Below are 70,372 nucleotides of genomic sequence, written 5' to 3' on the forward strand. Positions count from 1 at the left end.
TTTCATTTTTGTTGTCAAGAATTCCTTAGAAGTGTCATTTATTTGTTTATTTATTTTCTTGGCAATACTCATTAGAAGTATCTAACACACTGGAGCATTAACAAACAACATGAACCATGGAATGTCTCCTCATATATCTTTCATTCTTTCATCTAAAACTATTGTGAATGGATATAAGCCTAGTGTTGATTCTTTGTGAATGGATATAGGCTTAGTGTTGATTCTTTGTGTAATCCACTTTTATAGGAATATCACTAGTTTCTCCAAATACAGTATGAACCCTAGTCACGGCTTTCCTATTCATATCTTAAATAATATTTATTTAAATTAATATGAATTCCTTTCTTTCCCCTGCTAAATTATATATCCAATTAGCTCTTTTTACTGAGCCAAGGTAGCACTTTACTCCTTTTTCTGGACACGAAAGCCTGCAAAGAGGAATGCCTCAAAATAAAAAAATAACATTTAAACTTTTATAAGGCACAATCTGCATTTATATCCAATATTGAACCATTAACAGTGACTCCAACAAATTCTAGTAATAGTAAATTTTGACCAAGAGGTGAAACTAGATGGGTGGTAATAGAAAAGTCAAAATCATGCACACAATTTTTTAATTTTTATTTATTTCTAGTAGTACCAAAATAAACAATCAACAAAGCCATAGAGTTCAACTACCAGAAATAAAAAAAGTCACTGAAGATTGAAATTGCACTTCATTTGAAACTCTATGTCCAATTAAATGAAGTGTCATTTTGATTTTTGTTGCCTTCCCTAGAGGGGTGTCTTCTTAACCAGAAGCAGGTATCTAAATTATACGCCATCTTCATTCCTCTTATTTATTTTTGTTAAACACACATATAATCTGTGGAAAAGATGGCTAAAAAATAAATATATTGAAAGCATACATTATGAAGAAAAGATGAAAAAGAATAATACAAATGGATCTTCTAGAGTGCTCTTTTGTTGTAGCACAAACCTTTTCAGTTAAGTCGAGTGCTCCACTTATTATGGTAGTCTCATCATGCGTGAGTTCACCTCCTTTACCAGCCTAGCATGGACAAAAGGAAAAAAGACAACAACAAATTAACCAAGGGTTGTAGCCTAGTGGTACTTCCTAACTTTCCAAATTGGATGGCCGAGGGTTCAAGTCCCCGTTTTCAGACTTTTGTTCTTAATGTCCTAGCATTCCTTCACAAATTTATATACAATTCTCAATAGATAGTTCTAGCTTGTCACCATATTCTATTACTGTTGTTGTGTTATACTAGTATTTTAAGCATTTGATATGTAGTGGTCATACAAGCATCCAATTGGAGGATTACCTCTTGACCATGAATAGAGACAAGGGCTTTCAACTGAGCCCGTCTAAACAAGGCATCATTGTGCCCCAGTACAGCATCTAGAACCTGAAACCACATTGAGTTAGATATTCAAGTGCAATGACTGCTTACAAGGTAAAGTTTTACGATTACAAGTCTGAAATATAAATGCTGAAAAAATTCAAGCGCTGCCTAATCTCGGGATGCATGATCAAACAATATAAAGCATGCAGCAAAAATGCACATAATCAAAGGGAAGGAAAGCTAATTCACAGGATACATTTCTCAGGCACCAGACTTGTTCACACTCTATGCTGTAGTAATTCAGAAATCTCCAATAGATTGGCCAGCCCTTTGATTGGAAAGAACTGGATAATTTTTATTACCCAAATTTAGTCTTGTTCTTAAATTTCACTTGATATTTTTCACAAATCAACAAAAAATGTTGATTAGTGAAATGATTGAAAAGCATTCTCATGCTGTCCTTGGACACACGTATCCTTGTAGCCCTGAGTGTGGGATCCATTGGAATGTGGGGTATTTAGCCTTGTAGCAGCTTAATTATATCTTTGACATTGATATGTGTTTCCTTGTAGAAGCTTCACATATATGTGAAGGTGATGTCTTTCACACAAACATGTAGAGAGTTCACATTCATTTCTAAACTTCAATTTTGTGAGCAGTTTTACTGATTGAAAAAAGAGGCACGTATAAAAAGGAGAACCTTCTGTCTTCTCCCACCTCTTGCAACACTCTACCAACAGTTCCTCCATCACGGGTAGCTGGCTCATATCTTATGAAACCAAAGTAGATAGCATACAGGTTATTATGGTGTAATGAATCATTTAAGTGTCCGGCTGATAGTAGGCCACTAGGGCCCCTCTAATAATACTACATTCCATTCTATCAACATTCCCAATGAAAAAATTCTTGAGCTGTTGTTTCTCCCTTAGGGCTCAACTCAATTCAATTCAGCTGTACTAAAATTCAGCAATTTAGCATATCTATCTTGAACAGTGAGATTTGCGCAACAAGATAGGAAATAACAAGTGAGAAGATGATATTTGCATGCTAAAAATTTCCATGAGATAATCCTAAAAGTACAGGGTGTAAGAATCTTTCTGTTCACTGGATGCTCACTATATCCACCTTCACAAATTATCTTGAACCATGAAAGGGAATTACACTTTTAACATAGATGGAACCGTCCTCCAATTGTCTGCCTTCAGAATTTCAACATTACCAGTGATTCTTTATCCCTAATTTATCATTTCTAGAAAAACCTAGGGATAAGAAGCTTTTGAAACATCTTATGTTTTAGTCCAGAAAAGGAATTTTTTTGCAGCTTGAGCAATAGTTATGCAGATAAAGAGTGGTTTTTTACCAAATTAAATATTACAGATAGGAAAATATAATTTCGCTATATCTATCAGCTATAGGTATAATCACGGTATTACCTTTGCAATAGGGTAAGCAATAGGATAGCAAATGATCATCAGAATGCGCACAAGAAACACAAAATTTGCTCCCACAGAGAGTCCATATCTTGTACATATAGCTTGCGGAATGATCTGGCGAAAGTTAGATACCAAATTTAGTCCCGGTTACATAATTTATTTATGGCTATAGTAGTTGAAAGCAGACAAAGTTGAAAACAAAACTGACCTCTCCGAAAGCTAGAACAAAAGTTACAGATAGTACAACAGCAACAAAGGGATGAAAAATTTTATCCAGGTATATAGGAAGAGCCTGCGGGGAGAATTTATCAAAACAGTGCACAAATTAGTAAAATGCTATTATGGTCAATGGCAAATTAATAAATTGCTAAGAAGAACAAGACAAGGACGGTGATGATGATGCTGGTTGTCAATCACATTGGTAATCTAGGAAACACGGTGTGGTTATAACTAACAAAGTCAATTGTATAAACAAAGCAGTACATAGTTGAAGCTTTCTTCTTTAAGAAGAAGAAGAAGTTGCATTCAGATTATTATTAATGATCCAACTGTTTCGTGTGTTTGCCACTTTTCCATTATTTTTTGTATGAGCCATTAATCCGTGTGCAATCATGTGTGTGAGCATGTCTGTTATGATGTATGATAATTAGATATGCATGCCAAGTATAGGGTTGACTTAGATGATCGCAAAATCCTCCATTACATACAATGAATCATATTTTTTTATTAGTCATTACATACAATGAATCATAGAGACAGAACAAAGTTGTTATCAAATATGCAAGGAATTCGGATAATACATGCAAGGAATTTGGAAAATTACTAACCTCCATGGCACATGCATTACAAAGAAGCAAAGTCACAAGAAGTTGGTGTTGCTTTTGAACAACTGGTAGGATAGCAGCTGAATAGAAATAAACTGACAATCAAAATGTGCTCACATTGATTTGTACAAAAGATGGTTTCACTAATAGATTTCAAACTTTCTTATGTAGTTACACCCCATATATGGCATATTGTTTCTTTCAAATGGCTATTATCTGACACAATCATTTCAGTAACTCATGTCATTTAATGATATCAAATATTTGACCAAATTCATAAGTTTATGGTTGGCTGTGCGCATTAAATGCACCTAGCATTTGGTTCTTGATATTTTATGATAATATAATATATTTCATGTTATAGTTTATCATTATTTCTTCATAATCAAATTTAATATTCATTTGAATCACGAACATATCTAACTTTAACCAAGCCTGAGCCTCACATGGTGCCCTGCACTGAGGACATCTTGGCGCTTTGGTGCACCTTAACCTTCAATAAATATAGCTCATGGTCAGTCCAACAAGTGATGGTCCTGTAAAAACAATCCATGAACTTTGACTAATCAAAAAAAAAAAAAATGTCCATTAACCTTCAATAAATATAGCTCATGGTCAGTCCAACAAGTGATGGTCCTGTACAAACAATCCATGAACTTTGACTAATAAAAAATTATCCATTAACTTTGGGCTTCTCCATGAATTTCGATGGAAAGTGATTGCTCGGGAGAAGCCACTCCCTCAAGACCCTGTCACCACATTAACGGACTACGTGATTCTTACTCTTTCTTCTCATAATTAGAGTCCCTTGCCTCCTTTTATACACATGACACATGAGTACATAAGACGTGAAGATCACAGGATGATGTGACGTCCCAGATCACCTGAGGAGAGGTTGGCACTTATATGTGTGGATGTCTCCTAACTGTGTAGACACATTTTGGAAGTGAGAATGGTATCTACACACTGTGTGTGTGTGGGTCATGAATGGTGACTTTGCTACCAGCCTATCACTAACCCCACACTTCTAACCAAAACTATGGCCTATGATCACAATTCACGGGGATAGGACAAAGGCAACCGACCTAGGACATGACTTGAATTTCACTTATTTAGAACATTGAAAGTGAATATGTTTCGAACATTCTATCTTTTTTACCAAAGATTCCATCGCAACCAACCATCAATCCATTGTTTCATGGATTAACTTCGCTTAAAATAAGGAATCGCGAATAAGATCAATTATAAGCAAGCAAGGAATCGAGAATATATATATATATATATATATATATATATATACAATCAAAAGATTGGTTTAAACACGTAAGATTTGCAAATAAGAATAGGAATCAGATTAGAAACGAACCTGCTTGTTTCTTTTCAGCGGATGTGCCGCTTCTTTGAAGGATCTCGAGTTCAACAAGTCCGAGGGACATCAAGCCCAAGGTGAGACCTGACATTATCCCTGCGAAGAGAACGAGAAAACACGAAATACCTATGTAGACGAACCACCAGAGCGTTCCGAATTGGATGTCTGTTGCTTCGAATACGAAGAAGGTCGGTGTCATCCGAGCTAAGGTTAAAGCACCTACCGACCACATCGAATCGATCCGATTCTTTTACAGTGGAGAGAGAGAACTGTAGAGAGAGAAAGAAGAAGAAGAAGATCGATTGTATCAATGGAGAAAAGGACGAAAACAATTAATATCCACGGCAGTCAAAATTTTGGTTCTTCTTTGACGCAACGAAAGAGATGTCATTGTACTGGCACTGTTTGTTGTGTGATCCGTTAGGTTAGTGGATGTTTGGGACGCTCTCTCGTGTTTGCTTTACTTAGATTTGAGACAAATCTATACATGATATGAGCACGTGTCGAGACAATACCATTTTCTTACAGCCTTTTCTTTCAATATTTGTAAACTAAGTTCTCTTTAATTCTTGGAATCACATATTTCTAAAACAATATCAAATGAAAAAAAAAATCATAATTTATTAATTATACACTTCGTATAAAAAAATATTGTGACACTTTTTGAACTTGCTTTAATATTTATTTTTATTACAATTGGTTGAATTTTAAAAACTAATTTTATATTTAAAAATTTTGCTAATTTTTGTGGCAAAAATAATGTTCTTTTTCTTTCTTATGTAAATTGATATTAATCGCAAAATAAAGGTAAAAGGTATAGTTAGAAAATAATATTTGAGGCATTTACAAGAAAGGGCGATATTCGTAGAAAAATGTTAATTGAATTATGTTAGAAATATTTGTAAAAACTTAAAAATAAGGCTTTATGGTAATTTTATTTTTGGAACTTAGTTGTGTTTAAAACTAAAACATAGGACTAACTAATATTTTTGCTTTTTCTATTTCAATTTCTATTTCTATTTTAGGCTGCAAACAAAATTTTCGTCAAATAATCAAATAAACTTTAACAAATATAAATTTTCTTCAATTCAATTTTTAAAATAATCTAATCCAATGTATGATATTTTCAATCCAATATGACAAAATATATAATATAGGAGTAATATTTTGAACATGTATTATTTAATACTATAATATACATTTATGTGCTATCAAAGATCTAATCTCTCACATTTTTCTTCCATTATTATTACTCTTATTAATTACAAAATTTGGATGTCGCAAGTTTGAAACCAAGAACAGTCTCTCCATGGAAAGATAAGCTTGCTACCACACGATAGAAGGAGCTCCGAACTAAACCGCCCTAACTCAAAAAATAATTATTATTTATTGATTGGATGAATCAATGAAGTGATAGCTAAAGTTATTGCGGTGACACCAATCTTAACAATCTCAAATGTCCACCCAACCTATTTATTTATCCCTAACATTAACGATTGGGACACTGGACTGAAGATTGAACCCGCTCTAATATTATTTATCACAAATTAAATAATTTACGATTTGATCCTAAAATTTAAACTATTAAACAGTGCTAACAACTTAACTTTATATGTTCAAAATATTTTTCGTCGGGGACGAGAGACAATAATCCATAACAAGATGGTCACTTTGGACTAAACGTCATTTTTATTTCTTGAAGGATTATGCTGCTTAGACCGAATGTCTCAACTCTCAAGCTGACAAAGAACGAGGGTTGGTAACGTGCAAATCCTAAATCGTAGTTCCAAGGAGTAATGAATCCTCTCTTCAAACCCAAACCTCCAAACCATGGTAATCCTCCGTCCCTGAGAAATCCAATTGCAAATCACCTAACGCCTCCATTTAAGCCACTGATCCACCATAGCACTACTCCATCCTTCAAACCAAACTCTTTGAAAAAGCATACAGTCCATAAGAAATCCATCACCAAACCAATACAGCAGCCAAAAATCTCAACTACTAATCCATCCCAACCATCATTTACACAACAATTCTTACCTTCCTCCAAGCAAAATACTCCTAAACTGATTCTTAAAAAACCTTCAACTGCTATTCCCTCCCTCACACAAGTATATCCACCATCAATTCCATCCTTAGTTTCAGGCCAACCACATTGCCATTTCCCTTCACCAACCATAAAACCTATACGACCAACCAACACTGCCAAACATAGACACATTAACAGCTCACCAAATGGACACATTAGCAGCTCAAAGACGGCTCATCATCAACCTTCACCTCCAGGTAAATTGCCCAGAAACTTCAACCCACTGCTGTACTCTTCTCCAACTTATCAAATTGACAGGCTTCAAGAGCAACTGGAATGGAAGAATGAGACCTTGGGGAAAGCAATGGAGATGTATGAAAAACAGAAGAAGCTTAATTCTGAATTACAAACTGAGCTTAATAAAGTCAAGCTACAGATCAAGCTTTTACAACAGGCTCTGACAACCACCCCCACAGCCACCACTTCCTCCTCCAATGGCATCGATCATCCCACCATGGTGGGCCCAGGTTTGATCTATAATTCAAATTCAAATTTGAATCACACAAACACTATTTTGCATACATCACCAAAACAGACAACATGTAATGTAATACCCCGTATTTTATTAAAGAGTTTAGTTTATTTAAATTCATTTATGTGTGGATTTCTTTACCTATTATTGTGCATGCTACATTGTTATATTAAGTTCATTTAATGGTGCATGTAAATTAAGTGTATATGTTAAAATAGTAAATTTATTCATTTAATTGTGCATGTATTATTAATAATAATTTTATTTGTTGATTATGTTTAATTAAGCAATATTAGTTAATTAAAGTATTATATTTATGTTATAAAGTATTATGATGATATAATGTATTCTTATGTAATAATAATTATTATTATAATAGTTATTAATAATAATAATAATATAATAATATTAATTATAATAGTTTATTAATAATAATAATAATAGTTATAATAATAATAATAGTATTAAATCATAAGTCATGATGAAATTAGAGATTATGATAGGATTTCATTAATATTTATAGGTAAGACTTGAAGCCATATGGTTGGGAATGTGGTGAGTTTAATGTAAATTTAGATATTTGTAATATTTATATTATTTTAATTTGTATAAATATTAGTTAGTTTGATGAGAAGGTAAGTTAGAAACCAATTTAAAATAGTAGAGAGTTGTTGTTAGAGGAAAGAAAGAGAAGCAAGGTGAGAGAGAAAGAAAGAAGTTTGGACCGGTGTAGGAGAAATTTACCCGATTACGCGCAACCGGCGGATTTTTTTTAAATCCAAAAAGGCAAGTTATTATCTACTTTTCCCCTTTGAATTAATAAATTAATTGTTTAGTTTATTTGTATGCATAGAGCCAAGGTTAGTAGATTAATAAATTATAAATTTTATCTTATTAAATTAATGAAATTTTAATTATATAGGATGGTATATATTTATTTAATATCCTATGAAATTAATAATGGCCGAAAATAATTAAATAAGGCTTTAGGGATTTTTCTAGAATTTTCTAGATTTTTCCGGGGCTTTTCTGCAATTTCCGGCGACCTTCCGGCGAGTTTTCCGGTCGCCGGCAATGGGGGAGATGACCGGAGTGATCCGGTGTGATGCGGCGCACCATAGGAGGGTATGCGCGCGCATCTGGACCATTAAACAGCAGCGATTGATCCGGTGCACCGCGGTCCATGTTACCGCGGTACACCCGGATCCGTGAGCGTTAGATGGAGGGAAGGTAGGTGGATTGATCCTGTGTGGCGCGCATGTAGGAAAGATGATGCAGCCAACCAACCGGAGGTCGCCGCGTCAGCAAGGAACCATTAGTGCGCGCGTGGCAGCGCGTGCGCGCGCGTGACTGATTCCAGACGCGCGTGGGAGCGCGTGCGCGAGCGTAGAACTCTCCAAACGCACGTGCAAGCGCGTGTGAGCGCGTGGGAGAGTGGGAAAGCTTGGCGGCGCGTGTGGGGAGCTCTGGGAGGCGCGTGGGGGCGCGTGAAGGGCCTCTGCAGCTGCTGGAAAAGTCCAGAATACCCTTAGGGACTGTTTTGTCATTACCAGGACCTTCACTATACATTTTGGGGCCTCGGGTTGGCATTTTTGGAATTAACGAGACATTATATTATTATTTTATTTCTCGTTAACTATTATAATGGTCCGATTAATATTTCTAAATATTAATTGTATCAATTAAAGGGCGAATCGCTAGTAAACGTATGTAATTAAGTTAAACGACTATAAATAGTATTATTATTTTATTAAACTGTAATAAACCATTAATGTTAAGTTAATTAGTGCTTGGTTTCATTCATATAAATGATCCATTACATATTATGGAATAGTTATACTGTTAATCGTATATAAACCATGATTATTATGCTGCGTGCATTTCAGGGAATAAATGGACTGTTTCAATTATGTCGCATTTATATTACATGGATGTGTTGCCATATAGAACCATGTGAGCTGGTTAATAAGTTTAGACTCATTTATACCTTATGCATTCGTTGCTATAGACAGATGTCGGGGTATGTGGTTTAATATTATTGGCATGTGTTGCCTAATTGACATGCTCAGTATGTTTAGTAATATTATTGGCATGTGTTGCCTAATTTATATGCTCAGTATATTCATCAGTACTTTGAGAGGTGTTATCATTGTGTAGTTCGTTATAGTCTGCGTTGTCAGTACCGTGCACCATGTATAATAGCTGATTTCCCGGGTAGGGAAATGCGACACTTAACCACCTAGTGTGAGTCTAAGTGATCACCGTCTATTCTGGTTGAGGTCATGCTATACATTGGATAGTTCCCTTAGGATGTATACAGATATAGTACTCATCCGATTCATAATGATTAATTTATTTGATTCTCTGATTTGGGTCATAGTAGAGAGGACTTGCTCGTAAGGTTGACCCACCATTGTTGTTATTTCATGATACGGTCAGTACCCGTTCCAAGGTTGAGGTTAGCAGTGTGGGACCACCATCCGAACTCATCTACTCTTACGATCCAGTTCAGGGTAGAAGTTTTATGTATTACTTCAGTTTCAGTTTTTATTTACTTTTGACGTTGAACTCTTAGGTTTATATTTAGGGATCCTTGATATAGGATTTCCAAGTTGTAATGAAGTACTGTATTTAAATAAAGGATGGATGGATGTTGTATTATTTAGTGTTCCTTTCCTGTCTAAATTCTTTTATTATCATCATTTTGTATTCCATGCTTGTATATTGCCAATTGTTTTTGATATCCCTCGTTTTTCGTGTATAAGCCTGATCAACTTATGCGTGGAAAATGTTGGGGGTGTCACAGTTGGTATCAGAGCATTCCAGGTTCGAGTGTCTTAGGGATCTGTGATTACTATACTTCCGCGTTGTGTATTCTGATAATTAGAGCCTAAGTATTAGGGTTCTTTGTATTCTTTTAGTCGGTCCATTATAATGTACTGACGTTAGATTTTTTCTGAATTCAAAAGAAGGATGTCTCGGCGTGGGACAAGGAATGCGAACCGTCATCGCAGTATTTCCCCAACTCAAAATGAGAATCAGGAATTTTCCCCTCAAGTTGCTGATATCATTGCACGAGCTGTAGCAGCAGGGGTAGCATCTGCTCTACGAAACCAGCAACCTCCTCCGATAGTACCTGTTCCTGAACCAGTGGCGCAGCCAATGTCATGGGACAAAACTCGTTACTCGTTTATCAGAGGGAATCCATCGACATTTGCGGGGTCCACAGATTTCTTGTTAGCATATCAGTGGAAACAGGAGAGCGAGCGTCATCTTCGGATGGTAATCTGTACCGAAGTGCAGAAACAGATGCTAGCTACGTTTATGCTGATAGGCAATGCATTGCAGTGGTGGGAGTCTATTACTACTGTCGAAGAGAGGACCAGATTGTCGTATGCTGAATTTCAGACTCGCTTTGATGACAAGTATTTTCCTATGTCAGTAAGATCAGCGATGAAGACTGAATTTCTGGATCTGCAACAGGAGGATATGACGGTGGCTGAGTATGAACAGAAGTTCATTAATTTGTCATTATTTGCACCAGAGGAGGTCGATACGGAAGAAAAGAAGAGAGACCGCTTTGTGAAGGGTTTGATATGGCCAATTAAAGTGGTGATCATAGGTAGTCTTGCATATACTACTTATATCCAGGTGGTTAATGCCGCCTTACAGCACTGCCAGATAAGGAGTGATTACCGGAAGTCCAAGGGAGATAAGCGGGCTAACCGAGACTACCAGACAGTGGAGAAAGGAAGCAGCAGTGGTACAAAGTCCAATGATCGGGGCAGATTTCAAAGACATCAACCTTGGAAGAAAAACAAAGGAAACCCAGATGTGCAGAGGGATGGAGTCCCTAATCAGGGTAGACAAGGTGGGGTACCTCAGACCGGACAGGAACAGTGGTCGGGAAATCAACAGAGAAGGCAGGCAGGTCCTTTTACTGGACGTTGTTATCACTGTAGAGAGATTGGGCATCCGGCCAAGATGTGTCCCAAAGCTAAGCAGGGACAGTATGGGCAGCCGAGACCTAATCAGCCATTACCTCTACCGGCCCCACCGATGCCACGTGGGCAAATTCAGAATTTTCCGGCACTTCCAGCACCACCATTTCCTCCGGGACAACCTCCACAGCAGTTGCATTATGGCAGAGTTTATAACTTCATGCCACATAATGCGCAGGCTCCTCAAGCTATTGAGGGTATGTTTTCTATATATGGTAGAACTGCTCGTATACTGTTTGACACTGGTGCATCACATTCTTTTGTGTCTAGATCTTTTGTTATCTTATCTGGTATAACGACTCAGTTATGTGACCAACCTCTCAATATTTATACACCATTGGGAGTTGGCGCAACTTTACGAGAGTGTAGCGGTGATATCCTTATAGATATGGGCCGGCTTCGATTTCTTGCAAATTTGTTAGTGTTAGATATGCATTCGTATGATGTTATACTTGGGATGGACTGGTTATCTCAGTACCATGCTCAGGTTAGCTGTTATGAAAAGTCTATTGTATTTGCTATACCAGGACAGGAGATGTATCTTCTTGTTGTACCACAACCTGATAGAGGGCCTAGCACTTATTTATTCGTTCTTGAGGAGGACTCACAGGAAGCGACTGCGGTATCTCTTGACAGTATTCCGGTAGTACAGGAATTCCAGGATGTCTTCCAGGAGATTCCAGGCTTGCCACCGAGTCGAGAGATAGACTTCGTCATTGATTTAGCTCCAGGCACTACGCCTATTGCTAAGGCGCCGTACAGAATGGCACCAGTGGAAATGCGAGAGTTGAAAGATCAAATTCAGCAGTTGCTCAGCCAGGGATTTATTCGCAGGAGTACTTCACCATGGGGAGCACCAGTACTGTTTGTAAAGAAGAAGGATGGATCTCTTCGTCTTTGTATTGATTACAGAGAACTGAACAAAGTCACTATTCGCAACAAGTACCCGTTGCCCAGAATTGATGACCTGTTTGATCAGTTGAAGGGAGCTACTTACTTCTCAAAGATCGATTTGAGGTCTGGTTATCATCAGCTACGAGTCAGAGAACAAGATGTTCCAAAGACAGCATTTCTCACAAGGTACGGATCTTATGAGTTTCGTGTTATGCCTTTCGGTTTAACGAACGCTCCAGCTGTCTTTATGGACTTGATGAATAGAGTATTCAGAGAGTACTTAGATCAGTTTGTCATTGTTTTCATTGATGATATTCTGGTTTACTCTAAGTCGAAGAAGGACCATGCCAGACATTTACGCACAGTGTTGCAGACACTTCGAGAACATCAGTTGTTTGCGAAGTTTGAGAAGTGTGAATTTTGGCAGAAAGAGGTCAAATTTCTGGGTCATGTAGTGTCAGAAGAAGGGTTAGCAGTAGATCCAGCCAAGGTTGCGGCCGTTATGGAGTGGGGACAGCCTACCTCACCGACAGAGATTCGCAGTTTTCTGGGATTGGCGGGGTATTATCGCAGGTTCATCCAGGGGTTTTCCAAAATTGCGGGTCCACTTACTCACCTGACTAAGAAGAATGTACCATTTGTATGGGATGATTCTTGTCAGACTGCTTTTGCCGAATTGAAGAGTAAGTTAACTTCTGCACCTGTCTTAGCCACACCTCAGAGTGGAATCGAGTATTTAGTATTTACCGACGCTTCTCTGAAGGGTTTAGGTTGTGTGTTGATGCAAGAAGAGCGACCAGTTTCTTATGGGTCTAGGAAGCTTAAGCCTCATGAGCTTAATTACCCGACTCACGATCTAGAGCTCGCAGCAGTGGTTTTTGCCTTGCGTATTTGGAGGCATTATTTTTTGGGGGAAACTTTTCGATTGTTTAGCGATCATAAGAGTCTACAGTATTTGTTCACACAGAGGGAACTGAATATGAGACAGCGCAGATGGTTGGAGTTCGTGAAAGACTATCATTTCTCTATACAGTATCATTAAGGGAAAGCAAATGTTGTAGCAGACGCACTCAGCCGCCGACCCTATGTCAGCCTTTCAGCTTTGTTTGCAATAGAGTGGGATGCTTTGAAGACTGTTGATGAGTTAGCAGACGCTTTTATGGCATGTGTGGTAGTAACTCCTTCTATCATTCATCAGGTCATTCAAGCGCAATTCTCAGATCAACAGTGTATTGATCGGGTTTTTGAGTTAGCCTCCGGAGACGTTCCTTTTTATTCTATAGGGACTGATGGAGGATTGAGGTACAAGGGACGTTTAATTGTGCCTTCAGCTGACAATTTGAGAAATGTTGTGATGAGAGAGACACACACTTCTTAGTTCTCGGTACATCCAGGGGGAGACAAGATGTATCAGGACATGAAACGCCAATTTTGGTGGGCCGACATGAAAAAGGATATAGCTATCTTTGTCTCTAAAATGTAGCACCTGTCAGATGATTAAGATTGTCATCAGAGACCGCTAGGATCGTTACAGCCACTTCCCATACCAGAGTGGAAATGGGAGAGTATTTCCATGGACTTCATAGAGGGATTACCTACTTCACAGCATAATCACAACTCTATTTGGGTCATTGTTGATAGATTGACCAAGTCCGCTCATTTTCTGCCTGTTCGTTCAAACTTTACGTCAGAACAGTATGCTAAGCTGTATATTGTAGAAATGGTGAAACTTCATGGCGTACCATTGTCCATCGTATCAGATAGAGATCCGAAGTTTGTATCAGGATTTTGGAGGAGCTTTCAGCAGGCTTTGGGTACAGAACTTTATCTTAGCACTGCTTATCATCCTCAAACAGATGGACAGACTGAGCGAGTTAATCAGATTTTAGAAGACATGTTGCGGGCATGTGTTCTTGATTTTAAGGGCAATTGGGAGGAATATTTGCCGCTGTCAGAGTTTGCTTATAACAATAGTTATCAGAAAACTATTGGTATGGCACCATTTGAGGCTTTGTACGGTAGACCGTGTAGGTCTCCTGTCTGTTGGCTTGGAGTTGGTGAGAACAGCTTTTTGGGTCCTGAATTTATTAAGGACACGTCAGAAAAGATCGCTATCATTAGGGATCGGATGCGTACAGCTCAAAGCAGACAGAAAAGTTATGCTGACCGTCGAACTCGTGCTTTGGAGTTTAAGGTTGGTGATCAGGTTTTTCTTAAGGTTTCTCCTATGAAGGGAGTAATGCGGTTTGGGTCAAAGGGTAAGTTATCGCCTCGGTTTGTGGGTCCTTTTATGATTATAGATCGGATTGGGGCAGTAGCTTATCGTCTGGCTCTACCAGATAATCTTCATAGGGTACATAATGTTTTTCATGTATCCATACTGCGGAAATTTCTACGGGAAGAAGATCGATATCAACACATTGATGTGGGTGAGATTGAGTTGCAACCCGATGCAACCTATTTGGAACAACCTTACTGTATTCTCGATCGTAGGAATCAGATACTGCGCACGAAGACTATTCCATTAGTACGTGTACAGTGGAGTCATCATAGTGCTACAGAGTCTACTTGGGAACGGGAAGATATTATCCATGCCAAGTATCCAGAGCTCTTTAATACAGGTATGTAGTGAATTTCGGGGACGAAATTCCGTTATTAGGGTGGGAGAATGTAATACCCCGTATTTTATTAAAGAGTTTAGTTTATTTAAATTCATTTATGTGTGGATTTCTTTACCTATTATTGTGCATGATACATTGTTATATTAAGTTCATTTAATGGTGCATGTAAATTAAGTGTATATGTTAAAATAGTAAATTTATTCATTTAATTGTGTATGTATTATTATTAATAATTTTATTTGTTGATTATGTATAATTAAGCAATATTAGTTAATTAAAGTATTATATTTATGTTATAAAGTATTATGATGATATAATGTATTCTTATGTAATAATAATAATTATTATAATAGTTATTAATAATAATAATAATATAATAATATTAATTATAATAGTTTATTAATAATAATAATAATAGTATTAAATCATAAGTCATGATGAAATTAGAGATTAGGATAGGATTTCATTAATATTTATAGGTAAGACTTGAAGCCATATGGTTGGGAATGTGGTGAGTTTAATGTAAATTTAGATATTTGTAATATTTATATTATTTTAATTTGTATAAATATTAGTTAGTTTGATGAGAAGGTAAGTTAGAAACCAATTTAAAATAGTAGAGAGTTGTTGTTAGAGGAAAGAAAGAGAAGAAAGGTGAGAGAGAAAGAAAGGAGCTTGGACCGGTGTAGGAGAAATTTACCCGATTACGCGCAACCGGCGGATTTATTTTAAATCCAAAAAGGCAAGTTATTATCTACTTTTCCCCTTTGAATTAATAAATTAATTGTTTAGTTTATTTGTATGCATAGAGCCAAGGTTAGTAGATTAATAAATTATAAATTTTATCTTATTAAATTAATGAAATTTTAATTATATAGGATGGTATATATTTATTTAATATCCTATGAAATTAATAATGGCCGAAAATAATTAAATAAGGCTTTCGGGATTTTTCTAGAATTTTTTTAAATTTTTTCGGGGCTTTTCTGCAATTTCCGGCGACCTTCCGGCGAGTTTTTCGGTCGCCGGCAATGGGGGAGATGACCGGAGTGATCCGGTGTGATGCGGCGCACTATAGGAGGGTATGCGCGCGCATCTGGACCATTAAACAGCAGCGATTGATCCGGTGCACCGCGGTCCATGTTACCGCGGTACACCCGGATCCGTGAGCGTTGGATGGAGGGAAGGTAGGTGGATTGATCCTGTGTGGCGCGCATGTAGGAAAGATGATGCAGCCAACCAACCGGAGGCACCGCGTCAGCAAGGAACCATTAGTGCGTGCGTGGCAGCGCGTGCGCGCGCGTGACTGATTCCAGACGCGCGTGGGAGGGAATGAACTGTAATAAACCATTAATGTTAAGTTAATTAGTGCTTGGTTTCATTCATATAAATGATCCATTATATATTATGGAATAGTTATACTGTTAATCGTATATAAACCATGATTATTATGCTGCGTGCATTTCAGGGAATAAATGGACTGTTTCAATTATGTCGCATTTATATTACATGGATGTGTTGCCATATAGAACCATGTGAGCTGGCTAATAAGTTTAGACTTATTTATACCTTATGCATTCGTTACTATAGACAGATGTCGGGGTATGTGGTTTAATATTATTGGCATGTGTTGCCTAATTGACATACTCAGTATGTTTAGTAATATTATTGGCATGTGTTGCCTAATTTATATGCTCAGTATATTCATCAGTACTTTGAGAGGTGTTATCATTGTGTAGTTCGTTATAGTCTGCGTTGTCAGTACCATGCACCATGTATAATAGCTGATTTCCCGGGTAGGGAAATGCGACACTTAACCACCTAGTGTGAGTCTAAGTGATCACCGTCTATTCTGGTTGAGGTCATGCTATACATTGGATAGTTCCCTTAGGATGTATACAGATATAGTACTCATCCGATTCATAATGATTAATTTATTTGATTCTCTGATTTGGGTCATAGTAGAGAGGACTTGCTCGTGGAGTTGACCCACCATTGTTGTTATTTCAGGATACGGTCAGTACCCGTTCCAAAGTTGAGGTTAGCAGTGTGGGACCACCATCCGAACTCATCTACTCTTACGATCCAGTTCAGGGTAGAAGTTTTATGTATTACTTCAGTTTCAGTTTTTATTTACTTTTGACGTTGAACTCTTAGGTTTATATTTAGGGATCCTTGATATAGGATTTCCAAGTTGTAATGAAGTACTGTATTTAAATAAAGGATGGATGGATGTTGTATTATTTAGTGTTCCTTTCATGTCTAAATTCTTTTATTATCATCATTTTGTATTCCATGCTTGTATATTGCCAATTGTTTTTGGTATTCCTCGTTTTTCGTGTATAAGCCTGATCAACTTATGCGTGGAAAATGTTGGGGGTGTCACATGTAACCTGCAAACATCAGTCCAAACCATGCCTCACACAGTCAAAGTTGGTAAAACCATTGACCACTTTCCACATCTTACCACAGACATCCATCCTCCCCCAACCACTGCATTAAATGATGAACCTGACATAGACACCAACCTACTTAACCTCGAAAATACTACAACCATGCCTGATGAGCACTGAAAAGTGCGTATTTAAACCCCTTAAGTTTAGGCATTCTAGTACATTTATCTATCTTACTTCGCCATTTTAGATTGATTTCGTATTATTTCCATTTTCAGGCATTTATCCCGAAAATAAGCTAACTCAGCCAAATAAGAGCTTAATTGAAGCAATTATGAGATTAAACAAAGAAATGAGCAAAGTGGAGGAAGAAAGAAGCAAAATGAAGCAAAGCAGTACGTTCGATCGTGTGATACCCCTCGGATCCGAGACACGGGTTGATTAGGCCCAGGCCCAAACCCGAGAGAATATCAAACAATTAATATTTTATAATGAACACGAAATACAAAATAAATTAAGAAATGAAATTAAAGCTAGAAGGAACTAAAAATAGAATCCGTAAAATATTATAATTATTAAAATCCATCAAACCCAAACTCCAAAACTCCATCAGTTTACAACTTGGGAATCCATCTCTAGTGGACCCCTATTAAACATCCAAATGGAAAATAGAACAACTGTAATAAATGTCTAGAAATAAAACTATAGAAAAAGCCCTACATCGTCGGAAGAGTGAATAGAGACCTCTGCTCAGCACGAACACGTCTAAGCCTGGAACTGTCGTGTACCTGAAAAATAGAAGTGGGTCAGGCCCACGCGCAAGTTCTATACTACTACAATCCAAACAGAGGTCCGATACGCATGTACATCCTAAACAATTCAACAATAACTAATAGTCCGTAAATATATATATAATCACACTAAAGGACTCTCACTGGATTACAGGCCGGTCTCAACCTGAATAGAGGTAACATGCTAAAACGCACACGAAGTGGGCATATGTACCTATACCTAAACAGGGTACAACTCCAACCATCGTAGCCAGCTACACATCCCGATGCATATACGCTCCCTAGCCATCGGTCCTGAGGCTTAAGCTCATACCGAGGCACCATAACAGTACATATATAAAATCCATCCAAAATCCCTGATATTGCCGCTCAACAAGTAGTTGCCATGACAATACAAATCCACGGGACTTTAGTTAATCCCATCCTTATTCCAAGTAGGTGGGTAATGGTATTGTTTTAAAAACCAAACCCATCCTTAGTATGCCACCGTCCCATACCGGTGCTTATTTTTCAATCCTCCAGTAGTCAATAATACCAATAAATCAAGTATATATCAACTAAATTCCAACATCCAACATTCAATGTTAGCAGTGATAAAATAAGCATTGATAAACAGGGTCACAACAACAACATATACATGCCCAATTTAAGTTGTTCCCTTTAGTCTGATATAAAGACAGAATTAATTAAAACTTCCAGTTAACACCTTACAAATGACATACAGATACGTAGGGTATGTATCACAAAATCCTAACCTCCACAGTTGATACTAACTGTGATAATGTAAGCATCAAAACAATATTCACAGTATGTATGTAGACATGCTCAAATTATAGTGTTCCACAAAACCGATCTAGTGTTAAACTCAAATCCTCCTAGTATTTAAGTTCCAACAGTTGCTATTACAGAAGTTAAGATAGCTATCATCTAGACCCATCCTTCCAATAATTTATACTAGCAGTGGTAAGGAAAAACGTGAACCACAGAATCACAATGCATCCACAAACATGCTTAGTCTAGGTTGAACAAGCATACAACACTACTGTAACTACCAGTTTCATAGCAAAACAGATATCATTTTAGTTTGGTTTAATCTTCATTAATCATGGAATCATTTAAGAGTGCAAAGAGTATGAAGCCTAAGGGAAAGAGTAAGGATAGAATCTTGCCTCAGAAACTTTTGTTCAAAGTTTCAACGTCGTCTTCATAAAAAATCCCGGCGAGTTCCAAAACTCGGTTACTGTTTATGGGTACGAAACACTATTCTCGAACTCAAAATCTGATCTCCACCGTTCAGATTGTGCGACACTGAGTCATGAACCTATCCTCCAAATTTCAGCTCGATCGGACCATGGACGAAGCGGGATCGGATGTTTGATGAAATCTGGGTAGAATGGAAAAAAACATGTACGACCCGGTTACTGTTCACGAGTACGAATCACTGTTCCCGAGGTCAAACTCTGATCTTCACCGTTCAAATTGTGCGTCACTGAGTCATGAACCTCTCCTCCAAAATTCAGCTCGATCGGACTACGGACGAAGCGGGATCGGAGCTTTGATCAAACCTTGGCAGAATGTGAAAAACTTCGTTTTTCCTTCTCCACTTCCACAAAACGTGTGCTTTGTTTTAAAAAAACCCTACACAGACGTCTACCTTATACTTATAGAGTTTTCCTAAATCATAGGTTCATTTAAATCCAACTCACAATCCTAACCGGCCCATCCAATTAACGTAGAAACCTACGACGGCTATAATATAAAACCCTAATTTATACTGTAATTAAAACCCTAGTTAGATGTATTTACCTATTTACCCTATTCACCATTAAATACTTAACAAATAATCTAATTGAACAAAATAATAATTAGTAAACCCAATTAAACCAAATAAGACACACATAAAATAATTAAACCAATTACACTTAAACCATTAATGCCAATTAAATAATTAAAACACTAAAAAGTAATTCCAATCAAATAACTAAACCAATTACACTTAAACCATTAATGCCAATTAAATAATTAAAACACTAACAAGTAATTCCAATCAAATACTAAAAATAAATATCATTTAAATAAATTAAATCACCACAAAAGAAAACAATTAAGCACCTAATAAAAAAAAAATAATAATGACACATAATCAAATAAAATGCACTTAAAAAATAAATTAAATACCATTAAATGCCAGGAATATCCTTTTTAAAATTAGGGGTATTACATTCTTCCCCCCTAACAAAAGGAATTCCGTCCTCGGAATTCACTCTTACCTTCTTCCAATATTTCAGGAAACCGTGAGCGAATGACATCCTTTCGTTCCCAAGTGGACTCAGACTCATTGTGATGACTCCACTGAACACGAACCAAAGGAATAACCTTATTACGAAGAATCTGATCTCGTCGGTCGACAATACGACACGGTGGCTCTAAATTAGTTGCATCCGGCTGCAACGCAATCTCCCCAACATCGATATGCTGATACTGATCCTCATCTCGAAGAAATTTCCGCAGCATGGAAACATGAAACACGTTGTGGACGCGATCTAAAGTATCCGAAAGTGCCAACCGATAAGCAACAGCTCCAATGCGATCCGTAATCATGAATGGACCAACAAATCGCGGTGACAACTTCCCTTTCTTCCCAAAGCGCATAACACCCTTCATAGGAGACACTTTGAGTAGAACCTGATCCCCAACCTGAAACTCCAAAGCCCGAGTACGACGATCAGCATAGCTCTTCTGCCTACTTTGGGCAGTACGCATGCGATCTCAAATAAAAGCAATCTTTTCAGAGGTATCCTTGATGAACTCAGGACCTAAGAATCGATCCTCTCCAACCTCCATCCAACAAAGAGGTGACCGACACGGTCGACCGTACAATGCCTCAAATGGTGCCATACCAATAGTCTTCTGGAAACTATTGTTATAAGCAAACTCCACAAGTGGCAAATATTCCTCCCAGTGGCCCTTGAAATCCAAAACACACGACCAAAGCATATCTTCCATAATCTGATTCACCCTCTCAGTCTGTCCGTCAGTCTGAGGATGATAAGCAGTACTAAGGTGTAACTCCGTACCTAAAGCCTGCTGAAAACTCTTCCAAAATCCAGATACAAAGCTCGAATCCCTGTCCGATATAATAGACAATGGAATGCCATGTAGCTTCACAATCTCTGAAATGTAAAGCCTCGCCAACTGCTCCGAAGTGTAGTCAGTGCAAATAGGCAAGAAATGAGTTGACTTGGTCAACCTATCCATAATAACCCATATGGAATTATACCCCTTGAAAGAATTTGGCAACCCTTCCACAAAATCCATAGATATGCTCTCCCATTTCCACTCCGAAATTGGTAGTGGCTGTAGAGCTCCTGGCGGCCTCTGATGATCAATCTTAACCATCTGACAAGTACTACATTGAGAAACAAAAAGAGCAATGTCCCTCTTCATACCTGCCCACCAAAACTGCCACTTCATATCTTGATACATCTTATCGCCTCCTGGATGAACAGAGAACTCAGAGTGATGAGTCTCAGTCATCACATCCTTCCTCAAATTATCAGCAGAAGGTACCACTAACCGTTCCTTGTACCCATCAGCCCCAACATAGTAGAATGGAACCTCTCCGGAAGCTATCTCTGCGACTTTGTCGACACACTGCTGATCGGTGAGTTGTGCTTGTAAAACCTTGCGAATGATGGAAGGTGTAACCACCATGCAAGCCATAAAAGCATCCGATAACTCATCCACACTCTTTAAAGCATTCCACTCAGTAGTGAATAGAGCAGAAAGACTACCAACAGGTCGGCGACTGAGTGCATCCGCCACTACATTCGCTTTCCCTGGATGGTACTGTATAGAAAAATGATAGTCTTTTACAAACTCCAACCACCTGCGTTGTCTCATATTTAGCTCCCGCTGAGTGAACAAGTACTGCAGACTCTTGTGATCACTGAATAATCTGAAGGATTCACCCAACAGATAATGCCTCCAAATACGCAAGGCAAAGACCACTGCTGTCAACTCCAAATCATGTGTTGGATAATTAAGCTCATGAGGCTTAAGTTTCCGAGATCCATAAGAAATCGGTCGCTCCTCCTGCATCAATACACATCCAAGACCCTGCAACGAAACATCAGTGTAAACAAGATACTCTATCCCGCTCTGCGGAGTAGCCAGAACCGGTGTAGAAGTCAGCTTCCTTTTCAGCTCATCAAAAGCTCGCTGACAGTGTTCATCCCACACGAACTGTACACCCTTCTTGGTCAGATGAGTGAGTGGTCCTGCTATCTTGGAGAACCCCTGGATGAATCTCCTGTAATATCCTGCCAGACCGAGAAAACTCCGAATCTCAGTAGGTGATGTAGGTTGTCCCCACTCAACCACCGCTGAAACTTTGGCCGGATCCACTGCTATCCCCTTTTCTGACACCACGTGACCCAGAAATTTCACCTCCCGCTGCCAAAATTCACATTTCTCGAACTTGGCATATAACTGGTGCTCACGAAGCGTCTGCAAGATTATGCGAAGATGTCTAGCATGATCGTCCTCCGACCAAGAATAGATCAAGATGTCATTAATAAAGACAATAACAAACTGATCCAAATAAACCCGGAAGACTCTATTCATTAAGTCCATGAATACTGCAGGTGTATTAGTCGTCCTAAACGGCATAACTCGAAACTCATAAGAACCATATCGCGTGAGAAATGCTGTCTTAGGAACATCCTGCTCCCTGACCCTCAGCTGATGATACCCAGAACGCAGATCAATCTTGAAAAAATATGTGGCTCCCTTTAACTGATCAAACAAGTCATCAATCCTGGGCAAAGGATACTTGTTACAAATCGTAACCTTGTTCAACTCCCTGTAATCTATACACAGACGAAACGAACCATCTTTCTTCTTTACAAACAGAACCGGTGCTCCCCAAGGTGATGTACTCCTACGAATAAAACTCTGGCTGAGTAACTGCTGAATCTGATCCCTCAGCTCTCTCATCTCTACCGGTGCCATCCTATAGGGTGCCCTAGCAATAGGCGCAGTGCCTGGAGCTAAGTCTATCACAAAATCGATCTCGCGACTAGGTGGCAACCCTGGAATCTCTTGCAATACATCCAAGAAATCCTGTACAATCGGTATGTTATCCAATGACACAGTAATCTCCTCCTCATTTTCTTCCTCCACATGAAACAAATAGGTGCTACCGCCCCCTTTTGAACGTGACATAGCTACTACATACATATCCTAACCAGGTATGGTAAAAATAATAGATCTATCAAAACAAACAACTTGGGCATAATAGTGAGACAACCAATCCATCCCAAGTATCACATCATAAGTGTGCATGTTCAGGACTAATAGATTGGCTAGAAATCTGAGTCTGCCAATATCTAGTGTCACAGGCCCATCACTCTCATGTATAATAGCTGTATCACCCAATGGTGTAGAAATACCCTGAGGTCTAGTGCATACCCTCGTCCTCATTCCAGACAAAGCAACAAAAGTCCTAATTACAAATGAGTGTGTAGCACCCGTATCAAATAAAATATGTCCATGCAAACCATGAATAAGAAACTTACCCTCAATAGTCTGAGGTGCCTGAACATCCTGTGGCATGGGGTTATACACCCTGCCATAGTGCAACTGCTGTGGTGCCTATCCCTGAGTCTACGGCGATGCCGGTAAAGCCAGATGTGTCTGTCCCTAAATCCGTGGAACCTGTGGAGCTGGTAGAGGCACTGGCGCCCTCTGTCCCTGCTGCACATACTGTCTCTGTCCCTGTCCTTGTCCTGCTTTAGGATACTGCCTGGTGGTATGACCATACTCTCCACAAGTGTAACAACTACCCTGGAAAGTACCAAATGGCCTCCTCTGTCGGTTAGCCTGTGGCTGACCCTGTCCTGCCTGTGGTCCCCCATTCTGTTGCCTCTGAATAGGTACCCGATTCCGATGAGCATCTGAACCACCTTTGTGCTTCTTCCAAGGCTGTTGTCCTTGGAACTTGCCTTTGTCATTCTGCCGGTGACCATTGCCATTCCCCTTTTCAGCTGACTGATTAGTAGAGTCTTTATCTCCCCGTTTCTCACCACGAGCCTGTCTGATGTCCACAGTCAACTGATACTGTTGTAGAGCGGCGTCTACCACCTGAGCATATGTAGTATAGGCTGGACTACCTGTAATAGCTCTCTTGATAGACCACATCAGTCCCTTGACAAAACTGTTGCGCTTCTTCTCCTCTGTATCCACCTCCTCCGGTGCAAAGAGAGACTAGTGTGTGAACTGCTGCTCATACTCCGCCACTGTCATGTTTCCCTGCTGCAGACTTAGAAACTCGGTCTTCATAGCTGCCCTGACTGCATAGGGAAAATCTTTCTCATCAAAATGAGCACTGAACTCATCATAAGACAATGTCATCCTCTCCTCTGAGGTGGTAACTGACTCCCACCACTGTAGTGCATCCCCAACTAGCTTGAAAGTAGCAAGCATCTGCTTCTGAACCTCCGTGCACTGAACCAAACGAAGATGACGCTTAATGTCCTGTTTCCACTGGTGAGCTGCTCTCGCATCGGTTGAGCCTGAGAACACAGGTGGACTGCCCTTTGTGAAAGAGCTTCTAGCCTCTCCCCAAAAATCCGTCTGAACCACTGGTGTTGGTACAGGTGCCGGCTGTACCTGAGGCTGATTCCGAAGTGCAGCTGTTACCCCAGCCTCTATAGCCCGAGCAACGAGGTCATTGAGGTGAGGAGGAATCTCTGGATCTCTGACCTGGTCTAGAGTCTGTTGAACATTCTCCTGTTCCTCCTGAAACTGATCCATGTCATCTTGAAACCCAAGCCTTTGCTACTCTTCCTCCATTTGTTGACGCCGTAGGAGATATTGTTGCCTACGTGCCGTTCTCCTTTCCTTCCTAGTTCCTTGCATGTTCTGTCCATTTCTAGCGTTAACCATCTGTTAACACGAATAGACAGATGTCGGTACCCTTTCTATACGAACCAAAAGGAATACAATGAATCCTAACTTAAGCTCTATTCAAGAGAAAACGCTACGCGGAAGACTTAATACGAAAACATCCTAGAGACACTTGAACCTGGAGTGCTCTGATACCAACTGTAGTACCTCTCGGATCCGAGACACGGGTTGATCAGGCCCAGGCCCAAACCCGAGAGAATATCAAACAATTAATATTTTATAATGAACACGGAATACAAAATAAATTAAGAAATGAAAAGCTGGAAGGAACTAAAAATAGAATCCGTAAAATATTATAATTATTAAAATCCATCAAACCCAAACTCCAAAACTCCATCAGTTTACAACTTGGGAATCCATCTCTAGTGGACCCCTATTAAACATCCAAACGGAAAATAGAACAACTGTAATAAACGTCCAGAAATAAAACTATAGAGAGAGCCCTGCATCGTCGGAAGAGTGAATAGAGACCTCTGCTCAGCACGAACACGTCTAAGCCTGGAACTGTCGTGTACCTGAAAAATAGAAGTGGGTCAGGTCCACGCGCAAGTTCTATACTACTACAATCCAAACAGAGGCCCGATACGCATGTACATCCTAAACAATTCAACAATAGCTAATAGTCCGTAAATATATATATAATCACACTAAAGGACTCTCACTGGACTACAGGCCGGTCTCAACCTGAATAGAGGTAACATGCTAAAACGCACACGAAGTGGGCATGTGTACCTATACCTAAACAGGGTACACCTCCAACCATCGTAGCCAGCTACACATCCCGATGCATATACGCTCCCTAACCATCGGTCCTGAGGCTCAAGCTCATACCGAGGCACCATAACAGTACATATATAAAATCCATCCAAAATCCCTGGTATTGCCGCTCAACAAGTGGTTGCCATGACAATACAAATCCACGGGACTTAACTTTTAGTTAATCCCATCGTTATTCCAAGTAGGTGGGTAATAGTATTGTTTTAAAAACCAAACCCATCCTTAGTATGCCACCGTCCCATACCGGTGCCTACTTTCCAATCCTCCAGTAGTCAATAATACCAATAAATCAAGTATATATCAACTAAATTCCAACATCCAACATTCAATGTTAGCAGTGATAAAATAAGCATTGATAAACAGGGTCACAATAACAACATATACATGCCCAATTTAAGTTGTTCCCTTTAGTCTGATATAAAGACAGAATTAATTAAAATTTCCATTTAACACCTTACAAATGACATACAGATACGTAGGGTATGTATCACAAAATCCTAACCTCCACAGTTGATACTAACTGTGATAATGTAAGCATCAAAACAATATTCACAGTATGTATGTAGACATGCTCAAATTATAGTGTTCCACAAAACCGATCTAGTGTTAAACTCAAATCCTCCTAGTATTTAAGTTCCAACAGTTGCTATTACAGAAGTTAAGATAGCTATCATCTAGACCCATCCTTCTAATAATTTATACTAGCAGTGGTAAGGAAAAACGTGAACCACAGAACCACAATGCATCCACAAACATGCTTAGTCTATGTTGAACAAGCATATAACACTACTGTAACTACCAGTTTCATAGCAAAACAGATATCATTTTAGTTTGGTTTAATCTTCATTAATCCTGGAATCATTTAAGAGTGCAAAGAGTATGAAGCCTAAGGGAAAGAGTAAGGATAGAATCTTGCCTCAGAAACTTTTGTTCAAAGTTTCAACGTCGTCTTCTTAAAAAATCCCGGCGAGTTCCAAAACCCGGTTACTGTTTACGGGTACGAAACACTATTCCCGAACTCAAAATCTGATCTCCACCGTTCAGATTGTGCGACATTGAGTCATGAACCTATCCTCCAAATTTCAGCTCGATCGGACCACGGACGAAGCGGAATCGGATGTTTGATGAAATCTGGGCAGAATGGAAAAAAACCTGTGCGACCCGGTTACTGTTCATGAGTACGAATCACTGTTCCTGAGGTCAAACTTTGATCTTCACCGTTCAGATTGTGCGTCACTGAGTCATGAACCTCTCCTCTAAAATTCAGCTCGATCGGACTATGGACGAAGCGGGATCGGAGCTTTGATCAAACCTTGGCAGAATGTGAAAAACTGCGTTTTTCCTTCTCCACTTCCACAAAACGTGTGCTTTGTTTTAAAAAAACCCTACACAGACGTCTACCTTATACTTATAGAGTTTTCCTAAATCCTAGGTTCATTTAAATCCAACTCACAATCCTAACCGGCCCATCCAATTAACGTAGAAACCTACGACAGCTATAATATAAAACCCTAATTTATACTGTAATTAAAACCCTTGTTAGATGTATTTATCTATTTACCCTATTCACCATTAAATACTTAACAAATAATCTAATTGAACAAAATAATAATTAGTAAACCCAATTAAACCAAATAAGACACACATAAAATAAGACACACATAAAATAATTAAACCAATTACACTTAAACCATTAATGCCAATTAAATAATTAAAACACTAAAAAGTAATTCCAATCAAATAACTAAACCAATTACACTTAAACCATTAATGCCAATTAAATAATTAAAACACTAACAAGTAATTCCAATCAAATACTAAAAATAAATATCATTTAAATAAATTAAATCACCGCAAAAGAAAACAATTAAGCACCTAATAAAAAAAATAATAATGACACATAATCAAATAAAATGCACTTAAAAAATAAATTAAATACCAGGAATATCCTTTTTAAAATTAGGGGTATTACAGATCGATCCAAGTCCAAGGTTCGATCAATCGAACATTGATCGATCTCAACACTTCAAGATAGATCCAAGCCTTGACCTAAAAGCACTTAAGTCCAAAAGTTTGATCGATCCAATATCATTCTTCGATCGATCGAACACCATTGTCCTTATCCAAATTATTGATCTTATTCATAACTGTCTACCCACTAACCACCTTTGTCCTTTTCCCAAAAATATCTCCCAAAATATCTCGGATTTGTCTTTTCCCAAAAAGCTCAGCCAGTTGGATCGATCCAGCCTCAGTTCGATCGATCCAAGTCTAAGGTTCGATCGATCGAACTTTCTCCAAGTGCAAAAAGTTAAAATTCTAGCTCATTGAAAGTTGTCCCTTATCCAATCATTGGAGAATATTGTGTGCACGACCTTAGCTCATTTGGGGAGTGATTTTAACCTACCTATATAAGGATAATGATTGTTTTTTAGTGAAGAGACATGGGGGATATACTTAAATTTTTTTTAGATATACCATCTCTAAGGAAGCTTGGAGGAGGAGGCTAGAGACACCATTGGAGATCTTCATCAACAAGGAGCAAACCTCTTCCATGGAGTTAGCCCTTGAGGGTTGGAGCATCCTCACCATGAGTGGCTAGACATCCTCTTGGGGCTAGAGTTAGCCCCAATCATGCTTTCTATATCTTAATCTTGTGTATTATTGAGGGATTAGTGTTGTAATTAATGTTTTGACACTTTGATATATATAGATCTTGTTTAATCAATGATTTGTGTTGTTTAATGCTTCCAATTGATCATTTCATTCTATTCATATGTCTATGTATGCTATAATAGAGGTTCATGTGCTTATCTCTAGATTTTGTGTTATTGATGCATGTCTATGTGTATTGATGCCATAAATTTAGAGGTTGTCAAAACATGGTGCTTAAAGGAATGTTCTTGTGATTCTCTAGATGGTTCATGCTCATTTCTTGTTGGATTGTGTCTCATTCTTAGTTAAATTAGTTTAATTTCAATGGCTTAATTGTAGTTTAATGATAGTATAATATTAGATGGGAAGACAATTCATGCTAGTTGTTTGATACTTCATACTTTTGAATGCAAGTAGCATATGTCTCTAATTTTGTGTTATGCATGGTTGTAAGTTCAATGAAAATGATTAATGACTTGCTAGATATGTTGTGCTTTTCACATGTTATTTAGACAATATATACTTAATTGCTAGATATATTGTGCTTTTCACATGTTGGTTCGACAATGTATACTTAATTAGTCACCCTAACTATTTAAATTAGCCAACACACACACGTTAGTATTGCAATACACTAATTGCCCTCATTGGTCACTTATCAATGATATAGAAATGCATTGCTTGGTGGTGATCTTTAAACCCCAAGATCTCTCTCTCTCTCTTACTTACTCTCCATTGCATTCAATTACCTAGTTTAATTTAGTTGCTCTCTAATCTAATCAACCAACCAATCAATTGTTTGATCACTCGACCTACTAACCCTAATAGTGATTCTACAATCAACTCCGACTCCAATCCCTTGGGACGATCCCTACTCACCCTAGCTATATTTATAGTGAAAGGTAATAGTGGCTTTTATAAATGTAAAACTTGGCCCTCACCTAAATTGCACGCTTCTCCAATCTTGTGGTCACCGCGACCTAAAAAATGACCAGCAATGCCCCTACTACCTCAGCCAAATACACATGGGTCAAAAACATGGACTGATGTTGTAAAACAAAGTAACAACAAAATTGTGCTCAAATTTTATAATTCGTCATCTCTTTCATCCATAATTGAACCTCCCCAAGAGATTGCTGAAGAAGGGCTAAAATTTTGGGGATCACTCCATTTGGTTGGGAAATCATTTCACAAAAGACTTCCATTTAAGGTTGTTCAAGCTGCAGCAGCCAAGCTCTGGACTTCACATGGCCCCACACATACAATTTTGGGAGAAAACAATTTATTTATCTTCAGATTCAACTCCTCATCCCAAGCAGAGAAGGTTCTATCATTAGGACCATGGTCCATTGCTGGACATCCCTTCTCCATGATGAGATGGACAAACCAATCTCACTTGCAGCCTTCAACCATTGCCAGCATTCCAACTTGGATCAAATTCTACAACATTTCACTTGAATATTGGACAGCTAATGGCCTCAGCTATATTGCCAGTTCAGTGGGAGAACCTCTATATGCTGATCAAGCAACAGCAGAAAGAACAAAACTCAAATTTGCAAGGCTGTGCGTAAACATTGACCTCAAAAACCCTATATAGAATGAAGTTCAACTCAAAATGGATGGTAATATAGTGGATATCAGACTTGAATATCAGTGGATCCCAAAATTTTGCAGCAAATATTACCAACTTAATCACTCTGACACCTCCTGTCCACTTAATATCCTTAATCATCATACATAGCACCATATCAATTCAGCTCCATCTCAACAACAAAACAATCAAGCTCCATTGCAGCAGGGTACCAGTCCAAGACTAGCATTGGTGGAGCACAGTCTAGCAATCCAGCCAACTACTGAATGGGTCACCATCAGAAAGAAAAAGAAGAACAAATCACAACTCAACAATAACCAATCATCCAAACTACCTTCCCTCTCCTCCCCAGCAGCTAACAACACCAATCACTTCCAACCTTTAGCATGTTCACAACACCACACCATCCAGAAGAGCATTACGAATCCCACCACCCAACTTTCATACTACACCCCCCCACCTTCTAACCATACTATAACAGACAAACCCATTATATGCCACAACTCAGACTCTCATACACACACACCACCATTCTCCCCATTATGCAGTAAAAAACTAACCTTCTCATAAGACAATTCCCCCCTCTCTCCAATTAACCCCACATCAGTTCCTTCAACCTTGCCTGAAACACAACACCCTTCCTCTGTATTTCCACAAAAAACCATATCACCTACAACTTACCCTCAATGCAACAAAAAATGCAAGAAAACACACTTCAAAAACCCACGTACTTTATCAAACCCTACACAAAGTCCTTCACCTTCCTACCAGACCTCTCTGTCTCCCAGCCCAAAGAGATATACTACCATTGTCCTTTCCACCCTCTCAGATCCAGGAGGTACTCAACAGAAAGTCTTACAATCAATGAGAAGCTTGAAAAAGGCAGCAAGGAAAAAGATTGTTCCCTGCAATGATCTGATGTCTGAAGGACATCTTGGAGGTTCTTTCTCACCTCCTTTTAAATGATCTCTCTCCTTACATGGAACATTAGGGGGTTAAACCAACCCCCTAAATAGTCAGAGATTAAGAGACTGATCTCTGATAACAAAATTGACACACCCTCAATAGTGGAGACTAAAGTGTCCCCCACAAATGTTGCAGCTATCCATAGGAATATTGCTCCTACTTGGAGCTTGGTACACAACTATACCTTCTCTGACTTAGGCAAAATTTGGGTGTTATAGAACCCCAACACCATTAAACTCACTGTCATCACCACCACATCACAGGCTATTCACTGCTCAGTCTCAGTTATTGGCTTAAATGTTGTTTTTTTCACTTCATTTATTTATGCTGCTAATGTTGTAACTGATAGGCAGCTTCTATGGGATGATCTAATCAATCATGCTCAATTATTTGCCAACACACCATGGCTCTTAATGGGTGACTTCAATGTTATACCAAACATTGGGGAAACTCATGGAGGTTCAATGAGATGGAGTAATGCAATGACAGACTTCAATGACTGTCTGCAAGAAACTGAGTTAGAGGACTTGAAGTTCAGTGGAATCCTATATTCTTGGTCCAACAAGAGTATGGGAAATGCATGCATTGCTAAGAAACTTGATCGAGCCTTGGTCAATCTTACATGGACTGAAACTTTCCCTTTATCTGAATGCACCTTTCTTCCCCCAAACATCTCAGACTACAGCCCTATCCTAGTCAATCTAGACCTTGCCACCCCAAGAAGACAAGTCCCCTTCAGGTTTTTCAATGCTTGGTTCACTCATCCAATTTTTCACTCTACAGTACATAAGGTTTGGTCTAAATTCATCAAGGGTACAGCTATGTTCCAGGTGGTCCAAAAACTAAATTTGCTGAAACAAGAGCTGAGATCAAAATGTAAGAAGGAAATTTCTGAAATTGACTCAAAGCTGCAAGCTGTGAGGATGGAATTAAATGCATGTCAAAGGGACCTTGAAAACACACCAGATGACCACAGCCTTCGAGAACTGGAGAAAATACTTACTAATGAGCTGCTGAGACTTGGCTATATTCAGGAAGATACATTAAGACAAAAATCTAGAATGTCCTGGCTGAAGCTTGGGGATTGCAATTCTAGTTTTTTTCCATAAATTAGTTTGTTCAAGGGCCAACGGAAACAAAGTCATCTCACTTAAATCTGCCTTAGGCTTTACTCTCTATGATAAGGAGGAAATCCAGCTTGAAGTTGTTGCTCATTTCCAAAACTTACTGGGAACTACACCTCCAACCACACACCATATCAGTGACCTTTCCCCTTTCATTACAGCTCAAATCCCTTCTCACCTCTATCATTACCTAGATGATCCTCCAACTCACTTGGAGATCCAAAACTGCTTCCTAAACTTAAATCCAAACAAAGCACCAGGTCCTGATGGCTAAAATGGATTTTTTTTTTTTTTTTTTCACAAAGCATGGAACATTGTTGAAAGATCAGTTACACTTGCCATTGCTTAGTTTTTTAGGAATGGGAAATTGATGGGGGAGGATAATCATACCTACATATGTCTGGGGCCAAAATGTCAAAACCCATCTTCAGTGCATGATTACAGGCTAATCTCTTGTGTTAACACTATATATAAGTGCATAGCCAAGTTACTTGCAATAAAGCTGCAACTTACCTTACCAGAGATTATTGACTCTTCCCAATCAGCCTTCCATGGCAGGAAAATCACAGATCCCATACTTTTTACTCATGAGCTCTTAAGGGGATACCACAAGCATTCCAATTCTGTAAGATGTGCCATTAAAATTGACTTGAAGAAAGCCTTTGACTCCATCAAATGGGACTTCATCCTCAATTGTCTCAAACTTCATCACTTCCCTGATAAATTCACTTCCCTCATTCAAGTATGTGTGACTTCACCATCCTTCACTATTGCCCTTAATGGTGAATTCAAATGGTATTTTAAAAGGAAAAGGGGGTTAAGGCAAGGGGATCCCCTCTCTCCCTCCCTCTCTCCCTTCCTTTTTGTTATTGCAATGGATGCCCTCTCTTCCATAATAAAAAAATTATGTGGATAGAGTTCACACTTTCAGGTACCATTGGAGGTGTAAGGACCAAAAGATTACCCACCTATCCTATGCTGATGATTTGTTCCTATTTTGTTATGAGACTTGGCTTCAGTATCGGTTCTTAAATGTGCACTGGATCACTTTAGTTGTATGTCTGGCCTATCACCTCTCTACTTGGCATTGGGCAAGCTGACCTCCTAGTTAAATGCCTTGGAGTTCCATTAATCACAACATGTTTGAAAGCCTCACACTGCAGCCAGCTCATCAACAAAATTACTCACAGAATTACACACTGGACTTTTATGTCACTTTCCTATGCTGGCAGACTACAATTGATCAAGTTAGTTTTGGTTTAAACCCAAATCTATTGGAGCAGCATTTTTATACTTCCAAAAGGAGTCATTGATGAGCTCAATAGAATATTTAGATCATTTCTATGGTCTGGGGTAGAGATGAAAGCAACATGCTCAAAAGTTGCTTGGCACAAGGTATGCAAGCCTAAAAAGGCTGGAGGTTTGGGCATCCCTAACTTAGAGCAAGCAAACAAAGCAGGCATAATGAGGCACATTTGGGACCTATAATGTGGAAACATGGAGAGAATCTGGATTAAATGGTGTAACACACATCTAATCAAGTCCAGAAATTTCTAGACTCTTAAATATCCACATTCTTGTTCATGGAGCTGGCGAAAGCTACTACAACTCAGGTACCCAACTAGGCTGATAATTAAACATATGGTGGGAAATGGAACTGGTACCTCTCTTTGGTGGGATAACTGGGCTCCAGGAGGTCCACTTTGCACCAGATTCCCTTCTTCAGTCCTTACTACAGCTGGCATCAATGAAAACTCCACTCTTGAGACTTTCATCGACAGTACTTCTCACTGGTCTTTCCCACAGTCATTAACAGATAATATCCCTGAGCTTCTGCACTTACAGCTTCCATGTCCAACTATCAGTGACAAGAAGGTTTAGTTAGCTTTACCTTCTGGCCATTACAGTTACAAGCATACAACTTCCCACTTAGCAGGACATCTAGACAAGGTCCCTTGGTTCAATCTGGTATGGAGCTCCCCAATCATTCCTCGTATGAAATTTAACTTATGGATGACAGTTCAATCCAGATTGCCAACACTTGATAGCAAATCCATGTCCAAATTCCAAAACGCATGTCCGCTGTGTGCTACTTCTCCGGAATCTCATGATCATTTGTTCTTCAATTGCTCTTTTGTCTCTCCAATTTGGAGATTCCTAAAAGACAAATGCCACTTCTTAACAGTTATCACAAACTGGAATAGTTTGGTTCGGTTGACAAGTTCCATGTGGAAGACTAACTCTCCCCAAAACTTGGTGAGGAAAATTTGTTTCTCTGCAATGGTTTATCACACTTGGGAAGAGCAAAACAACGGAATTTTCAAGAAAGGTAAATGCTCGCAAAGAACTCTTCTTGCCAGAATTATCCACTCTATTACTTCAATTCTTAGACTGGGATTTCTAAAGGACTCTGCGGCCTCGAGGTTAATTCTCTCGGAATGGAATCTTCCCCCATCCTGTTGCAGACCACCTCCTTGTCCTCCAGATCTTTCATCCTAGCCGTCAATCCGGCAACGTCTCTGTTTGAATTGTTCACCGGAATTGGTTGTGTTCTCCCCATTAACGGCTCTTTGGAAGTTAATTAATGGGAGGATCTTTTGGGCTGGTCTGGGCCTGTGCCCTTGTTGCCCATTGGGCTTGTTCTTAATCTTACTTGTAACTGGGCTCCGGCCCTAAACTTTCTAATTATTTTTGCTTTAATGTCAGTTGCTTAACTTTTCAAAAAAAAAAAAAAAGAACGAGGGTTGGTAGGCCTCAAATTATTTGTGGGGTCCACCACGCTACTGTGCAAATATAACTTGTCGACTTGGGCTGATTTGGCTCAACAAACAAGTTTTTTCTTTTACTACTAGTATTTTTAATTGTAGCATAAGAAAAGCAAACTAGAGAAGGAATGATAAATTAGTTGCATTGTGTATTTTGTGATGGGTTGTTTTTGTAATTTAGAATCACACAACTGCCGTAAATTGCTAAGTGGGCTTTTATACCCAACTTACGCAATGCTAAGTGGGCTTTTTTTCTTAATGGCATTGTTTTCTCATTCCGATCCATTGTTGATTCGTAACGACATTGAAGTGGATCTTCTTGATTCAGTATAGATAGAAGCCCAATTGTCCAATCACACTCTTAACCCAGGAGACGACGTTCAGCAATCGAGGACCGTTTGTTTCCCGAGAAAAGTTTCTTATTTCCATTTCTTGGCTCAAAACAGAACCCACGTGCGTAAACCCCCAAACCTAGTTTCCCATTCCTCGGCAAATCAAACTCGTTTCTCAAATCAGTCGATAAATCCGGTTTTCGAGGCGATCAATCGGTCACGCGCTTGCTGTTTTTCAGTATCGGCATCATCTAATCTCAGGTATGCTTTTCAACACCAATACATTGGCTTCCCACTTGAACAGTATCAGACACTCTACTTCAATTTCTAGGGTTAGGGTTTGGCTTCAATTCACCGCTTCGATATCGAGCCTCAAAGTAGTTTGGCGCAAAGACCGGAAACTAGACGAAGCCATTGAAAACGATAAACAATGGAGACTCTGTGCAAGAGTCGTCAAAGAGGTCCTAAACGAACCGGGTCAAGTCATTCCCCTTCGGTACCTAGAGAAACGGCGCGAAAGAATGCGCCTTTCAATCACAATTAAGACCTTCCTTGCCAGAAACCCCGGACTTTTCGATATCTACCTTGATCGGATCAAACCAAAAACTGAGCCCGTCCCGTTTCTTCGTGTTAGTGATCGTTTTCATCAATTTTTAGAAGAAGAAAAGAGAATTAATCTTGAAAATGAGCCATTAGTTGTTACCAAATTGTGTAAATTGTTAATGATGTCGAAGAATAAGGTGGTCAGTGCGGATAAATTAGTACACGTGAAGAGGGAATTTGGCTTCCCGAATGATTTTTTGGTAAATTTGTTGCCGAAATACCCAGAATATTTTAGATTAGTTGGTTGCCCTGGAGAGGGGAAATCATTTTTAGAGTTGGTTTCGTGGAACCCAGAGTTTGCCAAATCTGTAATAGAGCAACGGGCAGAGGAGGAGTCGAGGTTGACAGGGATAAGGGTTAGACCGGGATTCAATGTCAAACTTCCATCGGGGTTTTTTCTCAAGAAGGAGATGAGGGAATGGATTAGGGATTGGATGGAGCTCCCATATATATCGCCATATGATGACGCATCACATCTGGATCAAGCGTCTCCGGAAATGGAGAAGAGGACGATTGGGGTTTTCCATGAGTTGCTTTCACTTTCGATCTATAAGAGGATTCCGGTGCCAATTTTGGGAAAGTTTAGCGAAGAGTATAGGTTTTCAAATGCATTTTCGGCTGTGTTCACAAGGCATTCGGGGATATTTTACATGTCATTGAAGGGCGGAATTAAGACTGCAATGCTAAGGGAAGCATACGAGGATGACAAACTGATTGACCGAGATCCCCTGCTTGAAATAAAAGACAAGTTCGTTGAGTTGTTGGCTGAGGGACACAGGGAGAGGGCGGAGCAGTTGAGGTTGCAAAGGGAAGTAATTCAGAAGGACATGGAAATGATGGCAGCAAGGAATGCAGAATTGACTTGTAATGAAAACAATTAACATCCGTGAAATTGTAAAAGGTCCAGTTATTTTGAAAAGTAGCACAAAATTAACGCTCCTGGGGGAAAGAAGAATTGAAGCAGAAATAGTCAATGGATAAGATTGGGCTGGAAATTATTTTCCCCCACTCTGTCTCAGGCAACACCTTCACGTTCGATTCCAGTAGAAGTTTCACTTTCCAACAGTTTGGCTTTTGACTTTTTTCAACATCTTACTCCATGTAGCAGACCGAACCAGCAGCTCCAGCCCAGGCAGGATTCCAGGATGCTCCTTACACCGAACATAGATACCGGTTTTTGTAAAAGAAAATTCATGGAATGGATTGTTATAAATGACAAGATGATGGTAAGAAATAATTGATTATGAACTTTTCTTTTAGTTTATGTTTGAAAGAGTGTGTGAAAAGTTTTGGTGAATTAGTATCTTCTTGGTCTCACTGCAATGGATATCATTACGGTAACCGTATCTAAAGTAAATAATTGGGTTTAGACTATGTCATCATGTTGTTAGCTGATTCGGAAAATGTTATATAGCAGAATACAGTTATAGCTTGTCTGCATAGAATTCAGGCATGTGTTTACTTCACAAATTTGTAAACGTAAGTGTGAAATAATTTAGGAGCTCATTAGTGAATTCCTCAATTCTCTGGAGGGTAGAATATATTGGAAGGAAAGTTTTGTAAAGGTGATTAACAAAGGAGGTGAGCCCTTGTCGTTGTATGATTTAAACTTTTTGAAGGTGTTTGATGTGGTGGTTGTATTTTGAATTGTATTAGTTTTTCCATTTGAAAAATGAAATTCCACTAGTTTTTCAACCAAAAATGCCTCAAGCTTAACTTTCCTTTCATGCTATGTTAAAATATTATGAAATATTCAGTTCACTGGATAGCTGGGTCAGACTATGTTCATTTGAATACTTTATGATCAATTTTATTTTAGGTTAGAAATTCTTCAATCAGAACTTATTTAAAAGGATCTCCCGTCCCTTTGGAATTTCTCAAGATCTTGTCTCCAGCGCAGATCTGACCAGCTGAACGGAGCCCAGGCAGGAATGATCTCTATCACTGGAGAGAAAACTATCATAGATGTTATTGGCAGTGAAAATCCATTGAGTGCATTATTAATGATGACTAGATATGTTGAGAAACCGTTAAATATGAATGACCCTTTTAGTTACTTACACAGTCATTCTTTTTATTTATGACCCTTTTAGTTCCTTACGCAGTCATTCTTTTTAATTTATTAATTATGATTACAGCAGAATGATACATTGATATATAACTTGTTCTTGCTTAGTGCAATTGTAAAAGCGCGGACTATCAAGTGTGAGGACACATGTTAATGTACGTGAGCAATTACTTTGTGCTAAATAGTGCCGAAGGTGAGATATGTCTTAATATTTCCCTCCTAGCATCCCACATAGTATGGGGCCTAGCAATAGTTAATGACATTTTATAATAAGAGCAAGTCTATGATGAGGGTGCGTTCATGGTGAGTCATGCCCTCAGTATAGCCATTTTCCTTATTACAATAGGGATTATGGACTGTTGCTTTTGGCGTCCTGTTAAATTTAGTATCTCCACTACTGAATTATATTTATGATTTCAAATTTCAGCTACCAGAAGAGCAAACTACTTTAATTGATTTTCTGGTTGTTAGTTGATAAGTGATTAATGTTATTGGCTTATTCCAAGAGATCAGATGCCAGGACATCGTTATTGTAGTTTTCTCTCAAATTTTCTTGTTTGGAAGTCGTTTTTATCTTCAAAATTCCTTTGTTTTTCTCCATTTTCCCTGTACTTGTTTAAAGTAGTTATGATAGGAGTTTTTTTTTTCCCCCCACTCAGTAGAAAACGGAAGGAGAATACCATTAGAAGGATGAATAATATATAATCAAGAAGGCTAAAGAGTAATGCAAAGGAACCTCCTCTCACAAGCTCCAAAAAAGGAAAAAATGACCTTACAAGCAGAAGACAAGGTAGTTTCTCTCTTGGCTAGATCTGCTCTCTCATTGGCCGACGTCAGGATTTAACAAAATTTTGCCTCTAAAGAACATGCCCAAATTTCTCTCATAAGGTGGCTATAATTCCACTAACAATAGATTCTAAACTTGTCAATATTTTGTCCACAAGTCTTTCTGTGCAACTCCTGAATACTCCTGATGACATCTTTCCTAGTCTCAAATGGACTCTATACATTCAGAGCTAGACATTTTAAGGACCATGTACTTCTTTATGCTTGAAATAACTTTCTTTACTCAGTATCTAGGGATAGGAATTCTTGTTCAAGCAGGTAATATCATGTCTGATTTTTCTATGTGCTTCCAAATAAATAGGCAGAGGATTCTGATATTAGTAAAACTGAATCTATTCGTTATTCAGAATTATAAAAATTGCAGCTTCTTTACATCATTTGATAATACATACACCCGCATTCATGATTTAAATTTCTCTAGATTGCCATTGAAATCATAAACACAACCATTATCTTTTTGTTTTCCTTCGTTTTTCCCTCCTAAAAATGAAGGCGGCTTGTCAATATGGTCAAGTAATTCACAAACATTAAAATGCCTCAGAAATTAGTTATACTGGAATGGTTTGGGGCCATTACCAAGTGTGGTGGTAAAATGCTTGAGCCATCGAGTGTTCTCACACGAGTGTGAATCCTGACATCAGCCACTTTGTGCAAATAATATCAAAGGTTATATCTGTATACAGTCTGCTCCTTTCAGCACTCTTGATTAACAGGTAATGACCCTTTTCTATATTACTTTGAAGCCATGTTATACGGACTCTTCTATGTCCCTTCATCGTACCTGTGTCGACACGACACGGGTATGTGCATAGAATACATATACCATACATGAACCCTAATCGGACACTCCAATCTTTCACATGGCATGATTGGAGAAGAAGAAAAAAACTCAAATCTAATAGTAGAGACGAGTTTCCTATTATAAGATAGATGGACCCTTCTCTTTTACCACATCCCATTTAGTTTAATTAATAATTGAGTATATATTTATAAAACAACAACATTAAAATTACAATTAAATAAAATAATTGAGTATATATTTATAGGGGTGATCACGGATCGGATCGGTTCGGTTTGGGGTAAAGTTCAATCCGAACTGGTCCTCACCGATTGGAGAAATTTGAAACCGAACCGATCCGTGAAATAACGGATCGGATCGGATCGGTTTAGGCAGATTGGGCTTTTCAAATAGCCCAATATAATTAGACTTTATGGCCCATTAAAATCTCAAATTAATAATTAAAAACTAGTAATTAAAACTAGAAAAATAAAATAGATTTGTAAATCATATACCAGCAGTAATAGCAATAAAATTTGTAAATCATATACTAATTAACAGCAATAGATTTGTAAATTATATACTTAATAATAGGGAATATAAATTATCCAAATAGAATAATGAATAAAAAAAATATAGAAATACAATAAGAATATTCAATATTGTATATTGTATATATATAGTTATATATAATATATTAATATATTATTTAGGCAACGGTTTGGATTGGTTTTTTCAGGGCTCAATCCATTAACCGAATCACGAATAGCGGATTGCTATTTTTTTAAACTATCACCGAACCATGAGATCTGAAAACCGAACCGAACCACACTGATCGGATTGGTTCGGACCGGATTAACGGATTGAAGAATTATTTGCTCACCCCTATCTATTTACATGCGTAGTACATGTCTATGTACCCATATCTAATTTTGGACACATATGCCCGTATCCTAAGATTTGGGATTTGTGGAGGTCCAACGCTTAGACACACACACCTGCATCTGATACACTTACCTGACTCCAAGTAACATAGCTTGAAAGTAATAATGTTGATACAGTATGTAGTAGATGAAACATATTGTATCCAGTTTTATTATAATGGTCATAAAGGTGTTGTCTATCAGATTTCTTTGCAGAGCTCATTTTTACTTTCAAATATGGCTTATGCGGGAATGCATGATATCTATATTTCAATTGCTTTGATGTGTTATACAGGGGGATCCTTACCATTTGATATGGAGATACCAAAGGAATTTTTTCATAGGGGTGTTTTGGAAGGTGCTGTTAGAGATGGGAATATGGTACAGACACAAATAAAGGTGAATTTAGAGATCTGAAGATAATTGTCATTTCATGGAGAAGTTGGTTCCGATTTTAGTAATGGCTTTGGATTTCGGTAAATTTCTGGAATTCATTTGTTTTGGTTTATTTTACTTGCTCTTTCCTTTGCCGATGACATGTTGTTGGGATTTTTAGTCCTGTTAGCTAGAAAGTTAAGAATTATTTTCTGGAACGTTCTTTTGCAAACTTTGTGTTAGAATGTGTGTTATTTAGATGCTTATGCTCATAAATCTAATTGCAGATGGTTGAGAATTTGTCATGAATTCATTGGTTCTATGGACTGAAATGAAATGTAACTGTCCTTTTAATTATTTATCTAAGGTGCATCTTTGGAGGCATGGGGCACTTGGACAGGACTGATAGTAGCGAATGCTTTACTTTGTTAGGGTTATTCTAAATTTTGTAGAGAAAATATTGTTGTCTGGCATTTTATTCACGTTTGTCTTATCATTCTAGTTTATGTTTCAGTAAAAATCTGGAGTTACATTAGTTTTCAAGTACCTGATATAAATGCATGTCTAAGAAATACTATGCATTCAGAAACATAATTGAAATAACTTGAATTCTCAGTTCAGAGGCATCCCTGGATCGATGTTATGTCAAGATAGAGTTGAAACCATAGAAAAGGCTTAGGCTGCAGGACGCAATTCGTTTGCTGCTAAACAAAGATGGGACGAAAATATTATAAAAAAATAATGAATGGAAAAGTTGGAAAAAAAATCTGATTTCAGACTAGATTACCAAAAGTTTTGGGGTGAGGAAAGGTTCCTTTTATTTATAAGAGGACTCCTGGGAATAGATCCAGTGGAATTAGGGTGGGCATTGTAGTTCATAGGGTTAGGGCATGTGGCTGTGAACCACGGTGTTGGGGTTTTATTCCCTCTTCCCCCAAAACCAGATCATAAGGGAATGACCTTTTCCTTTGGGGGTAGAGGAATCATTATTAATATAGTGGACCACCATCCAAACCCTCGCATAAGCATTGGCCTCTTGAAACTTCGGTAACAGAGTTTGCATTTTTTGTTCATATGTTTTGGTCAGAGTTTTAAATAGTCTACCTATACAGGCATTCTTCTCATATGCATCAGATCAGTAATATCATGTACCATCTTATTTTTATTACATCCACATCTTTGTTTAGATTAGAAAAGAAAAGAACATTCAGATGTCATTTTGATGTATGGGTGGAAAAGGTTTTGCTGTTGAGTTGGAACTTGAAGGGCAATGGATTGATCCTTGGTGACACAAATGAAAGATGGCTTGTGATGGTCGTCATAGGCCGAAACCTGCATTTCACCCAACTTGATCTCTGTTTTTATTTTGTGAATGTGAATAATATTCATACAGTTTGAGTTTTCTAGAATTAGTTTTGGTTTAGTAAAAGTTGGTAACCTCAACTTAACTGAACAAAGGTTGTCCCGCTTGGTTTTCAAAATGGAGAAGAAAAGGCATCTTAAATATCAAAGTGTGAGTCTATTCCCATTAGTGTAATGTGTCATTCAATTTCCATGTATTATTGTTCTGCAAGCATAACTATAATAGGGGATCTCCACCATTTACAGGATTGCATTCTCCGAATGCCAAATAATTTTATTTTATATTTCAGAAGCAAATTGCAAAATTCTATAATAACAGGCTGAAACTTAACTTTGTATTCATGCTTTGTTTAATCTTATGATTTATGTAGCAGTAGCTGGTTAAAGGCTCTATGAAGTTGGGTGTTTATGATACATTTTATTCTAAGAAATTCTTCAATTGAAAGTATATAATCTCCTATTTTTGGTTCAATATTTACCAGTATCAAATATAACTTTGTTAGGCAAGTATCTTTGTTGCTGAGACCGTTATTTTTTTAATTTTAACCATTAACAGTAGTTTAATATTATTTATGTATCTAATTGCAGACAGTTGTGTTTATATATTAAAGAAGTTCAATTTGTTAACCTACTTTGATGTTTTAGTTGGTGATTGGACCAATTGAAACAGTCATTTACCAAAGTGTACATTGCTGTTTTCGTGTTTAAAAAATTTACCTTTCTATGCGGAAACCTCTATTTTCCACCTACATGTGGTAGAAACAAGGTTGGCAACTTTGCACTGTGAAACCCAAGGGGCATTTAGTATTTCACCAGACAATAACTCCTCAAAGGCTCACACAAAATGAATGAGGCATCTTAAACCATTCAGAACCTAAACTCCTTCATTACTTCAACTACCGTACAACAGTCTCTTGGTCATTCCAGTTTCTTTAATCAACCCACTAGGTTACCTAACTTTAGGAAATGAAAAGCTTATGAATGCTCTGGTATAAATATTGAGGCAAGGAATACTTGCAACCACTATCCTTTCCTGTTTCTTCGGGCATGTTGGCAGAGGTAAGAGGCATGGGTAGGACCAACATTCTTAATTTAGTACTGTTGATGGTATTTCTGTTACTCAATCCCAAGACAAAGTGCTCTCCAGCAGTCCCACCTATACCTGTTCGTCCGCTCTGCGCCTCCCAGTTTGCACTTGTGAACCATGCATGCTCACTGCTGCCATTCAACCCAGGGCCCCCTCCCACACCTCCCTCGCCTCCTGATGATGATGGTAATGAGCAAGAGCACGGACACGGACACGGACACAGACGTGGACATGGGCATGGACACGGGCACAGACATGGACACAGGCATCATAGACACCAAGAAACACCTGTAGAACAGGATTGTTGCCGGTGGGTGAAGGAGGTGGACGCCGAGTGTGTGTGTGAGTTGCTGGTTTACTTGCCCCCTTTTCTGTCTAGGCCCGTGCACCAATTCTCCGTTATAGTTGGTGATGCATGCAACGTCACTTATCCATGTGGGGGTCGAATAAGGATTTAAATGTCACAATTTCTGTCTGATGAAGCTAAAATATCCAACTTAATTTGGAAGTTATAGGTTTCGTGTTTTGTTACATGTCTTGGCTTTGTAAGTTTCTTATTATGGTTATTTACCATTTCATTGTGTTGCATCTTTTACAAATTATGACTGTTTGAAGCTGTTGGCTTGGTAAAATAACTACAGTTTCAAAAAACCTTAATATGAAATAAACTTTAGCATTCGAAAGTTCCCATAAAGAAGTGTACTCGATTAACCTTACAATAGCATATGAAGACAGTACAATCGATCTTTCAGTAAGGGAGTCATCCAGGGAAAAAGTGAACCGTTCTGAGTACCTGTACCAATTTTAGTCCCGAGTCTCCAAGATAAATGTACACTGGTCTTGAATTAACTACTAAACTGATATGAATCAGACAAAGCCAAGGTTTTAGACTTTTAGGTCCCTCTGGTCTTATGGTTCGTGACAAATGATGAAAACCGCTATAAATTGTCATCAGGTAGATGCAGCTGCACGAGGACGCTGAAATTTCGATACCATTGCATTTAATGGCAATTAGCTGCCAGTTGCCACACTGTGTTTGTGTTTTTGTTTGTGCTAGTGTGCTCCTGTAATAATATATTCGATGGATTGCGGACCTCAAATGGAGTTATATGCTTATCTTTATATATGAAGAATGGTTACATTTATCAGTGTCAGTTGATTGTGTCAATTTTTGTGGCGATGAATTGCTGCTTTCCAGCTAAATGCATTTGTAGGTTTTCATGCAAACGACAGTTGGTCTCTGCTTCCTGCAACAGGTTGGTTTCATGTATTTAACACAGGACAAGGAAAAATATTATTTGAATTTGATGGTATAGAGTTTTTTTTCTACAGAGTATTAGGAACTGCTGTAGATGAGACGAGTTCATTAGACAAGACTACACAGATTTGGGTGATTGTATAGATGGATTGGCATATTTATTGAAATTTTCTTTTTTCCTAGTTTGTTTGTTGAAATTTACCTTTTCATTTGTACTGTAACTTCTTATTAATGGACATCATTTCTGTTACTTACCAAGAAAAGGATATTGTTTATGTGGGATAATATTCTTAATTTTATATTCCCACGAAAGCATCAAAGATAACTAGATTCACAACTGTAACCAAGGAATTTATTAATGGATATCAGTTAGTGTTACTTACCGGGAAAAAAGAAAAGAAATTAAAGAAAAGGATATTGTTTATGTTGCTCTATAATGTTAATGTGGGATCATATTCTTAATTTTATATTCCGACAAAAGCATCAAAGATAACTAGATTCACAACTGTAACCACGGAATTTATAAATTAGACCTTTTACTCCTCTCTTGAAAAAGTAGGCCAAGTTGTACTGTACTATATAGAAGTCACAACTTGCTGCTTTCTAGTGAGTTGCAGCTGCCATGGCTGTCCCCATTGCCGCGGCTCCTCTAATGGCGGTAGCCACGGCACTGGGGTAGACCTCAGGCCGGCCGAAATCATTAAGAAATCGCTCACTATCATGCTGCTGGGTCCGGCCACCATCTCCTCCCAAGCCTCATCAGCTTCTCTGCCGCGTTTTCTGAACACATCGGTGGCATCAAGCCGATGCACCTTCCACCCCCTGACATTCCGTAGCCTATGTATTTTGTCCAGCTGCCTTTTGGCCAATTGGCTTGTGTTGTTCTTGATTGCCTGTATTGCTGCTTGAAGTAGCGAATCATTTCTGATGCCATTATAACATCTCTGGGCTCTGAAGTATGGATCAAATTCAGGGATGCCAATTGCCCTCCTTATTCCCCTTGAATAATCGGCGTCTGGTGTGAACATTTCTCTAGCCTCCTCCACCATGCCGGCCTCAACCATCTGATCAACTCGCCTGGATAAGGCTGAATGGAGCACAGGCATTGACACGTCCACCCAAAGGAAGCAACACTCGTACCTTGGTCGGAACTCGGATGTTTCATCTTCGATTAGTGCTTCCATGTATGAGTTGGAGCCTCCAACGATGATTGGAAGCTGCCCTGTGTTTACAATTGATTTCACAGCGTGTGAAGCCATGTTACAGAAATTTGTGGCACTAAAATCCGCATTAGGATCTATTACTCCTAAGAGATGGTGAGGTATACCTCGGCTCTCTTCTTCGGTGATCTTGTTGGTGACAATGTCCAGTCCTTTGTATACTTGCATTTTATCGGAGTTCACTATCTCTGCAGAAGGGAAGCGGGTGGCAAGGTCGATGGAGAGTCTGGACTTGCCGGTCCCTGTTGCTCCCATCACAACCACCACCTTATCTTTCGGTGGCCAGAGCTCGAGGACTTGAGTGTTGATCCGACCGGTGGGAAGGTTCAGTAAAGGCGGTTCTGGTCTGCGCATGAGCATAGATATTCGCATGGTCTAACAAATAATTAAGTATATATGCCTAAAAACAATATGCTCTTGTGACACACCTTTAGTAAGTGAAGCCTATATATATGTGTGTATGTATCATATATTTATAATTAGAAATGGCTGCGAATGGATGGATGTGAGAATGAAATAATGCAATGCACATGCAATCTAGGCAACCAAATTTTTGAATATTACAATCAAAGATGTATGTATACACACACCGCGAACTGCACAAGTCATATGAGCGATAGGGTTGGAGTATTTATGGAAAAATCGAAGTAGTGAATGGGTGTTCTATAATGTAGTCAACTACAAGTTGGATGAGTGCTGATTCCAACCATAAAAGTTTTCTACTTTTTTTTTGTTCTAGTGGACCTCTTTATTATTTCAAGTGTTATTTATTTTTAACAATACACACGGTTCGAACACTTAATATTTTGGTTAGAAGAGATCATATAATCTGAACTAATAGATCTCTTTAATCATACACATGATTAGAACACTCAATTTTTTAAGAAAGAAAAATCGTAAAACCTGAACTAATGCTCATTGATAAAGCTAAACGATATCTTTAAAAACTCCCTCATTTAATAATATTATGGAAGGGAATGTTGTTTTAGACAGTGCAGTGGTCAGAAGAGGTTCTTTTTATTTTTTTCGTTTTTTTTTCCTCTTCTTATTTTTTTGATTCTTTAAAAGTGATTATAGTATGAGCAAATGGTGGAAGAATATGATTTAATTAATGCTTATGCTTGTCCTTCAAGGGCATTAATAATTTGTTGGCATGTTCATTGGTCAGGTCACTAATCATATTTTTCATATAAATTATTGCACAAGATAACATATACTAAAAAAAATTACCTTTTTTGTCTTTTGGAAATAGAATGTCTTGTTAAAAAAAAAAATCTTTTGTTCTAAATAATGCTAAAATAAACCGGATGAATAGCTCCAAAATAACTAGCTGAGTTTGACGTGGATGTGTACATCTGAAGGCTAGAAAACATGGTGTAGAAGTGAAAATAAAAAGACACAATAAAGAAGATATGGGTTAAACCTACTATATATTTTCTTGCGGATAGCAATAGCCTTTTGTAATATAGCAATGAGATTATCTTTGTCCGGTAATTATAATTTGATTTTAATGTACAAACCAAACTTGTATCTATATTCGGTTAACAAGGATCATGATTGAAAATTACTTGATCATATTCCTTTGAAGAAGAAACATTAAATTTGTAATCTTAAACAAGGGGTTGGATTAACTATTCAATCAAATAATATTGAGCATGTTGCAAAGCCCTGGGTATAAACAGGGTAGATATCATTCCCGCTGCTCGAGCTTTTGCAAAAGTCGTTCTCTAAAATCGATACTCTATGGAATCATATCGATTGATTAAATGGTCAGAAGAAAAAGTTATTTTGGGGGAGGATGTTATGCACCATCGTTTTCCTCCTTGATGTAGTTTAAATTATTTGTTTAAAAGTGAATTTCATGCTACTATAATAACGAAAGTTTCATTGATAAAGAGTGATGAACATCACTCGAAAATGATTTTGTGAATTCTGTTGGCTGGAGAAGATTTAGACAATGGAACCGTGATTTTTCCCCATAACTATCATTCTCGTTGCTCGAGCTTTAGCAAAAGCCATTCAATGGAATCGATACTCTATGGAAACATATCGATTGATTAAATGGCCTGAAAGAGAACATTGTTATGGGGGAGGAAGCTATGTACAATCGTTTTCCTCCCGGATGCAGTTTAAATTATTTGTTTAAAGGCGAATTTCACATAATAACAAACGAAAGTTTCATTGATAATGAGTGATGCACATCACTCAAAAATGTTTTTAAATTTTGTTGGCGGAGAAGATTTAGATAATGGAACCATGATTTTAATTTCAGTCCTACTATTTTCTTGTGGATAGCAATAGGCTTCTGTTATATAACAATGAGATTATCTTAGTCCAGTAATTATAATTTGACTTTAATGTACAATATGGTTCACAAGATCATGATTGAAAATTACTTGATCCTATTAGAGGAAGAGGCGAAATATAATCAATTTGAATTTGGTGTCATTCAAAATCTTTGTGAAACATTGAATTTGTTATCTCAAACAAGGGGCTTGATTAACTATTTAATCAAATGATATTGAGCATGTTGCAAAAGTCTTGGGTATAAACACGGTAGCTATCATTTCGGTTGCTCAAGCTTTAGCAAAAGTCGTTCTATGGAATCGATACTCTATAAAATTGTATCAATTGATTAAATGGCCCGAAAGATAACGTTGTTATGAAAGAAGATATTATATTACAGTTTAAATTATTTGTATAAAAGTGAATTTCACACTATTATAATTTTATTAATAATGAGTAATGAAGAAAATGATATTGTGAATTCTGTTGGCCGGCGAAGATTTAGATAATGGAGTCGTGATTTTCTAACACCGAAGAGAATTTGGATCCTGAGTTAATGCTGAGGTATAGGATAAAAAGTAGGATTTTAATCAGCTGCAATTTCTTCTAATGGTAGTCTAATCATTAGGGTATCTTTTCGATGGAAATGTGGGGCTAGCACTTAATTCTCAACCTTAAAGTTGACCCAGCGAGCATTGAAATAATTTAAAAAAAAGATTCATGACAATGACCTTGATGCTGAAGCTCTCCAAATCAACATCTGATTCTCTTATGCAACTTGTAATCCCAAAGTGTTTACCGTACCATTCCGAGTATTCCCAATTCAGGGATCATTTGCAATTGATGATAGTAAAAATTAATAATCTTGCTTCGAAGTTATCAAATATATCAAAAATCTCATTAAACTACAATGAAAAATAAGAATTATTTAAGCTAACGATATAATTTTTTTTACGATCAGAGAAGAGAAGAGGGGATTGACTTTAAACCCGATTGCGTAGATAAAAGGGTGCATATTTAGACTAAACGAGCATAATTTGGATGAAAAATGCGTTTTGCGTTTGACTTTGAAACCGGTTGCATAGACAAAAGGTGAATGTTTAAGACTAAATGAGCATAATTTGAAAGAAAAATGTGTTTTGCATTTGGACCCCAAATTGAATGAATCAACGTGATTTCTAGCAACTTTCACCAGACCAATCATTGTTTTCTCAATTCTTCTTGCAGCTTTCCCGTCTTGTCATTAGTAAAGAAAAAAAAAAAAGTATAAATGAACTGACTTTGGTATCACTGGCTAGTTTACACGTAAAACAGTCATTGGATAGAGTCGAGGACGATGGAATTGTGTGAGATGATCTTAAAAAAAGTCTTTGTTTTTGGATCAAGAAGTTTGCATTAGTGCAAGAACCCATCCCATCACTTGGCGTGAATATTGGCTTAATCATAGCCGCTTTGAACTGAAGTTCCACAGAAACTATGGTCACATCATGGTGCGATATATATGCAGTATTTGGCGGTAATGGAGTACAACATACTTACCACCACAATCACCAAAATCAAATATATATATATATATATATATATATATATATAAGATGTGTGTTAATCAAGAAAAGAATAATCCATATACCATTTTATACCCATCAGTTAGTTGGGTGTTATTAGGCGTTTTTTTGTTGTAATTTGGAGGTCACAATTCTATAAATCAGGGAATTATACACATCTGAAATTGACAGAAGCCTCGTGCATTTAACTATCGAAATGAAATGATTTTGTAGTTATTATTGTGTAAAAAGATAACAAGTTTGAGAAATGTGACGGTAGGTATATGGGTATAAAATTGATGGATGGAAATGGTAATGAGAATAAATGCCTTAGGCTAAGATATCTGCGATGGGGATGGGAAGTGGGGATGGGATGGGATGGGTTGGGTTGGGGTGGTGCATGACAACTATATATAATTTGATGATGAGACGGTCACAACTCAGAAGCCACTGAATTTTGTGGGTCAGGACCACCACAAACCAAAAGCACCAGTATGTATTCTTGACTGGTCTTCGCATATTGGCGGTTCCTTCTCCAAAGGACAATCAATTTGTCCTTGGCCTCTCTCTTGTGCTCTCGCCAATTCCCTTATCTTGGCATCAAAATATTCCGCTCCTTTTTTTTTACCAATTTAAACCCCCATCATCAGTATTAATAAGATTAACAACAGGCTTGATATGGATTCTTTGGATCTCTACAAGGCCCATTGGACTATTTTCATAGTCTCCACTTTACTGGACCTTCTACATGTAAGCCCTAGGTCTCGGCTAGTCCTGTGCAGCCCCTTTTCTCCCATAAAGCCCATTTGCAGGAAGGTCAGTGGAACCATGGTTGCTCTTTATAAGGTTCCACTATTGATTGATAGAACGATAGATAGACGAACAAAACAGCGAGCCTTGATACGCAACTACAGGCTTGGATAAGCAACAAAGTTTGGAAAAAAAATGGGCAGGCCCAATTTTCTGTGAATCTGTAGGCCCAAAATTTAGGTCCAATCCCAACCCAGAATTTTCTTTCCAGCATAGTTCTGGGTCCAATTGCATGTGCCGCTTTATTGTCGACATTGCACCAACAATTATTGATCCAGGACGGTGCGAGTCCCATATGGTCCTGTCTCTGAATCGTTATGGGCAATGTTGATAATCCAAACATTGTTCTTTCATATATATAAATATATTTATATTTCAATCTTTGTTCTTTCATTATGGTAGAGGGGGAAAATTGTCAAATTTAGTTGTCATTCTCATAATAAATAAATAAATAAATAACTTTGCTCCTAATAGAAATTGAAAGTATACAGTTGGGATCCATTAGATTTGACGGTGACTTATTTTCTTATTTTCACCTGCAAAACAGTCCCAAAAACAAAAAAAAATTTATTACATTGTAAAAAAAATATATATATATATGTAGTTTCAAACTTTTGTTCATGTTTAATCTGAAAGCAATAAATACAAACTTCACGAGCCTAAGAACATTTAACCCTTAAAAATAAATCACTACAATCCTACATTTAAAAACAAAAAAATAAAAGGGGGGTGTTGGGTCACAATAATGGTGATTCAGTCGCAATGTTTGCAAAACAATGCAGGAAGGAAAAAAAGGTAAAAAAAATTATCATATAAACGCTTAGGAGAAATTTTGTTTATTACATGGCCGGATAAAAAATAATATAAGACAATGAAAAGTCCTTAATTATCTTAGGCAAAGAAATTATAGCAAACAATTCTTTTTGAATCTCGGTTTTCAGAAATAAATTTTCTTTAAAAAAAAAAATTACATATTATTTGTTTTTTTCTTTTCATACTTTGTGAAGTTTTCCTTTGTATTCTGTTTTCTTTTTGAATTAAACCTCTTGGAAACCAATAAAAGGGTTTTCAAAACTAGATAACAACACAAGACCTACTGCAACTCTCTCATGGCCCTTCAAACCCTAAACCTCCGAATCCCCTCTACCATTCTTTATAAATTAATTGATTTACCCCCAAAAAAAAAAATTGGAAAAAGAAAATAAAGTGTTTTTTAAAAAATAAATAACTTTATTTTTTATTTTTGTATTTTGTTCCTTTTATTTTCTTATTTATTTAATGTTTCGGTGAAGTTTTCCTTCTATAATTATGTTTCCCTTTCAATTAAGAACAAGGATCCTTATGAAAGGGTGAAACCAAATCTTAAACCCTATAAAAAGGTTTCAAAGTACAGAATAAAAAAACACAAGCTTTAAGACCTAAACCTCAAAAACATTAGCTTTGAATCCATTCCCTCACCCCATGCTATATAAATAAAAAATAAAAAAAATCAAGGTCCTGTTTATACCTCCTCTCTACATCCTCCGCCAAGTATGAGTGCGCGAATTATGTACTATTTATTGTATGAGTACTGTGATATTTTGACATTCATGTCTATGGTGAGTTGGTTGCAAGTCTTTCCATGGACATACATGCCCCCAATCAGGTGTGTGATGAGTTGGTTGCGAGACATAAATAAAGATATTCCGTGGGAACGCATGCCGTTTTCGGCCATGCAAAACTTGTGCTACTTCTTCTTGAGTCTCTTTAGAGTTATCTTTCCACCTATCTTTCCATCCATGGAGGTTCTCGATGTCTGCTCAATTGTTACTTGGATGGCGTTGGATACCCTTGTTACCATTCCCTACAGGAGTCATTATTAAGAACAAAATTTCAAGTGGAGTCATGGTTGCTCTGCTATGATGTGATACTCTTTTAATGAATTTTGGTTCCACTGTATTGGTTGGTTAGTGCCGGACTTTTTGGGATGCCGATGAAAATCATCATGGATATGGCATCCAATGGTGTGCCATTTTCGGATGTTGATGAAGATCACCGTGGATGGTTGGTAGAGGCACGGATCTTTACCTTTAATTTATTTCGTCCCCGGTTATTTCCCCTCTGTTGATTGCTAACCCAAGATTTCTTTTCATGTTTTTATTTAATTTTTTTCCCTTTTCTTCTTTTTATGTTACGTTGTAAAAAGCAAAGTGAAGTTCCTTGATAATATTTGCTATGGTTTGATTTGTGTTGAATATGGCAACTTTTAACTTGGCAGTATAAAGTTGGATCAATATTGAAAAAGGCAATACACTTGCCGACTTGGTTTATTCTTGGGTTTTTTTCTTTAGCTTCTTAAACTGCTGACGTGGAAGATGTAATCTCACCAACCAATATATTATTTGGTTTATTCTTTATTTTTTTCTTTAGCTTAAACTGCTGACGTGGAAGATGTAATCTCACCGACCAATGAGAGCTTGACAAGTCACCCAACACAGACCCACTTTATCTATATATACCATCAGGCGCATACATACACAATATATATATATATATACACGGGTAAGTGCAAAAAACACCCCTGTATTTTCAAAAGTGTGCAAATAACACCCTTAATGTTCAAACGCCACTTTGTAGTTTCAAAAAAGTGCAAATAAGGGTTTCTGACCAAGAAAATTGGCATGTACCGTGCATGTGACTAAAAGTTGCCTTTTAATACCAAAACTACCCTTTTGCACTACCCAAAATGCCCACAGGAGTTTTTTTGCACACTTTTGAAAATACATGAGGGTTTTTTGTAAACAAGAAAATAATTTTTAAATTTTGTTTTTCTCTCCTATTTTGTAAATATATTACTCATTATATTCATATTTCTCTCTTACTTATATTATATCCTTCATTTCTATATATAATACTCATATTTCTATATATATATATATATATTCATTCTCTGCGTTTTTTTTTTCTTCTTATTTGTATTAATTAATTTTCTTTCTATAAATAATCTATATATAATAGACATATTTTATATATATAATATTTATTATATTTATATTTCTATTATTTATTTACTATTTATATTATCCAATAGCCTAGTTAGTGGAGTAACTAGCTTCCAAAAGCAAGTATGTCCGTGTTCGAGATTTATTTGACACTTGTATATCAAAGCAGCACAATTTTAAAGAAAGGCCAATGGGAGGTGCAGGACATATATTATGAAAGAAAGCCATGGAGTTGAAGAGGTTTATAGAATTATCATCTACTTCAATACTAGCAATGTTAACAGTCAGTCTCTTCATCTTTGACTTTCAATTTGAAGATGTTATTGAGGTTCCAACCCATCTGTAAAAGAAGCTTCAGTGATTCCCTTAATATTCCTCAAGAAACATTGGAGCTCAATAATGCACAGAGCAACTTTAGAAGCTACCGAATTTGCAGTCAGTAAATCTGGCTACGTATTTACACACACAACCCTCTACTAGCTCAACTTCTTTAAATTTTCTACTTAATTTACATTCAACAAACTGCCTGTAACTAGTATTAATCTAGTACAAGTTAATCACAGTTCAGGAGGGAATCGATATCAGGAGTTACAATAGCCCACTTGTTGAGTTCTCCAAGCATACTACAATTTTTATTTATTTACTTACTTTTTGTGTGATGCTCCATAAATTCTCACTAAAGTGACTAAAATTGTGCAATGTGAAATCAACAGAGGATTTGGATGGATTATGGTTACACAGAAGAGTTTGGAAAAGGTAAATTGTGAGATTTTGAAAAGCTTCCGGATTCGCCCTCTTCCACTACGCCCACCCAATTCCCCCACCTCTGCCAAAATTCCGCCGCCGAGCTCAATTCCATCGCCATCGTCCTCCATTGCTGCTGCCCCATACCTTGTAACTTCTTATTTTTGTTCTGACCCACGAAACCCTCCTCTAATATTCCTCAATCACAACGGCCTCGATCACAATCCAAGCTAATCCAAGAAAAACATATCAAAATCTATCTTCTCCAAATACTTTTTCACAACATCAACACTCAAAATCCGAGTAATCCAAGAAAAACTTATCAAAATCTCAAAATCGAAGGGAAGAATATATATATATATACAAGGGAAGAATTTTCTGAGGATGTGAAGGATTTTGCAGCCTTGTTTGTCTCTACCTTTGATCTTGATGATTTGATTGTGTCTCACTCGGAACTTCTTGAAGCAGGGTTCGATAATGATGGTTGATGATGCGGCGGTCAACAGCAAGGAGGACGATGAGGAGAACGGCAAGGCCGAGGGACAAAGGCGGCTTGAATGAAAACCCCCCTTCACCATCAACACCTTCGAGTTAAGAGAAAAGAGAGAAATTCAACAAAAATAAAAAATAATAAAAAAATAAATAAAATTAAAGCTTAGAAAAATAAGATTTCATTACCCACATTACTCAAAACGACGTAATATTAGTCGGTGTCTATTTGGGTAATTTCAACTTCTTCAAATTTTTTTTTTTTTTTTTTTATTATTATTGAATAAAGAATATTGGGGGTATTTTCGTATTTTTACCTACCCCTTTGACTTATTTGCGCTATTTTATAATCACATACATATATATATATAAGGTATATATTTGAAATCTATTGGGGAAATTCGTGTATGGAGGTGATGGTGTTGTTGTGGCGGCGGCGGCGGCGGGGCCTGTGGTCGGAGGAGGAGGAGGAGATAGATCTAGTGGAGGCAGTGGTGGTGTTGTGGCGGTAGCGACGGGGGTTGAAGTCGGAAGAGGAGATAGATCACCATGGATAGGAAGTAGTGGTGCTGTTGTGGCGGCGACGACGGGGATGAGGTCTGAGAAGAAGACGGATCACCATGGACGGCAACGATTCTTGGCCGACTATAACAAATCCTGAGTGCACTATGCCGCCGTTCGAGTCCTCTGTTCTGAAATCAAACGGCGATTTGAAGCCCTACAATCTCGAAGCTGATATGGACTACATCTTCGTTGGTTTTCTTTGCATTATTGGAATCGTGGCTAGTCCTTGCCGGATAGTTTGTTCATGTCGCCATCGTCCGGTCCGCTTCTCTTCGCCGTCGCTGGAATTGGAAGTGGAAGGTCACAAATCGCGCTTCTATATGTGTGTGTATATATATATTAGATAGATAGAACAAAAATAGCGGGTTAAAGATGCTGAAAGGAGAGTTTAATGGGTTTTGCATTTCACTTAGGGCTTTTGCCTCGGACGATTGGGGGATTTCGTGGTGGTGGTGTTGATGATTTAGGGTTTCAGTGATTATGAGAGATGAATTGCTGCGGTGAAAGGGTGGAAATGGTTGTTTTGTATGGTGGGTGAGCAGTGGTGGAGGTGCCAACTGTGGTAGTGGCTATGGTGACAGTCGGTGACAGTGGATGTGCCTCGTTAAATCCAAAACCTGATTAAGACGAAGAGGCGTTGAGGTTATTAGCTTTTTTTTTTTTTCGAAAGATAAAAAAATTTGGACCATTTCTTGATTTGTGTGGGTCATCCTTGCGCAGGGCCATGCTAATCTTATCTGTGTCGTTCCAATTTTATCAGATGTCCGGAAGGGACAAAAATTAAGTGACAATGCATTGGGGTTATTAGGGCCCGTTTGGCATGCACTTTGTTTTTGGCGTTTTGTTTTTGGCTAAAACAGAAACAGTGTTTTTGTTGTAAGAGTGTTTTGGGAAAAATTCGGAAGCTCGTTTGGGAACGATGTTTTGCTGTGGAAATGTCGAAAATAAAAACATGCAAAACATGTTTGGTAGGTCATGCGTTTCAAAAATTTTGAAGACAAAATATGTTTGGTCAGTCCAATTGCTGCCAAAAAATAAAAATAAAACAGAAACAAAAAAAACATGTTTGGTTATGTAATACCCCTAATTTTAAAAAGGATAGTCCTGGCTTTTATTTTAATTATTTATGTGTGTTTTTACTAAATTTATTATTTAAATTGTATTTTGTGCATTACTTGAATTAACTTGTTTTAAAAATTTGTTTAATTAATTATTTGCTTGATTGTTTGCATTTCGTGATTAATTGTTTTAACTAAAGCTGTTTTAGGTTAATTGGTTATTTAATTATGTTTCTTAAGTTTTGTTAATTATGTGTTTATGTAAATTAACTGTTTTATAATTTAAGGTTTAGGTTATTTAGCCGACACAGGTTTTAATTAGGTTCTTTGGGCCGGTTAAGAATTCGTTAGGGCTTGAATTAATTCAGGGTTGGTATAACTCTATAAATATATGGGTATACGTCTACCTAGAGTTTTTGTAAACCCTACTCACCACTTTCAGTAACAGAGTCATACAGAGAGTTGTGAGGGCAGAGAAACAGAGAGAGAGCTTGTGTGGTTTACAGAGAGAAACTTTAGGAGATCAAGGGAGGGATTCAAGGAGGAGTTCTGGTCTTAAATTGGAGTGGCAGAGGTTGTAACAACAAGTCGACATTGCCGGAATTTTTAGAGACGACAGTTAGAGTTTTTGATTCAAACTCTCAGAGGCAAGTCTTGTTTTTCTCTATCCCTCTAATCTGTGTTCTGTGCATGGTTAGGAAGACTCCAGGGATTAAACTAAGGCTTAATTATAACCTTTATGCATATTTGATCAATGTTTAACTTCATGGAATAGAATGTATACCATTTACAAGTACTTAAATATTCAACCAACGAATTAAACAAGTTTAAGTTGTACATAAAATGTTTGGAACAAAGCATTAACAATACATAGTTGTCACTAAAAATTGATAATAAGTTCATGAAGTGGATGATAATGGCAACGACACATCATCTTCATAATAGCACATGTGGCCTTCAAGAGAGCATCAACACACTTCATATCTGCAATAATAACATTTAAGTTGAAATATATTAACAATAATATCAACCAGTAATAGTAATATGATTTATATTACATACATATATTACAAGCTCACAATAGTAACAAATATATTACATATAAAAGAAAAAATATACCATCACTTTCAGAAGAATCAAGAGTACTGAAGAGAATTCCAAATTCGATCAGCAATAGTATTACGTAACTGATCCATTTCTTGAAGCTGAGTCGAAGATACATGCTCAACAATCTCATCATTTTAGTATATTGAATTCAGTGTGGATTGGAAGTTGGAACAATTATCACTCATCTAATATGAATACAATAATAAATACTGTATATTAATGATATAGCCATCAACCACCATTCAGCCCACTTACATCATTTTGCATATAGAATGATCATATATCTGTGCAAGTGTTTAACCTTTGGTGGCATGAGATGATGAGATCATGTTCTATACACCCAAAAGAAATTTCAAGCACAATCAAAAAGTAAATCTGAACTATGATCTCAGCAGGTTGTATGCATATTCTAGAAAAGGGACAGGTGAGAATAACAACTAATTGGTAAGAGGAATTTATAGTTTTTATGTGTGTGGAAAGAAAATATGTAAAAATAAATGAGGTTTTGCACTTCATGTTATTGGCTGGCTTAAAAGTTTAAAGGGACCAACGTAGGTGAAATTGTTTTTAACTACCCAAAATAATTTCAAATATAACTCAATGGGGTTTATACAATCTTATCTGCTATTGCAGTTGGGGAAGGTGGGAAATGGGTGGGGGGAAGGGCCACAGGCTCTCCTTTAAAAGCTGTGTTGGATCATGGAATTGGTGAAGAAAAGGAAAAACATATAAAGGGAAAGAGGGTTTCTTCATAACTCCTTTATAGCTTAAATAAGACAACATTTAAGATGATTAGGAATTCGCTGGGGGGGGGGGGTGTAATACCCCTAATTTTCAAAAGGATAGTCTCGGTATTTTGTTTAATTGTTTTCTGTTCATTAATTGTTTTGAATTATGTTTTAATTGACTTTTTAATTATTTGACTTGCTTGACTTATTTGTGTTATTTGAATTAATTAGTTGGTTTATTTATTTTCTTTGATTTAATTAATTATTTGAATTATTTACATTAATTGTGATAATTGTGATTATTTAAGTTAATTGTTTTAATTATTTATTTGGCTTTAATTTTCTATAAATTGTATGTTATTTTCTGTTTTACGTTAACTTGGAATTTTATTGTTTCTTTAATTGAATTAGTAATTAAATGTTTTAATTAATGACTAGGTATAAAAGTGTGGTTAGGGTTTTAATTCTGTTTAGGTTTAATTTAATGAGCCGATAGGGTTTATAAACTAGGTTGTGTTTATGGGTCGCGTTTTAGACTTTGGATATAATTGGACTTAGGGTTTTGGTTACCTATAAATATATAAGATAAGTCTGCTTAGGGTTTAAAAAAAAAATAAAACCAAAACACGTCTGTGGAAATAGAGACGAGGAACAGAGGAAGTTGTAGTAGAAATCGCCGGAGATCGTAGAAGACAACATAGAGATTTTTAACAAAAATCTCAAAAGGCAAGTTCTATCCTTACTCTCTCCCTTAGGCTTCGTGTTCTTTGCATTCCTAAACTGTTCCAGGATTAATTGTATCTTAAAACATTTCTCTGTTTGTGCTTAAGTTTGATATGTGTTGCATGGTTATTAAACTGTTAAAACTTGATAGTTGTGTGCATAATTCTTGATTTAAGTTCATAATTAATAATGGTATAAGGACTTAAACATGGACTGGGAACACACTAGGGTTAGGTTACAGGTTTTGGAAGTCAGAATAGTGAGGCATAGAGGCTGCAGAGTCCATCGGAGGAGGGAACGACGAAGCAGAGAGGGAGGGAGCCGGCTCTCCTTTGGAGGGAGCCGGCTCCCCTTAGTGTGGAGGTGGCTCCAAGAAACTAGAGCCAGTTCCAATGTTTAAAGGAGGCGGCTCCAATTTTTGGAGACGTCTCCTTGCTCAGTTTTTCAATTTTTCTTCGTTTCTAGTTGGTTTTTCATGCAGTGGATGATTCTGGAACTTTTCAGATGAGGTTAGAACTGAATATGTAATGTTTATAAGAGCCTCATGTCTGGGTTAAGGTTCTAGAAGGAGTGTTAATTAATCTGTCCACTTGGAATAGCTTGGACAGTAAAGAACTTGAACAAATAATTATACTATGTTTGGGTTGATAGACTTGCAGTGGTTAGTTCTCTGTGTTAGTTTTTCTGAGATGAACAATGGTTTCAGAACATGTTTTACCATATACCATGATCTTGTATTTGAATTATATATGGGTAGGATGCATTGAACTAAGTTTTAAATTTAGCATCAATTGGATTTTGTGAAACAACCAAAACTAAGCATGTATATATACATACTGTAATTCTATCTTGATGCTTGCACTATTACTGCTAGTACAACTGTTGGAGGAAATGAACTTGTTGATGGTTATATTAAATGTTTGTTATATCAACTGCTGGATGTGGACTCTACTGAGTCTGTGAAACATTAGAGATTAAGCATGCCTATGTATATGCTAAAGTTTTGTTTTGATGCTTTCATTAGTACTGCTAGTATCAATTTTTGGAGCATGGACCTTGTTGATATTTACCCCAAATGTCTATGATATCAACTACTGGATTTGGAATACTATTAATATTTAAACTTAGTATTATATCGGATTTTGTGTAACAGTATGTACTGACTATGTTTACTCTACTTATTGATGCTCACATCACTACTGTTGTTATCAATCATTGGATGTATGGAATTAGTTGATATTCGCTTCAGTTGCCGATATTATCAACTGCTGGATGGTTGGATAGTATACACCGGTATGGGACGGTGGTATACTAAGGACGGTTTGGTTTCAAAATACCAAAACCTACCTATTCTGGATTAATGAATGGATTAACTAAAAGTTAAATCCTATGGATTTGTAGTGTCATGGCAACAACTAGTTGAGCGGCACTACTATGGATTTTGAATGGATTTTAAATATGTTACTACTATGGTACCTCGATATGAGCATGAGTCTCAGGATCGACGGTTAGGAAGCGTATATGCATTGGGATGCATAGCTGGATACGATGGTTAGAGGTGTACCCTGTTTAGCTATAGGTACATATGCCCACTTCGTGTGTGTTTTAGCATGTTACTTCTATTCAGGTTGAGACCGGCCTGTAGTCCAGTGAGAGTCCTTTAGTGTGACTATATATATATTTACGGACTATTAGCTATTGCTGAATTGTTATGTATTGGGGGTCGAGAGGAGCACTATGCTTTTAGGAAAAAATGTATTGTCCTCGCAAAAACTCCCACAATGCATTTGGTAAGAGTCGAACTCTCTACCTTTCACTTTGAAAGGAGAGGAGATACAACTAGGCGATAAGCCTTGATGGTTACTTTGGGAAGAATATAGAGATGATATTTTATGGAGTTGATCCTGAGATTGTGTCTGTGTTTAAGTATTTCTATGATCTGAGTTTATATCAATACAGTGATTGCAATGTTTGTGTTCATGGAATTTCCTTTTTAATTTATCTCCTTTAGGACTATTAGCTATTGCTTTTAAAGCTTGCCATGTTCTTTTCCTAAAGGAGATAAATTAAAAAGGAAATTCCATGAACACAAACATTGCAATCACTGTATTGATATACTTAAACACAGACACAATCTCAGGATCAACTCCATAAAATATCATCTCTATATTCTTCCCAAAGTAACCATCAAGGCTTATCGCCTAGTTGTATCTCCTCTCCTTTCAAAGTGAAAGGTAGAGAGTTCGACTCTTACCAAATGCATTGTGGGAGTTTTTGCGAGGACAATACATTTTTTCCTAAAAGCATAGTGCTCCTCTCGACCCCCAATACATATAAATACATATATATAGAGATATGTATATGTGCACATGTTTTGTGTCAAACCAGACCATAAACTCAATCACCTGACGCTAACAAAGTTGTGAAAAGAAATTAGAAAAACACATAAAGAAGGTAAAATCATGAAATAAATTCAGCTCATGAGTAAGCTCAATTGCGTTTAAGCGATAGTTGCATTGAAGAAAAATTCTAACTCCAAAATTGCCCTAAAATGGAAATTCCCCGCAGTTACAAATCTGAACCAAATTCATTTCTAAAAGTTGTCTTAAATGCTAAAATGCTTTGTTGTGATGTCAATGCTCAAATAACCCCTCTATTTTTAGTTCAAGCCATGTTGCATATAGTAGTTGTAAAGATTGCTGAAATAAAAGGTAGAGTAGAAACAACAAAGTACGAAAGAGTTGTTGGCTACTTGCAATATATTTTCACCTCATGTGGCCATCCTGTGGTTAGATGTTGTCTCTCACTTCATACAGTTCAGTCTATTACTAATAATATGCTTTTGTTTCAATTAATTAATAGAAGACGACATCTAACTGGAGGTAGTGTCTGGAAATAATTATAACAGCCAATACAAGACTCATGGTGAAATTTGATCCCAAAACATACAAGTGAGATTTTTGGGTGTGAAAATAAAGGAAAAGGCAAGTGCTATGACATGCAAAGATAAAAGAATCAGGCCTAAACATAGCAAGTAGATTTCAGCATGCAAAGATAAAAGAATCAGCTTCAGAATAACACAACTGAAGGAAGTGAAACCCTGGGCAAGTCGTATGGAAAAATTTTCAGGGGCAACCTTAAAACCACTCATCATACCCAATAGAAGAATTGAAAAAATCCTTGTTCCTTACAGCACTGGAATACCTATACATATAACTATAATATCCCATAATAAAATTGAAAAAATTTAGCTCAAACAGGGAAATATAGAGCATCATAAAACTAAGGTTTTCGAGTATCAATGCACTAATTCATCTAATAACCCCGAAGAATAATCTAGTTCAAACAACATATGCAAAGTTTGAGTATCAAGAATGAAGCAAATTATGTAAAATTAAGATCACAAGATAAGACGACTATATGAGAAAACAATGCATGCGGCAAGCAGACAAAATAGTTTAGAACACATGAAAATAAATAAAGGAAAGTAGAAAAGCTTGTAAAACTCAACATCGAAAATAGCAGCAAAAGAAAGCAGATCTTCTACATCAAAGCTTGAAAAAAAAATCATGAAATCCAAACAAATGACCAAACCTCGCAACCCATCAATTGCAAGAAAAAGGAAAGCAGCAAACAAAGTCCAAACCTGTCAAGATCATTGAAGATAGTAACAAAGGAAAGCAGATCTTGGAAAGTATCGGCCAAAAACAGCAATCCTTCGTTGTCGCCAAATATCACCAATAATTGCCGAACCAAACGGAGCAAAACGAACCCTAGGTTTGTTGCAACTTTTGCCTTTTATACGTTCTTCAATTGTTGCCTCCGCTACAGTTAAATGAAGAAATTTGCTTCTTCCGCTACAGTTATTTTTAACCCAAATAGAACCGAAGCAACAAAAAAACATCAAAATGGTGTTTCTGATTTTGGGCGCAAATTTGAAAGTGTTTTGCAACTGTTTCAAACACAACAAGCCCAGCCAAACATGTTTTGAACTCCAAAGAGACTACTGTAGCAGACCTAAAACAAAACAAAACACTTAACAAACGGGCCCTTAGCTTTCAAGAACAGAAAGCAATGAACAATAACCTAATGGCATGTTTGGGTGTAACAGGATTACATATAATTTGTGTGTTTTTTAAGAGGGGCAAATTAGACTTTTTAAATTTATAAGGACAAAATTGTCCATATTTTTATATATCATGCCGCGTTAGATAGTTCTGGGGTTTATTGGGGATTTTTTTGGCATTTAACCCTTTTTGATAATTTGCCCTTTTTTTAAACCGGAAAGGAGTACTATATTTAATCACGTGCTATGCCACGTGAATTTGGCTAGTATATAATAATGTATCAGACCTTTCTTCTTCCAGTGTCATTTCTTTTCGGGTTTTACAGAGAGAACTAGAGAGAGAGAACTAGAGAGAGAAGAAGATGGCGCACAAGACTGACGCCACTTTATACATTAGAGGAACAGCAAAGAAGACAACAAATTCAGTGGTTCGCGATCGTTTTGAGGAGTTCGGCGAGGTCGTTGATGTGGAAATTAAACCAGAGGGTTACGGTTTCGTGACTTTTTTGGATTCTTTGTCCGTCAAGGCCGCTCTTAAGCATAAACTGGTCATTAATGGCCAAGAGGTTAGTCAGACCGTCATCACAGTACCCTTAATTAATTCACAATTCTTGGCGATTGTATGCTTTTGATTGAACCCTTAATTAAATTCGCAATTCTTGCCAATGGTATGCTTTTGATTGAACAGATGTCTTTTGTAATTTATATGTTAATTGCTGGGTTCAATGGTGAATTAAGTTAAACTTGCTTGGTAATTTAGTTTCAAGAAAAGATTTTTACTGGGTTTCTCTTATTTCTGGATGTTAACAAGCTAAATAGGTGGTTAGTTATTTTCTGAGTTAAAAATTCTGTCTCGGTATACAGAACAGATTATTAATGTTTCTTTACATGCTTTTGATTGACCAGATGTGTTGCTTTCTAATATATATGTTAATTGTTGGGTTCAATGGTGAATTAAGTTAATCTTGCTTGGTAATTTAGTTAATTCTTGCTGTCAAGAAAATATTTTTACTGGTTTCTCTCATTTCTGGATGTTAACAAGCTAAATAGGTGGTTAATTATTTTTTGAAAAGGTTTGATCATAAACTGATTACAGAACTGATTTCTGTTGTTGTATGTTAACAAGCTTGTTGGTTGATTTTCCTTACAGTTTCTGAGATAGTATTGTTGTTTCTGTGGGTGTGCCTATTTCTTTTCTTTTTTTGTAGTTGGAGGCCGAGAAAGTTGTATTGAGAGAGGAGGTGGTCCCCAAAGCTAAACTCAGGACATTGCGCCACAAAAGAAAAACAGAAAGTCGTCATGGTGGAATTAAAAGAAGTAAAGGTGGCAAACCTAAAGATCGGGCTCCTGGACAACGGTATGGGTCTTGTGTGAATTGTGTTAAATACATGGCAGTGTTGGCGGTGATGGCGATGATTATGCTGTTTCTGTATGAGAAAGTCAAAAGCAGGTCTGCAGGTAGGACTTCAACCCTTAAGTATGTGCCTAAGGTGAAAACCGGTAACAGCCATTTCGGCGGTGGCTTACACACCATTTGGATGGACACCAGCAACCAAAACATTACCGGGACTACTTCAGGGCATTCCTGGAGGAGGATTACTGCAGAAGGTGGAAATGTTGCTGCTCTTTGTCTGAATGCTCCAGGTTGTAGTAGTGGTGCTACTGTTTCTACGGCATTATGGGGCCTTCAGATCCACTACTTGGATGGGCTGCGATGGTTGTTACAATATCGGTGCCAAATACTACTATATTGATGAATTAGCTGCTGGTTATGGTTACACTCTTACTGATAAATGACTCTTCCCAACAGGCACAGCGATCAGTGGAGATACTTCAGACTTCTTCCAAAGGTGGTGATTGGCTAAACCAGTCTTTTTGACTTTTTAGTTTGATTGTCTTTGGCTTTTTTCTTTTTTTATTTTTTATTTTTATAGTTGAATTGATAGAATTCAGTTTAGTTAAGAGTTAAAGACATATAGATATGGATGTATTTTTGTGGCCTCAAGCTTAATTTGGAAACTAGTCAGGCAGTTTTAGGGCCAAAGTGCTCAATTGGTTGATTGTAATAGATTCTCTCTCTTGCTATAATATGTTTCTCCTGCTTACTCTGTATTTCATTATTATTTAGATTTTTCATTGTGTTTTCATTACTCCATTTTTGATAGTTGTTTGATTAGGGTTTTTTTTAGTGCTTATATATATATATATATATATATATATATGGGCTTGATACACATTGACTTTCACACCTCTAAATGCATGCATATATTGACTATTGACATTTTTGGATACAACTTTTTATTCTTCCTATATATATCATAGAATTCAAAGTCTCGCAGTAAGAACAACAGTGATGGTCTTTGATCACTAATATAACTTTATTAGACTCCCTAGGCTGATAGGTATAGAAAATGATGATTCAATAGCCAATCCAATATGATCGATCAGGAAGCTAAGAACTGAAGGAGCTAAATGTATCCATGTCACCCACATAGAATTCATACACCATTGCTCTTGCATTGGTGCGTACTGTGAGTCTGTGGCAAACATCCTCAAAACCATCAGTTTCATCCCTTCTTGCAAAACAAAAAGATACAGCACATGAAAACAACATTGTGGGAATTATGTGTGCATCATTAGTTAGCTCTAATTCATATTTCAAACACACACAGACACACACATATATGTGACGAACAATATTACAGAGACACACATGTATGTTACGAACAATTTTTGGTTGGTGGGGTTTCAAATCCTAAACATCAACCAAAGCAAACAGACTTCCAACTTAATGTAGACATCCATGCATCACATACATTAAAACAACTACTTCACTAACATTTACATTGGAAACTAGATTAAACATCCCCGTGAAAAATGAACTAGCAATAGTGAAGAAAATATATGACTTTGTTATATATATATTTTTTGGTTTTTTCTTTTTTTTTTTCTTTTCATGTTTTGTCAAGTTTTCCTTTGTATTCTGTTAAACCTCGTTAGAAACCTATAAAAGGGTTTCAAAAACTAGAGAACAACACAAGCCTGCAACTCTCTCATGGCCCTTCAAACCTTGAACCTCCAAATCCTCTCTACCATTCCATATAAACTATAAATAAAAAAAGAAGAAAAAGAAAAAAAAAAATTGAACCAGATGAGGAGAAGCTTGTCTAGATGGCTATTGGATTAAGAATAGATCTAATTACATTAAATCTTATGTTTGAAAGTGTCTTGGATTTGGGATTGAAAATTTAGGATAAAATAATTAGATATGTCAAATTACTCTATTATCCCTCACCTTTTTAATATTATTATGACTTACCTCTAATTCTCTCCATCTTCTTTAATTCTCAATCCCGTTAAATCCTAATTTTCCTTATAATCATGTAAGTGATAAAAGAGCTTTCAAAAAGAAGAAGAATCGTGAGATTGTCTATGTTTGTCAACAAACTTCAATGCAACACATCTTTACAGAAATTAAAAATAAATCACTCCTAAATTCCTGCATTTAAAATATAAAATAAAATAAAATGGGGCGCGGGGAAACGATAAAATAATTAAAATAAAAAAGGCAAAAAAAAAAAAAAAATTAAATAAACGCTTACCAGAAAAAATGTTATTACATGGCCAGATCAAAAATAAATATAAGACAATATCTTTAATTATCTTAGGCAGACAAATTATAGTAAATATTTCTTTTTGAATCAAATAGTAATTATCTCGGTTTTCAGAAATAATTGTTTTTTATAAAAAAAATTACTCTATATTATTTGGTTTTTTCTTTTCATGTTTTGTGAAGTTTTCCTTTGTCTTCTTTATCCTTTTTGAATTAAACCTCGTTGGAAACCTATAAAAGGGTTTCAAAAACTAGAGAACACAAGAGTCAATAAAAAATCTACTGCAACATTCTCTCATGGCCCTTCAAACCAACAATAAACATGCAATGCTTTTATTATTATTATTGTTATTATGGTGAGAATAGATTATCTTCATTTACACAAATGAGAAAATAATAATGAGATTAAGTCATGACCAAGTTTGTCCAGATGCCTATTGGATTAAGAATAGATCTAATTACTGTAATGTTATGTCTCAGGGCATCGAATTTGTGCCTTGGATTTGGGATTGAAGAAATTTAGTTAAAATTTTGTACTATTTTTTTTTTTTTCAATTCTAATTCTAAGGGGCCTATTAAATGTTGCCAAACATAGTATAAGAATCACCTTCTGAAATATGTCTTTATTAGAAACAAAAAATTAATCTTATGTAAAAATCAAAAATAAAAAAGATGGATTCAGCAAAATATATATATGTATATATCTATATCTATAAATCTGAAACAAAGCAGTGGTCTTACTATTTTCAAAAAATTTGCAGAAATAAGTTTTCTAAAAGAAATTAATACTTTTATTATTATTATTAGCAAGAAATTCACGGACTCATTTTTTCCTAAAGAAACTCTAATTCTCACCTTCCATATTGAGAAGTAGAGGAAAATACTTCTTAAGTGATTTTTTTAAAAAGGGTTAATTTTATTGATATCTCCTCAGGTTTGACAGATATTACATTGAAACAATTTTCGAAAATTACTATCAGTTAGGTTCAATTTTACTTTTCGTCATTAACACCGTTAAAAACTTGTGAAAGGACAATTTTACCCTAATTTTTTAAATTTATTTTAATCCAAAATATTAGCAAACTTAAAAGACAAAATTGCCCTTATTTGTTTCTCTTTCTAAAATTCTCTCTCCTCTTCTTCTGCCCGCCTGCACTATTGTCATCCCACCTCCACAAGGACCACAATCACCACCACCACTTTTTACCCGATGAATGAATCCTTTAATAACAGCCACCACCACCATCCCCACCCCCACAATACTATGAAGTTGAAGTTGAAGTTGAAACAGATTGGAGTATTTACAAAAATAGAAAATTCTCAAAAATCATTCCACCTAGGCTTGGCATGTTGGCGATACAGTGAATTGTTGGAACCCTAATTGACCTGTGGTTAGGAAAACATCAAATTTGGGGGAAATAGATACGGTGCCGAACCACGATGGCAAGCACGCGAACAGCAGTGCGATGATGGCATCAAAAACTACAACTGAGTCATCTAAGCCGATGTCGGCGACTGAAGATAAGTGATGGTGTTTTGCCGGAAAAAAGGGGTTCACGGGTGAGTGGTGGTGATTAAGGTGTGGCACTGGTGATAGGTTTAAACTTTGAATAATTGATTCACAAACTTGGGGTGATTGTTGAAGATAAGTTAGAGAGAGTGAGAATAGCGACTGTTAGTTGGTGGTGGTCGACATCGGTGAGAGAGGAAGAAGACGCTGCAATGATGAACGAAGTATATATTATACCATATTCATATATATATATATACACACACATATTAGTAAAAGGCAAGAACATCTAACTTATACAATTTATATTTTTATATATTTTTTAATTATTTATAGTTTTATAAACAAAAAAAATAAGCAAAACAGTTTACCGTCCAGAATAACTCAGAGAGTAATAATTATCATCTCAAAAGAAACAATATAAGATTTTTCATTAATGTATGAATGAAAACTTTAAATATTTAAAAAATATATAAAAATAAAATTCTATAATTTACAAAATATTCATAAATAAATACTATATAAAAATTCTATATATTATAAAATTCGAAAGGGTACCAACAATTTTTACATTGTAATAATTGTCACCTCAAAAGAAACAAAATATATTAGAAAATTCAAAATTATAACTGTTTAAAAATAAAAGTATTCCTAAATTATTTATTTTTCAATCTTTATCTTTTTTGCATATCTCATTGTCAAGTGTCAATTTTTTTAATTCTTCCACCGCAAAATAAGTTTTCACGACTTGTTATTGAATATTGTCTATCTTCACCAGAAAAAAGAAAAGATTTTCTTTTGCAACTTGTCACTTTGTTGCTGAATTCATTCATGTCTTGCAAAAAGAACAAATATAATTTAGAACTATTGAGAATTTAGAGCTATTGAGAAATTCAAGTAAATATTTTTTTAATTTAATTAAAATTTTATGAATAAGGATGAAAAATTACCTCAATTTGTAATTGTAATAAATCATCTAGTGAACAATTTATTAATGTTTGGCAATCATTGAACATTGTTAGGGTTGCAAGTGTTCCAATATATTCCATACTTCGCACTTTAATTATTTTCATAAATCTGCACATGAGTAAAGATAAAGAATTATGTATTTATAATATTATTAAACCATTGAAATAAATACAATAATAAGATTTTAAGATATAATAATATTTTTGAAAGCATTTTGGGTCTGTTGTGTTGCATCGAGGACATTATATTCTATCTTTTTCAACTTTAATTTCTTGTTACATTTCTTATACGCGTTGCACCACGGTTCGCGATCATTGACGATATTTTCAATTGTTGCTTCGAAAGAGTAATTTGTTTTCTACAGGTTGTGCAACAAAATATAACTTCTCAATATATAAATTGAATATAAAAATGTGATACACAATTAAGGAAGATTAAGAAATATACTGAAATTTAATACCTCAAAAGACATTGTAGAACTATTATGTCTTAGAGTTTGACTTTTCAGCATCATTGAATTTTTGATCTTTTGTGCTGGAAATCAAACTTGTTATATCTTTGTTATTTATGTTCTTTTTGAACCTGTCCACATATAAATTATATTGTAAAATAATTAAATAAATAAAACAAAAAAACATGTTCTCTTTCTACAAATAGTGTATATATAATGTAAATGAAGTTACAATAAATAATGAATCAATATATTAATGCTTTGACACTTTCAATATCCATATTAATTTGCAATGTAGATCCTTTTTGTGTTTAAAAGGACAGGCCTGGAATATACATTGTTATTTGTTAAAATTTGTTATTATAGATTTACTTAATAATATATAATGTAAATAATATCAATTTGTATGATAATTTACCTTTATAGGTGTTGATTGCCACATGTGTAACTGTGATGATATATTTTTCCTGTATTAGCTCCATAATAAAGTTTCCTTCATTCTTAGCAAGATCCTCCCATAACACCATAATTATTAGTCACTTTCATAATTACTTTAGTCATTATATTATATTTACATAATTATGATTGTATATGTAATATATCTATTATAATGGCTTTCCGTTGTTTTTCTTATATATGTTCAATGAAGGAGATACCTCAATAACAATTCCCAAAGCGTCTAGCAAGATTAAAAATAAAATAAAAAAATAAAATATTAATGTTAATGTTAATGTTAATGTTAATGTTAATGTTAATTTTAATTTTAATTTTTTTTATATATGTATAAGAGAGAACAT

At 36.8% G+C, this 70,372-nt stretch overlaps 5 protein-coding genes and 1 non-coding gene across 8 annotated transcripts in view; 3 read left to right on the forward strand and 3 right to left on the reverse strand.

Annotated features, from left to right (window-relative positions):
* The window catches only part of LOC132268918 (DUF21 domain-containing protein At4g14240-like), a 9,699-nt gene extending 4,268 nt beyond the window's left edge, over nt 1-5,431 (reverse strand). The window contains exons 1-6 of one of the 2 annotated variants that reach the window (XM_059769833.1): nt 4,970-5,430; nt 3,607-3,683; nt 2,988-3,071; nt 2,780-2,893; nt 1,326-1,409; nt 980-1,051 (exon numbers count right to left, since the gene is read on the reverse strand). In XM_059769833.1, the coding sequence (XP_059625816.1) occupies nt 980-1,051; nt 1,326-1,409; nt 2,780-2,893; nt 2,988-3,071; nt 3,607-3,683; nt 4,970-5,204 (666 nt within the window). In that variant the 5' untranslated portion in view covers nt 5,205-5,430. Of the gene's footprint in view, nt 1-979; nt 1,052-1,325; nt 1,410-2,779; nt 2,894-2,987; nt 3,072-3,606; nt 3,684-4,969 lie in introns of both variants that reach the window. The other variant, XM_059769834.1, reaches the window with a different exon arrangement.
* Nucleotides 5,432-29,631: 24,200 nt separating this feature from the next.
* LOC132268562 (uncharacterized) lies at nt 29,632-30,231 on the forward strand. The gene has a single exon (XM_059769393.1). It carries the CDS (start codon nt 29,632-29,634, stop codon nt 30,229-30,231), a length of 600 nt encoding a protein of 199 aa, XP_059625376.1.
* Nucleotides 30,232-31,089: 858 nt separating this feature from the next.
* On the forward strand, nt 31,090-32,300 carry LOC132268563 (uncharacterized). Its single transcript, XM_059769394.1, has 3 exons — nt 31,090-31,165; nt 31,294-31,361; nt 31,410-32,300. Exons 1-3 carry the CDS (start codon nt 31,090-31,092, stop codon nt 32,298-32,300), a joined length of 1,035 nt encoding a protein of 344 aa, XP_059625377.1.
* A 3,140-nt stretch (nt 32,301-35,440) lies between these two features.
* Nucleotides 35,441-41,314, forward strand: LOC132268919 (protein WHAT'S THIS FACTOR 1 homolog, chloroplastic). Its single transcript, XM_059769835.1, has 2 exons — nt 35,441-37,241; nt 40,926-41,314. The coding sequence occupies exon 1, from the start codon at nt 35,676-35,678 to the stop codon at nt 36,894-36,896; it is 1,221 nt and encodes a 406-aa protein (XP_059625818.1). The 5' UTR covers nt 35,441-35,675; the 3' UTR covers nt 36,897-37,241; nt 40,926-41,314.
* Nucleotides 41,315-45,114: 3,800 nt separating this feature from the next.
* Nucleotides 45,115-46,560, reverse strand: LOC132268921 (adenylate isopentenyltransferase 3, chloroplastic). 2 transcript variants are annotated; one of them, XM_059769837.1, is made up of 2 exons: nt 46,040-46,560; nt 45,115-45,934 (listed from the first exon to the last, which is right to left on the reverse strand). In XM_059769837.1, the coding sequence occupies exons 1-2, from the start codon at nt 46,302-46,304 to the stop codon at nt 45,288-45,290; spliced, it is 912 nt and encodes a 303-aa protein (XP_059625820.1). In that variant the 5' UTR covers nt 46,305-46,560; the 3' UTR covers nt 45,115-45,287. The 2 variants fall into 2 exon arrangements, with proteins under 2 accessions (XP_059625820.1, XP_059625819.1); XM_059769836.1 differs by having other exon boundaries at nt 45,115-46,560.
* Nucleotides 46,561-56,024: 9,464 nt separating this feature from the next.
* LOC132271996 (U6 spliceosomal RNA) lies at nt 56,025-56,125 on the reverse strand. Its single transcript, XR_009469945.1, has one exon. It is a non-coding gene; the product is annotated as a U6 spliceosomal RNA (small nuclear RNA).
* Between the last annotated feature and the right edge of the window lie 14,247 nt (nt 56,126-70,372).

Source organism: Cornus florida, unplaced genomic scaffold, assembly GCF_030987335.1.
Source record: "Cornus florida cultivar Cherokee Brave unplaced genomic scaffold, ASM3098733v1 CherokeeBrave_3.0.0_Hap2_Chr08, whole genome shotgun sequence".
Lineage (NCBI taxonomy): Eukaryota > Viridiplantae > Streptophyta > Magnoliopsida > Cornales > Cornaceae > Cornus > Cornus florida.

What these genes read in the sequence shown, in the direction of transcription:
- LOC132268563 (XM_059769394.1), top strand. Translation starts at nt 31,090, where the DNA reads ATGAGAAGCTTGAAAAAGGCAGCAAGGAAAAAGATTGTTCCCTGCAAT. An exon ending in GTCTGAAGGACATCTTGGAG is followed by an intron (nt 31,166 to 31,293) that starts GTTCTTTCTCAC and finishes CACCCTCAATAG; the next exon opens with TGGAGACTAAAGTGTCCCCC. An exon ending in TTGCTCCTACTTGGAGCTTG is followed by an intron (nt 31,362 to 31,409) that starts GTACACAACTAT and finishes TGGGTGTTATAG; the next exon opens with AACCCCAACACCATTAAACT.
- LOC132268919 (XM_059769835.1), top strand. Translation starts at nt 35,676, where the DNA reads ATGCTTTTCAACACCAATACATTGGCTTCCCACTTGAACAGTATCAGA.
- LOC132268562 (XM_059769393.1), top strand. Translation starts at nt 29,632, where the DNA reads ATGCCCCTACTACCTCAGCCAAATACACATGGGTCAAAAACATGGACT.
- LOC132268921 (XM_059769836.1), bottom strand. Translation starts at nt 46,304, where the DNA reads ATGCGAATATCTATGCTCATGCGCAGACCAGAACCGCCTTTACTGAAC.